The sequence below is a fragment of the Delphinus delphis genome, chromosome X (genome assembly GCF_949987515.2).
Source record: "Delphinus delphis chromosome X, mDelDel1.2, whole genome shotgun sequence".
Lineage (NCBI taxonomy): Eukaryota > Metazoa > Chordata > Mammalia > Artiodactyla > Delphinidae > Delphinus > Delphinus delphis.
Genome location: NC_082704.1, coordinates 83,142,328 through 83,214,416, shown reverse-complemented (window position 1 = coordinate 83,214,416; position 72,089 = coordinate 83,142,328). Strand labels below are relative to the sequence as shown.

Sequence of the window (72,089 nt, the reverse complement as noted above, 5' to 3'; positions counted from 1 at the left end):
CATAAATGTAAAATAAAATAGGTCCAGGATTTAGTTATATGGACAAAAAGATAAAATAGAAATTGTAATGTTCCTGCCACTGGCCTTATTTCCCCCATCCCTGGCCTGAAGACTCCTGGGGTCCTGGCATGCTTCCCTCCACACTCATGCATGGCTGACAGAGGCACAGTGTGAATGCTCTTCCTGGAATGGCGCGTACTATTCAGCAACTCTATGTAAAGGATGCCATAATCCAGGACTGAGGGATTATCTCCAGCTGTGAAGTGCAAAATGGCTTATTCTAGACAAGATTATTAACTGTTTGCTCACCTATTCCACCACCTTCATGTGTAACTTTTCAATCCAGGCCTAACTGCAAAGCCCTTTCTCTTTCCTGAAAGTAAGAGCTCTCAAAAGTGTGGAACACAGAAAACTGGTGACACCCAGAATAATTTTAGTGCTACTTGGACACTAAAAACTTAATAGTAGGGCTTCCCTGGTGGTCCAGTGGTTAAGACTCTACACTTCTACTGTAGGGGGCATGTGTGTGGCATGGCCTAAAAAAAATTTAATAGTAATATATGTGTTTTATTTGGCAGTAAACATATAGCTAATCACAGCCACTTCAAGGCCTTGGTGGGATGATGAGGAGTGCGTTGACATTACACACTCCATGGAATATCACCATAAATTTTCCTCTAAATATCTCTGCTCTTTCCCCCAGATTTCTTCCTTTATTGGCAATTGACCAGTTTCTCTCTCCCCACTCTCACTCCTTCTCCCTGTCTTCCTCTCAATCCTCCATCCCTTATCATACTTCTTGATTCTCCAGGAATAGAAGCTGCCTCTCCTTCCTTCCCCTCTATCATCTGTTTTTCCAGAAGCCAACTCTAAGCGTCTCATTTGCATACTTTCTACCAGAAACCATTTCTGCAATAAAGGACTCTCCTCAGAATACAGTTTTTTGTATGACAGCAGGACAACTGTAAACAGCAATGAATTTTCCCTCTTAGAAAGTGTTCAAATAAATTACCCTGTCCCCAAAAGACAGAAAACATAACTACATTTCAGGAAGAAGAATGCCATACTTAATCTCATTGGGGTGTCGTGAACATCTTGCCACAGGACCTGGGGAGATGTCTCAGGGGTGATAAATTGGCTGATAGTATTGAGAGGAAATGGGATGTAAACTCCATAAAACTATGTCAGAGAGAAAAGGAAAGGGACAATTTTTGGTAGATAATTAAGCTGAGGAGCACCTGCACGGCCTGCTCAGCAGCCTTTGTGGGCCTTGGCATGGTATGACTGTGGGTTTCCATCCTAAGTCTGTGACATAGCACTTCTCTTACTTTGTGCGTGTCTCCAAACTTCTCAGATCTCAGTTTACTCATCTTGAAAAATGGAAATGGTATTATGCATTCTTGATTGTCTTATGAGAATTAGATGAGAGAATACATATGAAATGTTAAGTAGTACGGACATCAATTCATTTCACTCTTTTTATTTCAGTTTAAATTTAAAATGAAAATGTAAAAAAAACTTTTAAACATCTTATTGTATTTATTTATTTACAACTTTATTACAGTATAATGGCTACACAATGGTGTGTTACTTTCTGCTTTATAACAAACTGAATCACTTAGACACATACATATGTTCCCATATCTCTTCCCTCTTGCACTTCCCTCCCTCCCACCCCTCCAGGCGGTCACAAAGCACCGAGCTGATCTCCCTGTGCTATGCGGCTGCTTCCCACTAGCTATCTACCTTACATTTGGTAGTGTATATATGTCCATGCCTCTCTCTTGCTTTGTCACAGCTTACCCTTCCGCCTCCCCATATCCTCAAGTCCATTCTCTAGTAGGTCGGTGTATTTATTCCCATCTTACCCCTAGGTTCTTCATGACATTTTTTTCCTTATATTCCATATATATGTGTTAGCATATGGTATTTGTCTTTCTCTTTCTGACTTACTTCACTCTGTATGACAGACTATAGTTCTATCCACCTCATTACAAATAGCTCAATTTCGATTCTTTTTATGGCTGAGTAATATTCCATTGTATATATGTGCCACATATTCTTTAGCCATTCATCCGATGATGGACACTTAGGTTGTTTCCATCTCCGGGCTACTGTAAATAGAGCTGCAATGAACATTTTGGTACATGACTCTTTTTGGATTATGGTTTTCTCAGGGTATATGCCCAGGAGTGGGATTGCTGGGTCATATGGTAGTTCTATTTGTAGTTTTTGAAGGAACCTCCATACTGTTCTCCATAGTGGCTGTACCAGTTCACATTCCCACCAGCAGTGCAAGAGTGTTCCCTTTTCTCCACACCCTATCCAACATTTATTGTTTCTAGATTTTTTGATGATGGCCATTCTGACTGGTGTGAGATGATATCTCATTGTAGTTTTGATTTGCATTTCTCTAATGATTAATGATGTTGAGCATTCTTTCATGTGTTTGTTGGCAGTCTGTATATCTTCTTTGGAGAAATGTCTATTTAGGTGTTCTGCCCATTTTTGGATTGGGTTGTTAGTTTTTCTCTAATTGAGCTACATGAGCTGCTTGTAAATTTTGGAGATTAATCCTTTGTCAGTTGCTTCATTTGCAAATATTTTCTCCCATTCTGAGGGTTGTCTTTTGGTCTTGTTTATGGTTTCCTTTGCTGTGCAAAAGCTTTGAAGTTTCATTAGGTCCCATTTGTTTACTTTTGTTTTTATTTCCATTTCTCTGGGAGCTGGGTCAAAAAGGATCTTGCTGTGATTTATGTCATAGAGTGTTCTGCCTATGTTTTCTTCTAAGAGTTTGATAGTTTCTGGCCTTACATTTAGGTCTTTAATCCATTTTGTGCTTCTTTTTGTGTATTGTGCTAGGGAGTGATCTAATCTCATACTTTTACGTGGACCTGTCAAGTTTTCCCAGCAGCACTTATTGAAGAGGCTGTCCTTTCTCCACTGTACATTCCTGCCACCTTTATCAAAGATAAGGTGACCATATGTGCGTGGGTTTATCTCTGGGCTTTCTATCCTGTTCCATTGATCTATCTTTCTGTTTTTGTGCCACTACCATACTGTCTTGATTACTGTAGCTTTGTATTATAGTCTGAAGTCAGGGAGCATGATTCCTCCAGCTCCGTTTTTTGTTCTCAAGATTGCTTTGGCTATTTGGGGTCTTTTGTTTTTCCATACAAATTGTGAAATTTTTTGTTCAAGTTCTGTGAAAAATGCCAGTGGTAGTTTGATATGGATTGCATTGAATCTGTAGATTGCTTTGGGTAGTAGAGTCATTTTCACAATGTTGATTCTTCCAATCCAAAAAAATGGTATATCTCTCCATCTATTTGTATCATCCTTAATTTCGTTCCTCAGTGTCTTATAATTTTCTGCATACAGGTCTTTTGTCTCCTTGGGTAGGTTTATTCCGAGATATTTTATTCTTTCAGTTTCAATGGTAAATGGGAGTGTTTTCTTGATTTCACGTTCAAATTTTTCATCATTAGTTTAGAGGAATGCAAGTGATTTCTGTGCATTAATTTTGTATCCTGCTACCTTACCAAATTCATTGATTAGCTCTAGTAGTTTTCTGGTAGCATCTTTAGGATTCTCTATGTATAGTATCATGTCATCTGCAAACAGTGACAGCTTTATTTCTTCTTTTCCGATTTGGATTCCTTTTATTTCCTTTTCTTCTCTGATTGCTGTTGCTAAAACTTCCAAAACTATGTTCAATAACAGTGGTGAGAGAGGGCAACCTGTCTTGTTCCTGATCTTAGTGGAAATGCTTTCAGTTTTTCACCATTGAGGATGATGTTGGCTGTGGGTTTGTCATATATGGCCTTTATTATGTTGAGGAAAGTTCCCTCTATGCCTACTTTCTGCAGGGTTTTTATCATAAATCGGTGTTGAATTTTGTCAGAAGCTTTCTCTGCATCTATTGAGATGATCATATGGTTTTTCTCCTTCAATTTGTTAATATGATTTATCACATTGATTGATTTGTGTATATTGAAGAATCCTTGCATTCCTGGAATAAACTCCACTTGATCATGGTGTATGATCCTTTTAATGTGCTGTTGGATTCTGTTTGCTAATATTTTGTTTAGGATTTTTGCGTCTATGTTCATCAGTGATATTGGCCTGTAGTTTTCTTTCTTTGTGACATCCTTGTCTGGTTTTGGTATCATGGTGATGGTGGCCTCGTAGAATGAGTTTGGGAGTGTTCCTCCCTCTGCTATATTTTGGAAGAGTTTGAGAAGGATAGGTGTTAGCTCTTCTCTAAATGTTTGATAGAATTCACCTGTGACGGCATCTGGTCCTGGGCTTTTGTTTGTTGGAAGATTTTTAATCACAGTTGCAATTACAGTGCTTGTCATTGGTCTGTTCATATTTTCTATTTCTTCCTGATTCAGTCTTGGCAGGTTGTGCATTTCTAAGAATTTGTCCATTTCTTCCAGATTGTCCATTTTATTGGCATAGAGTTGCTTGTAGTAATTTCTCATGATCTTTTGTATTTCTGCAGTGTCAGTTGTTACTTCTCCTTTTTCATTTCTAATTCTGTTGATTTGAGTCTTCTCCCTTTTTTTCTTGATGAGTCTGGCTAATGTTTTATCAATTTTGTTTATCTTCTCAAAGAACCAGCTTTTAGTTTTATTTATCTTTGCTATTGTTTCCTTCATTTCTTTTTCATTTATTTCTGATCTGATTTTTACGATTTCTTTCCTTCTGCTAATTTTGGGGTTTTTTTGTTCTTCTTTCTCTAATTGCTTTAGGTGCAAGTTTAGGTTGTTTATTCGAGATGTTTCCTGTCTCTTAAGGTAGGATTGTAATGCTATAAAGTTCCCTCTTAGAACTGCTTTTGCTGCATCCCATAGGTTTTGGGTCGTCATGTCTCCAATGTCATTTGTTTCTAGGTATTTTTTGATTTCCTCTTTGATTTCATCAGTGATCACTTCGTTATTAAGTAGTGTATTGTTAAGCCTCCATGTGTTTGTATTTTTTACAGATCTTTTTCTGTAATTGATATCTAGTCTCATAGCGTTGTGGTCAGAGAAGATACTTGATACAATTTCAATTTTCTTAAATTTACCAAGGCTTGATTTGTGACTGAAGATATGATCTATCCTGAAGAATGTTCCATGAGCACTTGAGAAAAATGTGTAATCTGTTGTTTTTGGATGGAATGTCATATAAATATCAAAAGTCCATCTTTAATGTATCATTTAAAGCTTGTGTTTCCTTATTTATTTTAATTTTGGTTGATCTGTCCATTGGTGAAAATGGGGTGTTAAAATCCCCTACTATGAATGTGTTACTGTCGATTTCCCCTTTTATGGCTGTTAGTATTTGCCTTATGTATTGAGGTGCTCCTATGTTTGGTGCATAAACATTTATAATTGTTATGTCTTCTTGGATCGATCCCTTCATCATTATGTAGTGTCCTTCTTTGTCTCTTGTAATAGTCTTTAGTTTAAAGTCTATTTTGTCTGATATGAGAATTGCTACTCCAGCTTTCTTTTGGTTTCCATTTGCATGGTATATATTTTTCCACCCCCTTACTTTCGGTCTGTATTTGTCTCTAGGTCTGAAGTGGGTCTCTTGTAGACAGCGTATATATGGGTCTTGTTTTTGTATCCATTCAGCCAATCTGTGTCTTTTGATGGGAGCGTTTAGTCCATTTACATTTAAGGTAATTATCAATATGTATGTTCCTGTTCCCATTTTCTTAATTGTTTTGGGTTCGTTATTGTAGGTCTTTTCCTTCCCTTGTGTTTCTTGCCTAGAGAAGTTCCTTTAGCAGTTGTTGTAGAGCTGGTTTGGTGGTGCTGAACTCTCTCAGCTTTTGCTTGTCTGTAAAGGTTTAATTTCTCTCTCAAATCTGAATGAGATCCTTGCTGTGTAGAGTAATCTTGGTCGCTGTTTTTTTTCCCTTCATCACTGTAAATATGTCCTTCCAGTCCCTTCTGGCTTGCAGAGTTTCTGCTGAAAGATCAGCTGTTAAGTTTATGGCGATTCCCTTGTGTGTTATTTGTTGTTTTTCCCTTGCTGCTTTTAATATGCTTTCTTTGTATTTAATTTTTGACACTTTGATTAATATGTGGCTTGTCGTATTTCTCCTTAGATTTATCCTGTATGGGAATCTCTGTGCTTCCTGGACTTAATTCACTATTTCCTTTCCCATATTAGGGAAGTTTTCAAGTATAATCTCTTCAAATATTTTCCATTCCCTTTCTTTTTCTCTTCTTCTTCTGGAACCCCTATAATTCGAATGTTGGTGCGTTTAATGTTGTCCCAGAGGTCTCTGAGACTGTCCTCAGTTCTTTTCATTCTTTTTTCTTTATTCTGCTCTGCAGTAGTTATTTCCACTATTTTATCTTCTAGGTCACTTATCCGTTCTTCTGCCTCAGTTATTCTGCTATTGATCCCATCTAGAGTATTTTTAATTTCATTTATTGTGTTTTTCATCATTGTTTGTTTCATCTTTAGTTCTTCTAGGTCCTTGTTAAATGTTTCTTGCATTTTGTCTGTTCTATTTCCAAGATTTTGGATCATCTTTACTATCATTATTCTGAATTCTTTTTCAGGTAGACTGCTTATTTCCTCTTCATTTGTTAGGTCTGTTGGGTTTTTATCTTGCTCCTTCATCTGCAGTGTGTTTTTCTGTCTTCTCAGTTTGCTTATCTTACTGTGTTTGGGGTCTCCTTTTTGCAGGCTGCAGGTTCATACTTCCCGTTGTTTTTGGTGTCTGTCCCCAGTGGCTAAAGTTGGTTCAGTGGGTAGTGTAGGCTTCCTGGTGGAGGGGAGTAGTGCCTGTGTTCTGATGGATGAGGTTGGATCTTGTCTTTCTGGTGGGCAGGTCCACGTCTGGTGGTGTGTTTTGGTGTGTCTGTGGACTTATTAAGATTTTAGGCAGCCTCTCTGTTAATGGGTGGGTTTGTGTTCCTGTCTTGATAGTTGTTTGGCATAGGGTGTCTAGCACTATAGTTAGTTTGCTGGTCGTTGACTGAAGCTGGGTGCTGGTGTTGAGATGGAGATCTCTGGGAGATTTTCGCCATTTGATATTATGTGGAGCTAGGAGGCCTCTTGTGGACCAGTGTCCTGAAGTTGACTCTCCCACCTCAGGGGCCCAGCACTGACTCCTGGCTGCAGCACCAAGAGCCTTTCATCCACACGGCTCAGAATAAAAGGGAGAAAACGTAGAAAGAAAGAATTAGTAGAAGTAGAAAGAAAGAAAGGAAGAAAGAAAGAAAGAAAGAAAAGGAAAGAAAGAAAGGAGGGAGAGAGGGAGGGAGGAAGCAAGGAAGGAAGGAGGGAAGGAAGGAAAAAAGAAAGAAAGAAAGAAGATAAAGTAAAATAAAATAAAGTAAGATAAATTATAAAAAAGTTAATAAAATAGAAAATAATTATTAAGAAAATATATTAAAAAAAAAAAACGGACGGATAGAACCCTAGGACAAATTGTGGAAGCAAAGCTATACAGACAAAATCTCACACAGAAGCATACACATACACACTCACAAAAAAAAGGAAAAGGGGAAAAAATCATAAATCTTGCTCTCAAAGTCCACCTCCTCAATTTGGGGTGATTCGTTGTCTATTCATGTATTCCACAGATGCAAGGTACATCAACTTGATTGTGGAGCTTTAATCCGCTGCTTCTGAGGCTGCTGGGAGAGATATCCCTTTCTCTTCTTTGCTCGCACAGCTCCTCGGGTTCAGCTTTGGATTCGGCCCCGCCTCTGCATGTAGGTCACCGGAGGGCATCTGTTCTTCGCTCAGACAGGATGAGGTTAAAGGAGCCGCTGCTTCGGGGACTCTGGCTCACTCAGGCAGCGGGGAGGGAGGGGTACAGATGCGGGGCGAGCCTGCGGCGGCAGAGGCTGGCGTGACGTTGCACCAGCCTGAGGCGCGCCGTGCGTTCTCCCGGGGAGGTTGTCCCTGGATCCCGGGAACCTGGCAGTGGCGGGCTGCACAGGCTCCCCGGAAGGGGGGTGTGGATAGTGACCTATGCTCACACACAGGCTTCTTGCTGGCAGCAGCAGCAGCCTTAGCATCTCATGCATGTCTCTGGGGTCCGCGCTTTTAGCCACGGCTCGCACCCGTCTCTGCAGCTCCTTTAAGAAGTGCTCTTAATCCCCTCTCCTTGAGCACCAGGAAACAAAGAGGGAAGAAAAAGTCTCTTGCCTCTTCGGCAGGTCCACACTTTTCCCCGGACTCCCTCCCGGCTAGTCGTGGTGCACTAATCCCCTGCAGGCTGTGTTCACGCCACCAACCCCAGACCTCTCCCTGCGCTCCGACCGAAGCCCAAGCCTCAGCTCCCAGACCCTCCCGCCCCGGCGGGTGAGCAGACAAGCCTCTCGGGCTGGTGAGTGCCAGTCGGCACCGATCCTCTGTGCGGGAATCTCTGCTTTGCCCTCTGCACCCCTGTTGCTGTGCTCTCCTCCGCGGCTCCGAAGCTTTCGCCCTCCGCCACCCGCAATCTCCACCCGCGAAGGGGCTTCCTAGTGTGTGGAAACCTTTCCTCCTTCACAGCTCCCTCCCACTGGTGCAGGTCCCGTCCCTATCCTTTTGTCTCTGTTTATTCTTTATTCTTTTGCCCTACCCAGGTACGTGAGGAGTTTCTTGCCTTTTGGAAGGTCTGAGGTCTTCTGCCAGCGTTCAGTAGGTGTTCTGTAGGAGTTGTTCCACGTGTAGATGTATTTCTGGTGTATCCGGCCCGCTGTCCCCGCGACTGTAGTGGCTTCTGGCGCCGGGGCCCCTCCAAAGCCGGCAGCCTCAGCGAGCCCGCCCTCCGCTCGGGCTCCGGGGCAGTTCCCTGATGGCGGAGTGAAGAGACCCCGAGCCGGGAGTTCCAGCTCTCTTATTGTATTTATTTTTATAGTCATCTTTCAATTACCATGATTTTTCATTTCAATCTTAAAAGTCATTCAATTTTCCTGAAAGTATTAGAAAAAATCAGCACAGTGGCATCCAGATATGTCAGATTCTTAAAAGTGGGGAATGAGTGACTGAGTTGTGAGAAATGCTAACCCATCTTATGCCCTGTGGTGTGGACTGCTGGCTACAATGAAGGATGACACTGAAAATGAGTAAGAATTCCCCTCTCTATTGTACCTCATAGCGCAATAGAGAACTTTACTTGGCACCTAATACACAGCAGCCAAATTATGGTACCGACTTTACTAATTCCAGACTGGAAGACAGGTTTCAACAAACATTCAATGATGCTTACTATATTTCAGTCTGGATTTCCTGGGTGAGGCCGATGCATGCACAGGACAGCATAAAAACAGGACTGTAGGAGGTGAGTAAGAAGTCTTTACCCAGTACCGCAGGAAGAAAAAGATTAATTCATATAGATTGAAAATGAGCGGCCAAAGGAGTAGGAGGAAAACCAGGAGAGTTATCTCCTTGTGAGTGTGAAAATGTTCACTTATATTGGCAGTTTCACTAATCATTAGGTTGATGAATTTAATTCTGCCAGGATTTAATTCTTTCAAAATTCTATTATGAATTTAAATTCTAAAATTAAATAATACAGTTGTTAGGCTTGCATGAATTCAACAGTTTATTCACCCGACAAGGATTTATTAAAGACTCATTGTGTATAACACCGTTTGTATTTGGGAAAGTTTCGGTAAGTCATCTAAGGTGCTCTCACCCTGAGGCCATATTAGTGGATAGGATGATACCAAATTGTCCAAGATTCATTAATAAGCAAATAAGTCAGGAGTGGAAGATCTGGAGGGTTCTAAACACCAGGCTGAGGGGTGGGCAAGTGTGATCAGTAAAAAGGCTTAACTTGGTCAGGGACACAGTGGTGTAGTCAGTTCTCATCACTAGTGGTCCATGCAATTTACATTACCCCAAGCTCCCACCTATAACAGTGTCATCACTTTTAATTCAGAACTCAAATGTACACTGCCCCCTCACTCTGCTGTCACTTCCATGGTGCCTTCTCTTTCCTGACTCACTATAGAGAAAAGTTGTTGGTTTCAGGCCTATTGGTTTCAGAGCAGCAATTTTGAGATCTAACTTAACACTTTACAGGGCTACTCTTCCCTGATGGGTTCCTAGATTTTGCACGTGTGAACCCTATCAGAAAACATAATGCATGTCTCATCAGGAAGGACAAGTATAACTCAGTAAGTATAATGTAAGCGAAATGTCATAGTGAGTGGATGAAGGTCTGGTTTTGGAAACAGACAAACCTGGATGTGGGTCCCAACTCCATCACTTACCACCCAAGTTACCTAACATCTTTCAGCTTGTTTCCTCATCTGTAGAAGGCAGGGGGTGGGTATTGAAAAATACCTCTCAGAGTAGTTGGGAAAGAAAACAATCCACATATTGAGATGATCTGTTTATGTTTCTGTATTGTTAGACTGTAAGTTCTCAGAGTGTAAGGACCTTTTCTGAGTCATCTCTGTGACCTGAAGATTCCCAGAAATATGTCCAGCCCAGTATAGCCACTCTGTCTAATTTCTCATGCCATTTTTCTGAACCAGGTTTCAGCTGCTTCTGCTCCGAAGTGACAATGCTTATCTTGAAGATTCCTTCTTGCATATCTTGGAGTTTCTTTCTTGCGTCCTAGAGGTCTATGGAAACTTTTCATGTGCCAACATTGATGGTCATCTCCACAGACGAAAGTATATTTTGCTCCATTGTGACTTTTGCTGTCATTTTAGTTAATGAGCTACACTTGGATGGAGCTGAGCCAGAAACAATTTGTCACTCTCTCTGCCATGTTAAATTTTATACACAGATGATTCAAGAGCAGGCTGGAGGCCTTTTAGAGGTGTATGACTTTATTACCAGAAAGGTTGGAGGCATGTGAACAGCAGCAGCTTCTTTTACTCCATCTGCCAGGGGCACTCTTATAATATCCCTGTCAGAGCCCTAATCCCATTGCACTGTAAACAGTAGTAACTTGTCTATCTCACAATTGTGACCTTCCAGAGGAAAGGAAATGTATTTATTCCTCTTTTTATTCCCAGCACCCATGACAGGTTCCTGGTACCTAGAGGACATTTGATAAGTGCTTCTTGAATAAATGAATGAGAGCTTTTGTGAATTTTATACAACTATGCAGAGGGGATAACAGGCTAAGAGTATTCCTAAAACAATCTTAATGTCACACAACTTGCAAGTGAGAGAGGCAGAATTCCATCCCAGTTCTGCCTAAAGCAGGAAGCGTGCACTCTTTGTTGTATTGGTTTTACTAGACTCTGGGACTCCCTACAGCTTAACTTGGCCACTTTCCATGCTACTCAGAATTCAGAATTCATCGTTGTTTAGGATGGACCTTGTGTCCAAAGCTGGTTCATCGATCAGATTATTCCTGTAACAAGTATTTATTATTCATTTAAAATGACTAGGCACCCCTGCAAAGACAAGGGTTAAAACCATAGAGAACAGAGCACCAAGCATAGTAGAGTCTCTGCATTGGTCCAATACGCCCAAAGATGATGGTGACTGCCTGGAGTAAGGGAGTAAGACCAGTGGTGTGCTGTAGGCAGCTCATACCAACTCAGAGCAGATGATTAAAAATAAATTATTTGAACTTACAATAAATTAATTATATAAAAAGGTAAAAATACTCAAAACTTATTGCTTCCTAATTATTTTATTACATTTTACTATTATCTATGTTCTTGAAGTTATTTATATCTTTTGTATCTGTATTGTGGAAATGTTATATAATGGTATGCAACTGCATATCTCTACTTAGATATGTATCCAGTGCCTTTACATTGGTAGCTGGAAACAGGCCATGATGAGGGTATTTACAGCACACTATAGACATCAGGAAATCAGGGTTTGATCGATTGTTATGTTGATTGTCTAGAATTAAGAAAGTGATGTAAAATATGTTTTTGTTTTTGTGGGGAGTCTTTGTTTGTTTTCTTTGTCTGTGAGACTTGGGGGATGTTAGTTCCCCAACTAGGCATTGAACCCAGGCCTACAGCAGTGCAAGTGCCAAGTCCTAACCACTGGACCACCAGGGAATTCCTTAAAATATATTAATGCAGATTAAATTTAAATGTGTTTTGTTTCTGTAGCCATTACATTGTGAATAGAATAGCACACAGAATTGAGGAACTAGTCTTTTAGTATTTGAAAAACTATTGTGGAATTCAGTAAGGAAGTCGTGGAAGTCATTAATGAATTAGTGAAGTTCTGATATAGGTCTTCACCTCTGTTTGAGTTTTGTCTCACTAGTTAACATAAACAACTTAAAAACCAAAATTCATGTCAGAACTACACTTGGAGAGACACATGTTAAGTATTTACCAGTATTTATTGGGTCAATACCCTTAACTCCCCCCCTCCCACCACACACACACACACAAAATAACCTGGCCTCCCAGCACTGACTAGTGGTTCCAGAGCAGTGTAGGTGACATCGGAAGAGATGATTAGAGAAAATGAGCCATAAGGTCTTGAAGCAAGGGGTGGGGGTTGGGTACAAATGGAGGAGGAAGGAGAAAATAATGAAGAAGGGGAGGAGTTAGGCCGTTTCTATGAGTAAACCTGTGTGAGAATATATATCTAATGTTTACTCTAGATTTGTTTGTTTACAAACTTCAAAACATATTCTATACAGATCCAAATATATACATGTACACAAATGTACACACACAGATAGATTTCAAGCATATAAATATGATAGATGTAATGAATTTTATTTAATTTTTAAATAAGTTAAAGCATAGACATGGCAGCTTTTACAGTAAATGTTCAAGAATTTTCAAAAACACTGGTTGGTTCTTTCCCCACATTTTGTACTCAAATGGTAAATACATTTTTCGGAATTTCTTACCATTGGCAAGAAATAGCTATATTTTAATTTTCATACTTTCTGAATAAGTTTGAATTTTATGAAAAGCCAGTAGTAGTTCTACTTCAATGTCTGGCACATTGTGGGTGCCCTTAGTTTATATATACATAGATATTTATTGAATACTGATGTATCAGATGCTGTACTGAGCACTTGGGCTTTAGAGAGAATTGGTTCGGATCCTTACCCTCAACATGCTTGCAGAGAACAACAAACAAATACAATTTATGATCGGATATTGAGGCCAGAAGTCTGTTCCTCATGTGCATCACACTCTCTACAACTTCTAAGACATCATATATATTATTCCTTTCCCTGGAAAATTCTAGTTCCATTTTACACCTGACCAACTCCTGTTTACTTCTTATGTCTCATATGACAAGTCTCTTTCTTTGAAAGTCTATAGCTTGCCCCCATCTTGATCTGTGTTATCAGGACATGTTGAATTCCCCCATCACTGTGAGCACCTACCAGAGTTTGTTGTAGTTTCTGTCTCCTCCAACAAGCTGCAAGCTTGGCAAGGACTGAGACCAGGTATAATCCCAGAGCCTATTTCAGGATGTCAATGAAAAAATGTCGCTTGCCATATCAAGAAACAAAAGATGTTGCAGCCATCAAGCCACTATATTACAACCACCCCGACGGTGAACCCTGAGGGAACTCAGGATATAAACAGGATGCCCACCATCAAGCCATCAACCACTGCATCCACCCCGCAACAGTGCACCCTCAGGAGACTCAAGATGAGAAAGCACAGGATATTGGCCCCAGATAGCTGAGGTGCATATCAAAGGAATGATTTCATTGAGCCCAGAATTTTGAATCTTCCCATACATAGAAAAGCACTAAATTCATTAGCTTGAGATGTCTGGTTTTCTTTAATCAACAGTAATCTTTTGAGGTTCCAAACTACCTGGCCTTGTTGCAAAAGCTCCTGTATGTCCTGGCTCCTCCCTTACCTCTTCAGAGCTGTCCCTCAGAGCTATCTGAGAGGCTGTGTCCCGGGGTTAAGTCCTCAGTTTTGTCCGCCAAATAAAACTTAATTCTCAACTTTTAGGTTGTGCATTTTTTTCAGTCGACAAGTACATACCACACTAGTATTAAAAAAAGGCACTATGACAGCTGGAAGTCTGAGTTTATAGGGTAAGGATAAAAAGCAGATAGAAATAATGCATCCACGTCAATTTCTTATTCACATGTCACAGGCAAAGGTGGATGAATAGACATGGCTAAGGACTGGAAATTTATTGATAGAGGTTCTTTTCTTAAGATACTAAATAGTACAAGATCTTATTCAGAAAAAGAAAACTGAAAATAGAATCTGGGAGCAATTATTTTATTAAAGATTTCCTATTTCATGAGAAGAGACATACAGAAAGAGACAGGTATTCTTTTTCTGCTTGACACTGTTTTTCCTGGTTGTAATTCCTGGAACAGTTATTGTAGAGGAAAGCATGCCACCCACTGGGGTTCTTTCCCAGAGACTCTGAGAAAGAAAGCTTCACCCATTCCCTTTGAATTTCTCAAGTGTTGCAACAAAATCATCCAGTAATGTGACATTACTTACAATGTCCACCGGAGGGCGATATGCTCCTACTGATACCACCTGTTGCATAATCTGCGAGGACTAACTTTAGTTACTTATAGTATTAAGAATACATAATAAATTAAATAAGTAAAATAAAAGACGCCCCTTCGATATATGTAAAGACATAGAGGAAAAGATGTAAATGGCACCAATCCTGCCCCCACTCCCATTTCCTTACCCATGGTTCCAGGGTAGACTATATTCCCAGGGGTCCTGGAATGCTTCTGTTCCACACTGATGTGTGACACAGGGCACAGAGTTAATGGTTTCGCCTGGAGTATAGCTGGTCTTCTTAGGTTCCTTTGTATCTCATCCTGGAGAGAGGACAAGATTAGGAGATGAATATTATTATTGTAACCATTTTAGAGATGAGGACCCTGAAACTGAAGCCCAGAGAAGTTTATTATCTGGTCCAAGAATAGGGGCCTCATCTCTGTGCTCCCACAGTACCCTGTTCTTTCCCTAGCCACACTCTGTTGTAAGCTGACTGTTATTTGTCTTTCTCATCCACTAGATGGAAGTAATAGATGCCTAGGGACTGCATTTTTTTAAAAAATGCAAATGGTTTTCTTTATATATATAAATTTATTTATTTATTTTTGGCTGCACTGGGTCTTTGTTGCTGTGCATGGGCTTTCTCTAGTTGTGGTGAGCGGGGGCTACTCTTCATTGCAGCGAGCAGGCTTCTCATTGAGGTGGCTTCTCTTGTTGCGGAGCATGGGCTCTAGGCACACAGGCTTCAGTAGTCGTGGCACGCGGGCTCAGTAGTTGTGGCTCACAGGCTCTAGAGCACAGACTCAGTAGTTGTGGCACATGGACTTAGCTCTGCGGCATGTGGGATCTTCCCGGACCAGGGCTCGAACCCGTGTCCCCTGCATTGGCAGGCGGATTCTTAACCACTGCACCATCAGGAAGTCCCTGCATTTTAAAAAAATTAGTAAAAATTTAAAAAGTTTATTTTATTGAAGTATGATTTGATTTACAATGTTGTGTTAATTTCTACTATGCAGCAGAGTGATTCAGTTATACATATACACATACATTCTTTTTCATATTCTTTTCCATTATGGTTTATCACAGGATATTGAATGTAGTTCCCTGTGCTGTACAGTAGGACCTTGTAGTTTATCCATCCTATATATAATAATTTGCATCTGTTAATCCCAAACTCCCAATCCATCCCTCCCCCACTCCCCTCCTCCTTGGCAACCACGTCTTTTCTCTATATTCATGAGTCTGTTTCTGCTTTGTTTCATTTGTGTCATATTTTAGATTCCACATATAAGTGATATCATATGGTGTTTGTCTTTCTCTGACTTACTTCACTTAGTACGATAATCTCTAGGTCCATCCATGTTGCTGCAAATGGCATTATTTCATTCTTTTTGATGGTTGAGTAGTGTTCCATTGTATATATATACCACATCTTCTTTATCCATTCATCTGTTGATGGACATTTAGGTTGCTTCCATGTCTTGGCTATTGTAAATAGGGCTGCTATAAACATAGGACTGCATGTATCTTTTCGAATTATGCTTCTGTAGGGACTGCATTTTGTTCACTGCTCTATCCTAGCATGGAGAGCAGTGCTAGGCAGCTAGTAGGCATAAAATGGAGTAAAGCTGGAGAGATAATAAGGTATGAGGTGGGGTAGGATGAGGTTCTATCTGACGTGATTCCTCTGTTAGTGGCTTGGATGAATGAAGACAGGAGTATGTCTGAGAGGAAAGAGAATAAATGATGTATGTTGTCTGATGAGTCCATTAAATGGGGAAAGAGCATCTAGCATCCTGCAGACTTGTAGCCTATTACTTCTTCTATCCCATCACTGGACTGCTCTGACTCTCACTTTAAGTGGCCAAAAATGGCACCTGAGAGAATGTATATTAAATTATCTGGATCCTAGAGCCAACTACAATCATGATCATTGATCCTTCTTTTCAATGCCCTGATATAATAACAGCAACAACACTAGCAGATTCTTATTGCGTGCTTGCTAGGTGTCACTCACTGTGCCAGGAGATTATATGCATGACCTCATTTAAACCTCACAGTGAAGTTGAGTGTGGGTTTTTCCAGATTTTACAAAGCCAGACATCAGTAGGTAGAAGACTTGGGATTTCAGCCCAGGCCCAAATGCCAAGTCCTTGCTCTTTCCTTGAAGTAAGAGATGCCTAAATCATGGCACATAGACCACTGTAAGTGTCCACAATGACTTTAATGGTACATGGATGAACATCTCATATACAATTTTAAAGTATATTATATTTTTTGTGCAATAGAAGAGAAGACAGCTAACACATGAAGAAATATTGTGGCCTTCTTCGGAGGCAGGGGGAAAAACATTGACATCACACAGCCTGTGCAAGACCCTTTAAATACTCCCTTGAACACCTCTGTCCTTTCCCCACTGGGTCTAAGCTGCTTATCGCTTCTCTTTCCCTCCAATTCCCCATCCCCAAACACCTGGGAGGTCATCCACTTGCCCCAACAGCTTGTCCAGTGTCAGGTTCTAGCACTTTCTCTCATCCCTTTTCACCAGCACAACAGTTCTCGACTTTCATTCTCACACCAGCCCAGGACACATACGTTGTATGCCAGCTTAACAATGCTGTCTGCAACTCCTGAACATGGGTTTTTAACCAAATAAACTCATGAATGATTTGCACACGGCATAGAGAAGGAGAAAATAGTCAACATTCACTTTGAAAGAAAAGTCACTCTGAGGAAAAGAGAAAAATCATATATACACATTTCTTTGTACAAAAACACTAACATGATAGAAGCATGAAGTCTTGAACCACTTTTTTTCTTTCTCTCTCTGGATCCCATCCATGCAATGGAATGTCATATAGGTGTAACTCTAAGTGCAATTTAGTATTTTCTGACCACCAAGATGATGGAATCTCCTGGGGCATATATGTAAGTTAATGTTCTCCCTCCCTTTCTACATTTTCTAGCTCAACTCAACCTCTAAATGGTGAAGAGACAAGCTATTCCAAATAACAAAGGAGGAAGCTTGTGGAGTAGGGGGACATGTTAGAGAAACCAGGTCATAAAATCCCTCCCTCCAGTTTGGAGTGGGAGATGACGAAAAAATGAGGCATAGGGATTGAAGGATGATAGCTTCTCTGTGTGATAGCACAGTCATGTTACAATTATACATGGAAACATATCCACTTAGTTGGGTTTTATTTATTAAAAAATAAATTTAAATGCTTTTATTATTATTATTATATTTTTTGGCTGCACCATGTGCAGCTTGTAGGATCTTAGCTGCCTGACCAGGGATCGAACCCGGACCCTCGGCAGTGAAAGCAAGGAGTCCTAACCACTGGACCGCTAGGGAATTCCCCTGAGTTGGGTTTTAATTTGTTGATAAGTCAAGTTAAGCAATTCAATGCATATTGTATGCCCATCTAATGAAACATATGTACAGAAGAGAAACAGCAAGAAAATGACAAATTGAAAGAACTCCAGACACTTTTACCTAAGTGCTAGAACACTGAAGATCTTTATTGGAACTTTACTCCTATGAAATATTATTACCTCAGTGAAAAGCTGGAAAAAAAACTAAACATCCATCAGAAGTTGGTTAAATAAGTTATGGAAGAGCCATATTTTAAAATTCTATGAAGCCATTAAGTGATGATGTTTATACATATCATTTGGCATGAAAAGACACTGACCACCTATTGTTTGATAAAAATCTCCAGTATCAAGAAATTACGTATAAATTAATGCTGATTTTGTCGTATACAACATAGTAATACATATTTTCTACTTATTAAGTATTTATTTCTGAATACTTAACACATGTACAAGATAGGAATTTCAGAACATCAAACGGGGCATACAGTGCACAGATATCTCTCACTCTTCTGTCTCCCTGTCCCCCTACCCAGAGACAGATTCCAAAAGAAAACCAAGCAAAATGACAGCATCATTTGAAAAATAAGCACAATGAGGTATGTAATACTAATAAATCTTAAACATAGTATATAAAAATACATTAAATAAACAATGTAGCTGAAAATAACACCTATGTCTAAGTAGCGAAAATGTGAGTGCTGACCTAAAACACACACAGGGATAAGCAATAGAAAACGTCCTAAAAATGTTTAGGAAACCGTTTGGATATAGTGGTCCTTTGTACCAGATGCAACTGCTAAAAACAATCCTGTTCACAATAGCGCCATAACCGTACAGTACATATGAACAATCTGCAAATGATTTGTGAGAACTGGGTGATGTAAAAGACGATTTGAAAAAGTAGAGCCACTACTTGCTGATTGGACTTGCTGATTGGAAAATTATCATTAGCGTTGTACCCAGACAAATGTGTGCTTAGGTTTTTTGTTTTTATTGTCATTATGAGCAAGTCCATTGGAAAACACTGGTGGGGCAGGGGTAGAAACTTGGCGCGACATCACGGGTTCACCAGTCCAGAAACAGACCTCTGTCACACACTGTCTTTGACAAGCACTGAGGTGGTTCCCTCGTGTTTCAGGTGTGTTGCGGGCCCAGTGCCTGCCCCTCTTCGGGAAGAGAGGCAGGGGCTCACTTGGTAGACCCACCCTGGACGGCTCTGTGCTCCTTCATGACCCCCTCCCCCCGCAATCGCCACTGTTGAACTCCTCGACGACCACGCTGCACACGGTGCTCGCGTCCAGGCAGTGCGTGCCCGCGTCCAGGAAGTGTGAGGCGACGCTGTAAACTCTGGGGTGAGAGACTAACGCGTGGAAACTCTGCACCCTGCACCTGCTGCAGAAGCTGTGCAAAGCTGGGTGGGTGTGGGATTGGTACATCATGATGCTCCTGGCGCCCAGGAAGAGCATGAAGCGCGAGACTGGGACAAGGAAGTGTGGGTGCTGCTTCTTCCTGCACAGCCTGCAGCTGCAAACCAGAACTCACAGGTTTGCAGGGGCCCAGGCTCAAATTTAACCGTGCGGCAGTGGTTCACCCACAGTGTAGTTCACCAGGCCTGGGGACTCGAAGGTGTCCAACAAGCTTGGCCGTATGCATGCAGCTGAGGCCTCACAGCTTCCCCAATGTCTCCAGCGCTCTGGCTGCGTGCCCAGGTGTATCTCGTTGAGGGGGATACGGAGGGTGCTGGCAGCTTCGGGGCTTGTGGCACACCTTTGGAGCCCGCCTCCTGGGCCCGCCGCCACCAGCGCTTCTGCTGAATCCTTACCAGATCCCACCTGGCCGCCGCTGGCCTCCTCCCCGCGCGTGGCTCCCCACCCGGATTTGGATAGGTGGGCACCGCGTGTCCCTGACCGGATGGCTGCACAGGCGGCGGCAGGATCCCCGGTTTCCTTTTGGACCCGCGGCTGAACGTTCGCGCTGCTCCTCGCTCTGCCCAAAGTGCCTGCAGCCTTCAAGTGTGTGCCCCACGGCCCCTGGTTTCCCAGTAAGTTACTGAGCAGCCTCATTGCATCAGCCTGATTGACCACTTGTGCTGTGAAGAGACCCTTCCCTTGCCCCTATGAAACAGCCTTTACTGGCCTGAAATTCTGGCTGAGCCCATCAGCTGCTTCTTCTCCTAACTACTGTTTTCTATTGTCGATGCAAATCAGCAGCCTAACCTTAAAATATTGAAACACTGAAAATACTGCAGACCTTTTAGCTAGCATGCAGCAGCAGGCAGAACAGTTCAAAATAAGCATTGTTCACCTAGTAGAGTCAAACTGAGGTATACAAAAAGACTTTCTGTGTAGTGTGTGAGTAGTTGTGCTAAAGTTGGGAGTAGTAAAGATGATGACTCACAATACTGTGTTACAACACACCAGTGGATCCATAGAGAAACTGGATGTTAACCTCAATATAGGACAAAAAGTCACTTATTTAAGTTCATTCTCTAAGAACAGGAAGTAAAAGAAGAAACAATACATTAATTTGTCCATCTGTACCAAGAACAAATTAACAGCTCTGGGAAGCATAGATAGGAAGCTGAACCGTTCTCTGGAGATTGATGTGATCATTGGGCATGGCCAGAGGAGAGACCCCACAAAATGAACATAGATCCTCTTCCCTGAGGTGTAACAGTTAAACAGTGAGGAGTCTTCAAAAAATTACTTCCTGAATTAAGTAGTGACACCTACACATATTGGCTGCAAGCAGAGATGCACAAATCCACCCACAATCTAAATTCAGTCATTCTTAACATTTTGTCATATACACATATCTATATGCATGCATATATGTATGTAGTTTTTCAAAAACATTTTTAAGTAAGATACACATATCAGTGCCATTTCGTCTCTCAGTACTTCAGCACTCCTGGCCTAAGAATAAAGACATAATTTATAGCCACAATATCATTATCACACCTATAAGTCAATGATAATTTTCTAATTTCATCTAACTTCCAGTGTAATAGGGAAGACCTTTTGTATTCTATTACAAGTTAATCACTAAAGGGATGTTGCCTATAAAGCTTAAATTATACCTAATGGTCCATCTCTGGGAACCCTGCCTCCCAGGTAATGAGTGTTAAGCTAAAATACCTTCGTTTAGCTCATAGGAAATGTCCTGACCAGGCCCACCTGTGAATGGCTGTGCAAAGGAACAAATTAACACATCCCCTCCGGAGTCTGGCTGGAACCAGGGCTTTACCCCCTCCCCTTTTAGTATAAAAGAAGCCTGAATTTTAACTCAGGGAAGGTGTTTCTTTGGGACACTAGTCCACTATCTTCTTGGTCTGCTGGCTTTCCGAATAAAGCTGCTATTCTTTGCCCCACCCAACAACTCATCTCTCAATTTATTGGCCTGTCGTGCGGTTAGCAGCACAAGCTTGACCTCAGTAACACCAGTATATATTTTCAATTTCCAAATTGTTTCCTAAATGTGTTTTTAAAATTTCCCCCCTCAACACAGGATCTATTAAAAACCACACATTAAATTTGGTTATGTCTTATTAGTCTGTTTAATCTAGAACAATCTCACCACCCTTTTTTTCTCCATGATACTGATTTTTTTTTAACAGACCAGGTCAGTTACCTGCTGATTTTACCTGATTGCTTCCTTGTGGTGTCATTTAGATTGTTCTTCTACCCAATTTATTTCCTATACAGCTAAAACTCAGGGCTAAAGGTTTGATTAGATTCAAGTTACACATTTTGGCAAGTATGTTGTTTTGGCAGATGTTGTTGCATACATCATACTGCATCATATCAGAGGTTCATGATGTCAAGTTATCCCAGTAGTAATGATACTAAATGTTATTCTTCGTTAAAATGATGATTTCCAGGTTTCTCCATTGTGAAGGTACAGTTTTTACTTTGCAATAAACAAGTAATCTGAGAGGTGTTATTTTGACACTGTGTAACTATCTTGTTCCTTTCCAACCCTTTGCCTAATGGTTTAAGAATCCATTGGTAACCTTTGATTGAACCAATTATTTTATTGTTAAATTACAAAATAGTGATTTTCTGATTCTAGATTTCCTTCTACTTTTATTAGCTTTCATTCATCCATAAAGATGAGCTTTCTCTCATCAGCTGCAGATGGACTATTTCTCCTTTAAAGGCAGGGTATGTACTTTATTCTTTACTCTGCAAACTGATAATTATAGGTAAAGAGTAGGAGTAATATTCTAATTCAAAAAGATACATGCACCCCAATGTCATAGCAGCACTATTAACAGTAGCCAAGACATGGAAGCAACCTGAATGTCCATCAACAGATGAATGGGTAAAGAAGATGTGGTGTATATATATATATATATATATATATATATATATATATATATATACACACAATAGAATTTTATTTGGCCATAAAAAAGAATGAAATAATACCATTTGCAGCAACATGGATGGACCTAGAGATTATCATACTAAGTGAAGTAAGTCAGACAAAGACAAATATCACATAATATCACTCATATGTGGAATCTAATTTCTAAAAATGATACAAATGAACTTATTTACAAAACAGAAACAGAGTCACAGACACAGAAAACAATCTTATAGTTACCAAAAGGGAAGGGGGAGGAGGGATAAATTAAGAGTTCGGGATTAACAGATACACGCCACTATACATAAAATAGATAAACAACAAGGATTTAGTGTATAGCACAGGGAACTATATTCAATATCTTGTAATAATCTATAATGGAAAAGAACCAGAAAATATGTATAAATGAATCACTTTGTTGTACGCTGAAGCTAACACAATATTGTAAATCAACTATTCTTCAATAAAATAAAAATAAATAAAAATTTAAAAAGAGTAGCAGTAATAGTTATCTCCAATTACTGAAAATTATTCCCTCTCTCTGTCTCTTTCTCTCTTTTCCTCTGGGTATTATTTTGCACTCATGGATTTTTATTTATTCAGTAATTTACAGTCAATTTTTTAAAGTTTAAATTGTCCCAACTTTGGCCCATGGGAACCCTTTCAAACCAGCTCCTTCCTGTATCCTTTTGCATTTACCCATTAATCTTTGAGCACTTCCTTGTTTTCCAAATCAACTAGATGCCCCAGGCTCTCCTTGGACTTTTACTATCCTGGCCCTGGAATTACACATTTCTACAAAGAGCTCTGGTTTCTTTTAGTGGAGCATTATATTCAGAACAATGCCTGGGTACATCATGGCACACTTTTTACTACTGAACTTTTTATTGTGGTAATTGTAGATATGCATACAGTTGTAATATATAACATGGAAAGATTCCTTGTACCCCTTACCCAATTTCCCCCAATGATAGCATTTTGCAAAACTATAGTATGACAACTAGGATATTTTTATTGATAAAATCCATCAGATTTCCCCAGTTTTATGTATACTCCTTTGTGTGTGTGTGTATTTATTGATAGTCCTATAGTATAAGCCTGACAGTTGGCTTTTCTTTTTGTAATGCAAGTACCTGACTTAAGCTTTGATTGTCTAGGCATCCACTTCAAAGAAGCATTCACTTCAAAGGTGGCTATCTCAATAAACACAGTTGCCACCTATGTGACTACATAAAGAACCTGGCTGAACCCCATAGTCACCCCAAACTCCTTTTAGAGATCTTGGATGATTTTTATAACTGACCATTTGGGCCGCTTGTCTTTTTTTCTTCCCGACCTTTAAATTCCCATTCCTATGTTTTAAATTCACCAACATAAAGTGCAGACAAAAAAATGTTTCTTGCCATTTCAGTAAACAACAAATGTTGCCCACGACCAAGCCATCAGCCACTGCAGCCAACCCCCCCCCTCCGCAATGGTGCACACTGAGGGGAATTCAGGATGGAGAAAAACAGGATACTGGCCCTAGATAGTTAAGATGCATATATATCTAAGGAAAAATTTCAGTGACCCCAGTTTCTTGCATCTTCCCCTACATAGAAAAACACTAAAATCAACTTGAGATGTCTGTTTTTGTGATTAGCAGTAATCTTCTGATGATCGACTATATATTTTTTTTTCAGCAAAAACTCCTATATATCCCGGCTCCTCCTTTACCTCTTCAGAACACTTCCTCAGAGTTGAGAGGCTGTCTCCCAGGCAATAGTCCTCAGTAATTTCCCTGAGTAAAACATAACCATGACTTTTAGGTTGTGTGTTTTTCTTCCAAAGACAAGAGGGAGCCCATAAAACACAAGGCCCCCCACTCTAGACCTCTAAAAGCAGAACCCCAGATCTTGCCCTCTCTCTCTACCTGTGACCTTGCTGTGTGGCCCCAGGTGTGCTATGTCATTTCCAGGACCTGTAAGTAATAAACCTTCTTTTCAAAGTTTCTTGATGGTTATTGCTGAGTGTGTCTTGTGATTATAATAAGAACCACAAGGGCCAGTCCAGCCACAACATTGATTATTGATAGGTTGAGACCAGCACAAAACAAGTTCTATGCAATTATATCACATATATAGGTAAGTATCCCATCATCACAATTATTAACCACTGGTATGATAAATCTGTTTAATATTTCTAAATTTTGTCATTTCCAAAATTTGATATAAATGAAATCAAACAATATGTAGCTATTTGAGATTGGCTTTTATTCACTCAGCATAATACTCTGGGTAACGTCCAAGTTGTTGGGAGTATCAATAGTTCATTCTTTTTATTGCTGAGCAGTATTTCATGGTGTCTGTTTTATACAGTTTGTTTAAAAATTTACCTGTTGAAAGACATCTGTGATGTTTCCATTTTTTAGTTATCACAAATAAATCTTCTATGGACACTATGTACAGGTTTCTCTATGAACATAAGTTTTCTTTAAGATAAAGAGTTCATTTGCTGGGGTGTATGGTAGTTGTATATTTAGTTTTATAAGAAACGGCCAAACTACTTTCCAGAGTGGCTGTACAATTTTACAATTTTACCAGCAATGCATGTGATCCAATGATGTCTCCATATTCTCCCCAGTGTTTAGTGTTGTCATTAATTTTTATTTTAGCCATTCTGATAGGTGTGTAGTGATATCTCATTGTGGTTTTCACTTGCATCTTCCTCATGGTTAATGATATAGGACATCTTTTCATGTGCTTATATGCCATCTGTGTATCCTCATGTCTTTGTCCATTTTCTAATTGGGTTTGGTTGGGATATTTTTGTTTTGCATTTTTACTGTTGAGTTTTAAGAGTTATTTATATATTCTGGATAGTTTTTTGTTGGATATGTGGTTTACAAATATTTTCTTCTAGTCTGTTCTGATTTTTTCATCCTGTTTACAATGTGCTTTGCAGAGCAAAAGTTTTGGATTTTCATGACATCCAATTTATCAATTTCTCTTTTATTGATCATGACTTGCTGTCAGGCCTCAGAACTCTTTGACCCTAAACCCCAAAGATTTTCTTAAGTTTTATCCTCAAAGTTTTAAAGTTTTATATTTAAGTCTGTGATTCACTTTAATTTTTATATAAAGTGTTAGGTTTAGATTAAGGTTTCTTTTTTTTTTGTCTATGGATGTCCAATGACTTCAGCACCATTTCTTTTTTTAGAACTATTTTATTTTATTTTATTAAAAATATTTTTTAACACCATTTCTTGAAAAGGTTATGAAAAAACTGTTCTTCCTCTATTGAATTGTTCTTGCACCACTGTCAAAAACCAGATGAACATATTTGTGTGGGTCTATTTCTGGGTTCTCTATCCTGTTCTATTGATCTATGTATCTATACTCACACTAATACCACACAGTATTAAGTATTGTAGCTATATAGTGTGGCTTCATATCAGATAGACTAATTCCTTGCACTTTATTCTTCTTTTTCAAGATGATTTATGCTATTCTAAGGCCTGTGCCTTTCCATACAATTTTTTTTTTTTGCCACACCACACAGCATGCAGGATCTTAGTTCCTCATCCAGGGGTTGAACCTATGCCCCCTGCAGTAGGAGCACAGAGTCTTAACCGCTGGACCACCAGGCAACTCTTCCATACAAATTATTTTCTTCTCCAAAAAAAGCCTGAGAATTAGATGATTTATTTTCTTATTGTTATTTTTTTAGAACCTGGAGGGAGATGCCTTTTTTTTAATACATCTTTATTAGAGTATAATTGCTTCACAATGCTGTGCTAGTTTCTGTTGTACAACAAAATGAATCAGCCATATGCATACATATATCCCCACATCCCCTCTGTCTTGAACCTCCCTCCCACCCTCCCTGTCCCACTCCTCTAAGTCATCGCAAAGCACCGAGCTGATAAATAAGCTTCTATATGTCTACAAAAACCTGGCTGGAATTTTAATATTGAATTGCATTAAAACTACAGATCAATTTGGGGAGAATTGATATCTTTACTATGTTGAATCTTCCAATTTCTGAACATGGTATGCCTCTCCATTTATTTAGTTATTCTTTGATTATTTTCATCAGTGTATTTTAATGTTCAGCATAAAAATACTGTACATGTTTTGTTAAATACATACCTAAGTATCTTAGTCTGTTTGGGCTGCCATGACAACTTACCATTGACTGGGTGGGTTAAACAACAGAAATTTATTTTCTCACAGTTCTGAATGCTGGAAGTCCAAGATCAGGATGTCAGCATGGTCAGGTTCTGGTTAGAGTTCTCTTCAAGTGCTTACATTGCATCTCCTCAGTGCATGCATGTGAAGGGGCAGGGGGAGATCTCTTCCTCTTCTTTTAAGGCCACGAATCTTACTGGATTAGGACTCTGAATTTTTGAACTCATTTAACCTTAATTACTTCCTAAAAGCCTTATCACCAAATACAGTCACATTGGGACTTAGGGCTTCAACATATGAATTTGGGTGGGGACACAATTCAGGCCATAGAACTAAGTAATTCATTTTCTTTGGCATAATTGTAAATGGTATTGTATTTTTAATTTGGTTTCCACAAATTCATTGTCAGTATAAAGAAATGGGATAGATTTTAATGCATTGATCTTTTATACTGTGACATGGCTGACCTCACTTATACTAAATAGTAGGACGTTTTTGGTAGATTTCTTGGAATTTTACATGTAGACCATCATGTCATCTGCAAATAGAGACAGTTTTATTTTTCCTTCAAATTTTTATAATTTTTTCTTTATCTTGCCTTATTGCACTATGTAGAATTCCAGTATTATGTTGAATAAAAGTGGTGAGGGCATAAATCTTTGCCTCCTTTTCAATCTTAGAGGGAAAGCATTCAGTCTTTCTTCATTAACTATTTTGTTGGAAGTAGTTTTTTTGCAGATGCTCTTTACCAAGTTCAGGTAATCATCCCCTCTATTCTTAACTTGCTTAGAGGTTTGGTTTTCCCTCAATTTTTTTAAAAATTGAAATTTATTTGACATATAACTGTACATTTCAAGTATACAACATGGTGATTTGATACATTTATATAGTATAATATGACTGCCATTGTAGCAATAGTTAACACCTCTACACCATCACCTAATTATCATTTCTTTTTTGTGGTGGGAATAAATAAGATCTAGTCTCTTAGCAATTTAGATGATTATAACACAACATTGTTGTCTATATTCACTACACTGTAGATTAAATCTCCAAGACTTATTTATCTACTAGTTGCAAGTTTGTACCCTTAAACAACATCTCTCTCATTCTCCCCAATACCCAACCCCTGATAACCAACATTTTGTCCTATGTTTTTATGAGTTTGGCCTTTTTAGATTTCACATGTAAGTGACAGCATACAGCATTTGTCATTGTCTGATTTATCTCACTTAGCATAATGTCCTCAAAGTCCATCCATGTTGTCACAAATGGCAGAATTTCTTCTTTCTCATCGCTGAATAATATTCCATATTATTATCTGTCCATAGCAGACACACATCTTACATCTTCTTTATCCATTCATCCATTGATGGATACCTAGGTTGTTTCCATATATTGGCTATTGTGAATAATGCTACAATAAAGATGGGAGTACATATATCTCTTTGATATTCTGTTTTCATTTCCTTTGGGTATACAGCCAGAAATGGAATTGCTGGATCATATGGTAGTTCTATGTTTTAAGTTTTTTGAGGATCCTCCAGTAGACAGAACTTAGAGCAGTGCATCTCGTTTTTCATTTGACTTGAAGGAGAGATGGTCAGATATGTGATTATATCCCAATTCAAGGGCTATGGCCAGAGGTTTGGCTGGATGGTCAGGGATTTAGAAAGAACATAGAAAATTGTTGACAAGGAAATTTGGGGAAGAGGTATGTGAATAGACCTCTCTGAATGGGCAAAAAATACAAAATTATTTGTGTCCCTTGTCGATGTCCTCTTAAGCGTGACCTCAGCAAAGGATGATTTTAATAATCCACTGACACATTCTCTAAATACCAGTCAGCCTCCTTCACCAGCCACACCACAATCCCTGTCATTGTTTATTGGGCTCATGAACAAAGTGACCATGTTGTGAGGGAAGGACGTTATGCATGGTCCCAGCCACATGCACTTCCACTCACCAAGGTTGACCAGGCTGCAGCCACTGCTGAGTGCTCAATCTGCCAGAAGCAGAGACCAATGGTCCCCAATATGGCACCATTCCCTAGGGTGACCAGTCAGCTACCTGGTGGCAAGTTGATTAAATGGGACCCCTTCTATCATGGGAGGAGCTGTGTTTTGTTCTTACCAGAAGAGGCACTTACTCTGGATATGGATTTACATTCCCTGCATGCGGTGCTTCTCCCAAAACTATCATATGTGGGCTTACAGAATTACTTATCCACTGTCATGGTATTCTACATAACAGTGCTTGTGCTTCTGATTAAGTTACTAACTTTTTAGCAAATGAAGTGCAGCAATGGGCCCATGCTCATGGAATTCACTGGTCTTACCATGTTTCAAACCGTGCTGTTCTATTTTGATAGAACAGTGGAATGACTCAGTTACAACTCCAGCTAAGTGGCAATATGTTGCAGAGCTAAGGCAAGTTTCTCAAGAAGGCTGTATATGCTCTGAATAAGAGTCCAATATGTGGTGCTGTTTCTTCCATAGCCAGGATTCATGGGTTCAGGAATCAGGGGGTGGAAATGGGAGTGGCAACACACACTGTTACCCCTAGTGACCCACTAGTAAAATTTTTGCTTCCTGTTCCTGTGACCTTATGCTCAGCTGGCCTAAAGGCCTTAGTTCCAAAGGGAAGAATGCTTCCACCAGGAGACACAACAATGACTCCTCTGACCTGTAAGTTAAGACTGCTGCCACACCACCTTGATCTTTTTGTGCCTCTGAATCAATGTAAAGAAGGGAGTTACTGTGCTGGCTGGGTGGCTGATCCTGACTACCAAGGGGACACTGGACAACTACTCTATAATGGAGGTAAGAAAGAGCATGTCTATTTTACATTTGGTAGTGTATATATGTCCATGCCACTCTCTCACTTCATCTCAGCTTCCCCTTCCCCTTCCCCGTGTCCTCAAGTCCATTCTCTACGTCTGCATCTTTAGCTAATGGGAAGCAGCCGCATAGCACAGGGAGATCAGCTCGGTGCTTTGCGACCACCTAGAGGGGTGGGATAGGGAGGGTGGGAGGGAGGGAGACGCAAGAGGGAAGAGACATGGGAACATATGTATATGTATAACTGATTCACTTTGTTATACAGCAGAAACTAACACACCATTGTAAAGCAATTATACTCCAATAAAGATGTTAAAAAAATAGCCAAAAAAAAAAAGAAAAAGAAAGAGCATGTCTGCAACACAGCAGATCCCTTAGTATTTCCACACCCTGTGATTAAGGACAATGAAGAATTACAAAAACCCAATTCAGACAGGATTGCTAATGGCCCAGACCCTTCAGGAACAAAAGTTTGGGTCACCCCACCATATAAATAACTATGACCAGCTGAGGTGTCTGCTGAAGGCATAGGGAATATGGAATGGGTAGTAGAAGAAGGAAGTTGCAAATACCAACTACAACCATGTGACCAGTTACAGAAATGGGGACTGTAATTGTCATGAGTATTTTCTCCTTATTTTGTTATGAATTTCTTTTTGTGTATATATACATAAAATAAGCATGTATCTTTTTTCTTTCCTTTCTTACCTCCTTATCATATGACATAAGATGTATTAACTGCATATGATAATATTTAAATGTTTTTAATTTTACATCATGGTAATTTTTTTTTTTGAGCAGAAACCAGTCTCATTTTATTTGGAAGACCAAGATCGTCATGGCTACCTAAACTCCATGGGTTTTGAGCAACAAATCAGGACAGTTACTAAGTTTGAATTTGCCTACAGGGGAGAGCTTTTATATAACTGTATTCCAAACCGTCCTTCCCTCTACATGGGACATCTGCTGGCTCTAGGGAATCTGGCTGGAATACCAAAAGCTGCTATAAAATGTATATTTTGTTGCCCCTTCTGATTATGTCTGGTTACTGCCATATGTTCTTTATGAATTCACAGTTATTCTTAGAAAATATCCTTAGGGGTGTGGTAAAAATTCACAGGACAGAGAAATATAGGAAAATGAGAGTTTGGTTTTCAACCACAGATTCAACAACCTGGCCCTAAACAAGACTTCTGGCCTTACAACTAAGTGCTTAGGAGTGGAGACAAGAAAACAACAGAAAAATGTAACCAGATCTGTCATTATTACTCCCGGTAGCAAGCGTAAGATGCCTATATTAGTTTCCTAGGGCTGCTATAACAAATTGTCACAAACTGGATGACTTGGAACAATAGAATTCCATTGTCCCACCATTCTGGAGACTAGAAGTCTAAAATGAAGGTGTTAGCAGGACCATGCTCCCTCTAAAACCTATAGGGGAGGCTTCGATTCTTCTTAGCTTTTGGTGATTTGCCAGAAGTCTTTGGCATCCCTTGGCTTGTAGATACATCACTAGAATTCTCTGTCTTCACATGGCCTTCTCTCTGGGTGTCTTCTCATTGTCTTCCCTCTGTGTCTGTCTATGTGTCCAAATTTCTCCTTATGACAATATCAGTCATATTGGATTAAGGCCCATCCTGACCTTATTTTAACTTGATTACATCTGCAAAGACCTTATTTCCAAATAAGGTCACATTCTGAGATACTGGGGGTTAGGACTTTGACAGATCTTTTTTTGGGGGGTGGGCATAATTCAACCCATAACCTCCTAATGCAGTCGCATTATTCTTTTGTTTTTTTCATGGTTGAATAATATTTTATTTATTGTGTGTGTGTGTGAATCTTTTTTTTTAACATCTTTATTGGAGTATAATTGCTTTACAAGACAACCCTCAGAATGGGAGAAAATATTTGCAAATGAAGCAACTGACAAAGGATTAATCTCCAAAATTTACAAGCAGCTCATGCAGCTCAATATCAAAAAAACAAACAACCCAATCTAAAAATGGGCAGAAGACCTAAATAGACATTTCTCCAAAGAAGATATACAGATTGCCAACAAACACATGAAAGAATGCTCAACATCATTAATCATTAGAGAAATGCAAATCAAAACTACAATGAGATATCATCTCACACCGGTCAGAATGGCCATCATCAAAAAATCTAGGAACAATAAGTGCTGGAGAGGGTGTGGAGAAAAGGGAACCCTCTTGCACTGTTGGTGGGAATGTAAATTGATATAGCCACTATGGAGAGCAGTATGGAGGTTCCTTAAAAAGCTAAAAATAGAACTACCATACGACCCAGCAATCCCACTACTGGGCATATACTCTGAGAAAACCATAATTCAAAAAGAGTCATGTACTAAAATGTTCATTGCATCTCTATTTACAATAGCCAGGACATGGAAGCAACCTAAGTGTCCACCAACAGATGAATGTATAAAGAAGATGTGGCACATATATACAATGGAATATTACTCAGCCATAAAAAGAAATGAAATTGAGTTATTTGTAGTGAGGTGGATGGACTTAGAATCTGTCATACAGAGTGAAGTAAGTCAGAAAGAGAAAAACAAATACCATATGCTAACACATATATATGGAATCTAAGGAAGAAAAAAAGATCATGAAGAACCTAGGGGCAAGATGGGAATAAAGACACAGACCTACTAGAGAATGGACTTGAGGATATGAGGAGGGGGAAGGGTAAGCTGTGACAAAGTGAGAGAGTGGCATGGACATATATACACTACCAAACGTAAGGTAGATAGCTAGTGGGAAGCAGCCGCATAGCACAGGAAGATCAGCTCGGTGCTTTGTGACTACCTAGAGGGGTGGGATAGGGAGGGTGGGAGGGAGAGAGATGCAAGAGGGAAGAGATATGGGAACATAAGTATATGTATAACTGATTCACTTTGTGATAAAGCAGAAACTAATACATCATGGTATTTAAGTATGGCTGATCAGGGAGACGAGTAATCATCACCCAAGAAGTTTGTATCTTTTTTGAGGAAAAGGTTAGTGCATTTTCAGTTGTAGGCAGGATAGCTGTATCATGTTAGGTAGAAGGATGACCTTGTTATTGTCTTTATTTGGAGATTAAGTATGGTTTAAGGAGATGTATACAGGTGCCAAGTTGACATGGGGTGAACTTGTAATGCTTAATTTTATGTGTCAACCTGGAGGGTGATTTTGGATGAGATTAACATTTAAATCAATGAACTCTGAGTAAGCAAATTATCATCCATAATGTGGGTAAGACTCACCTAATCAGTTGAAAGCCTGAATAAAACAAAAAACTGGCCTTCCAGAGCAAGAGGGAATTCTGCAGCAGATTGTCTTTGGACCTCTTAAGCACCATTGGCTTTCCTAGGTCTCCACCTGCTGGCTTTCAGACAGGAGCTGCGCCATCAGCTCTCCTGTGTTTCCAGCCTGCCAGCCAACATTGCATTTTTTGAATTTGTCAGCCTCCATAATCGTGTGAGGCAATTATTTATAATAAGGCCACACACACACACACACACACACACACACACCCCCTATTGGTTCTGTTTCTCTGGAGAACCCTGACTAATAGAAATACTTTTTCAGCCCCACATTCTTTCTCATCTCCTGGGGCATCAATGATATGAATATTAGATTTTTTGCTAGACTTCAACAATTCCTTGATACTCTGCTCATTTCACTTTTTCAGGCATATACTTTCTGTTCATTAGATTCAGTAAAATTTATTGATCTCTCCACAAGCTCACTGATTCTATTTTCTGTCATCTCTACACTACTATTGAGCCCATCCAGTGAACTTTTTGTTCTGTTATTATGTTTTTTGGTTCTATAATTTCTATTTGCCTCTTTTATATACTTGTACTTCTTTTCTTAGTTTTTTTCCTTTTTTCAAGCAAATTTTTGATTACTTTTTAAAAATTAATTAACTTTTTATTGAGGTATAATTGACATGCAACTTTCTATTAGTTTCAGGTGTACAACAAAATGATATATTTGTATATATTGAGAAATGATCGCCACAATAATTCTAGTTAACATCCATCACCTCATATAGTTACATAATTTTTTTTCTTGTATTGAGAACTTTTAAGATTTACTCTCCAGAGTGAAGTAAGTCAGAAAGAGAAAAACAAATACCATATGCTAACACATATATATGGAATCTTATAAAAAAGAAAAAAGGTCATGAAGAGCCTAGGGGCAACACAGGAATAAAGACACAGACCTACTAGTGAATGGACTTGAGGATACGGGGAGGGGGAAGGGTAAGCTGGGACAAAGCGAGAGTGGCATGGACATATATACACTACCAAACGTAAAATAGATAGCTAGTGGGAAGCAGCCGCATAGCACAGAGAGATCAGCTCGGTGCTTTGTGACCACCTAGAGGGTGGGATAGGGAGGGTGGGAGGGAGGGAGATGCAAGAGGGAAGAGATATGGGAACATATGTATATGTATAACTGATTCACTTTGTTATAAAGCAGAAACTAACACACCATTGTAAAGCAATTATACTCCAATAAAGATCTTAAAAAAAAGATTACTCTCTTAGTAACTTTCAAATATACAGAACATTATTATTAACTAATTTTATAATTGGAAATGTGTACCTTTTGATTCCCTTCACTCAATTCTCTCACCTCCCCACTCTCTCCTCCCCCCACCTCTGGCGACCACCAATCTGTTTTCCTGTTCTCTACATTTATGAGCTTATTGTTTTGTTTTTTTTAGATTCCACATATAAGTGATATCATATGGTATTCGTCTTTCTCTGTCTGACTTACTTCACTTAATATGATAATCTCTAGGTCCATCCATGTTGCTGCAAATGGAATTATTTCATTCTTTTTTATAGCTGAGTAGTATTCCATTGTATATGTGTACCACATCTTCTTCATTCATCTGTTAATGTACATTTAGGTTGTTTTAACATTTTGGCTATTTTAAATAATGCTGCAATGAACATGGGAGTGTAGGTATCTTTTTAAGTTCGTGGGTTTTTGTTTTTCTTTTATGACTAAATACTCAGAATTGAAATTGCTGGATCATATGGTAGCTCTATTTTTAACTTCTAAAGTATTTCCATAGTGTTTTCCACAGTAGTGGCACATATTTACATTCCTACCAACAGTGCACTAATGTTCTCTTTTCACCACATCCTCACCAACACTTGTTATTTCTTGTTTTTTTGATAATAGCCATTCTACCAGGTGTGAGATGGTATTTCATTGTGGTTTTGATTTGCATTTCCCTTATGATTAGTGATGTTGAGCATGTTTTCATGTACCTGTTGGCCATCTGTATGTCTTCTTTGGAAAATTGTCTATTCAGATCTTCTGCCTGCTTTTTAATAAGATTGCTTGTTTCTTTGCTATTGAGTTGGGTGAGTTCTTTATATATTTTAGATATTAACCTCTTATTAGATATATGATTTGCAAATATTTTCTCCCATTCTGTAGGTTACCTGTAATTACTTTTTGAAGCAGTTTTATAGTGACTGCTTTAAAATCTTTATGAGATAGTTCCAACATCTAATTCATCTCAGTATTTGGTGTCATTTGATTGTCTTTTCTTGTTCAAGTTTTTATCTTCCTGATTCTTGGTATAATAAGTGATTTTCAATTGTTTTCTGAACACTTTAAACATTAGGTTAAGAGACTCTTTGCCCTTTCTATATCTTCTATTTTATCAGGCAACCACGCTGTTAGGTTTAGTGTATAGGTTCTGGCCTGTAATTCCAATGACAATTTAGTCTCCTGAGATTTTTCAATGCCATTTGATCTGCTTTATTCTTCTGACTCTGCTTGAGCTTCCATTGTTACCACATGCAGGGAAAGAAGGTGCTTCCTCATCTCCCAGTGTAGTTAAAGTGAGTTGTGGGGAAATCCAGACCCGTAGGACAGAAAACATTTCTCCTGACCTGTTTTCCAGCCACTCACTGCCAGGAGCTTCCCACTCTATCTCTGATAGTGCAGCCAGGGATGGGCTGCCTTTTGTCATTGTGTGGAAGGCCAGAGCCATGGGTCTGGGTGGTGGGTCAGGAGACCCTGGCCCTGTTCATTTTCTGCCACTGAGTATAGACCCAGGAGGCATCAGGCCTAGGATGCCTTCAGCCGTTGGATGGAAGGCCAGGACCCCTGGACCTAGGCGGCTGGCTGCCAGTGAGTATAAGTTCAGGAAACATTGCCTTGGGCTGCCTTCTGCATTTCAGTAGAGGACTGGGAGACACTAGGGCAACTGGCATTACCACTGCAGGTGGAAGGACTCATCTGTTGTCTCATGATGTGGAGCTGGGAGTGTGTCAGCTCTCCCTAGTTCTGCTGTTACTGCTTAGAGTAGATCAGATTCTGCTGCTGCTGCTGGCTAGTGTGAAGCATGGGAGATAGATTGTCCTCACTCTCCCAACTCAGCTGGTAAAGCTACCACAGACAGGTAAGCCAGCTGCTGCCACTGGGTATGGATCTCCCTGCTAAGCTTTCCCTTTCCCAGATCTTTGTTCAGAGAGAAAAAGCTTTTTTTTCTTTTCCATTTTTTTTTGGAGATTTTTTGGTCTGTACCTGTTAGCAGTTTGGGGGTTGCAGACCCAGTCTGGGTTATGGGAATGATTGATATAAAGAAAACCCAGGGAACTCTCTGTGCTGTCATTCTTCAAGTTCTGAGTTCACTATTCAGTCCATCTTCTTCTATCTTTTAGAGTCTATTGAATTATTTTCAGGATCTTTAGTTGTATTTAAAGAGGAGGATCAGAGAAAAGTGAGCCCATGCCATTGTCCCAGAAACAGACTATAATGACTAATTTTGACATACTATGATCTAAATATCATTGTTTTCTACTCTCTTGGCTCCAGCCAAGAAAGGTTTTGCATTTTAGACAAAATAAAACTCTCAGTCCCAGAGGGAAATTATTCCTGGAATGCAAGTGGAAATCAGTGGTAAGTCATACAACAAGTATCTAAAAACATTTTGGTTTAATTCTCCAGGGTCTGCTCTACTCCAGCAATAAAGGAAAACCAAGATTCAACTAGTTCTCTAAAATTATACTGGAGCTAGTTCATTTTTATTATAAACACTTGCAGCTCCAGGACACAGTAAAGCAGGAAACATGGAATGTAATAAAGATGGCTGTATCCCAGTTGCCATGAGAACATCTAGCACCCAGATCATTGTTTCTGAATGCTATTTCCTAATGAAAGGAATCACAGCTCCTTGGACAAATCATTGATTCCTGTGAAGGCATATGGAAAGTCTAAGATTAGTGTAGGACAGAAAATAAAGGAGTGCTCAAAAAACTTATGTGGGGTTGTCAAAAGAACACAGGAGGCAGCTTGAATGGGGCTTACACTGCCTAAATCTGCACAATATGAGGATTAGAATAGATAATGATTTAGAACATTCCCTAGGATAAATCATATGTTGCACCACAAAGCAAGCCTTAACAAACTTAAGATTGAAATCATGTCTACTATCCAAAATGGTATGAAACTAGAAACAGGAAGAAAACTGAAAAATCCACGTATACATGGCAACTAAACAATATGCTGCTGAACAGCCAATGTGTCAAAGAAGAAATCAAAAGGGAAATTAGAAAGTATCTTGAGACAAATGAAAATACAACATACCAAAACATAATGGATACAGCAAAAGCAGTTCTAAGAGGGACATTTATAACAATAAGTGCCTACATAAGAAAAAATATAGAGATATCAAATAAACAACCTAACTTTATACCTCAAGGAATTAGGAAAAGAACACAGTAAGCCCAATGTTAGCAGAAGGAAGGAAATAAAGAACAGAGCATAAATAAATGAAATAGAGACTAGAAAGACAATAGAAAAAAATCAATGAAACTGAGTTGTTATTTTTTTTGGAAAGAAACAAAATTAAGAAGCCTTTATCTACACTAACGAAGAAAAAAGAGAGAGAACATTCAAATAAATAAAATTATAAATGAAAGAGGAGACATTACAACTGGCACTACAGAATTACAAAGGATAAGAGGCTACTATGAACAGTTATATACCAAAAATTTGGATAACCTACAAGACATAATTCCTAGAAACACACAAATTACCAAGACTGAATCATGAAGATATAGAAAACTTGAACCAATAATGACTAAGGATACTGAAGCAAAAATCAAAACCCTCCCCAAAAATAAAAGCCCTCAACCAGATGGTTTCACTGGTGAATTCTACCAAAATGTAAAGAAGAATTAATGTCAATCCTACTAAATTCTTCCAGAAAATTGAAGAGGGGAGAACATTCCCAAACTTATTTTGTGAGGCCAGCATTATCTTGATACCAAAGCCAGATAAGGACATTACAAGAAAAGAAAACAATGGGCCAATATCCCTGATGAATACAGATGCAAAATACAAGGATATATTGTACAACACAGGGATATTTTATAATAACTATAAATGGAGTATAACCATTAAAAACTGTGAATCACTATGTTGTACACCTATAACATATAATATTGTACATCGGCTATAAGTCAATAAAAAATAAAGTCTTTTAAATGAAAAAAATTCTCAACAAATTCTAGCAAACCAAATTCAACAGCACATTAAAAGGATCATACACCATGACCAAGTGGCATTTATCCCTGGGATGGAAGGATGGTTCAACATATGCAAATGAATAAATGTGATACACCACATTAATAGAATGAAGGACAAAAATCATATGATCCTCTCAACAGATGCAGAAATAGCATTTGACAAAATTCAACATCCTTTAATGATAAAAGCTCTCAACAAATTTGGTATAGAAGGAACATGCGTCTACATAATAAAGGCCATATATGACAAGCCCACAGCTAGCATCATACTCAATGGTGAAAAGCTGAAAGCTTATCCTCTAAAATTAAGAACAAGACAAGGGTGTCCACTTTCACCATTTCTATTCAAAGTAGTACTGGAAGTCCTAGCCAGAGAAATTGGGCAAGAAAAACAAAAAGTATTCAAATCAGAAGAGAAGAAAAATTGTCTTTTTTTTTACAGATGGCATGATTTGTAACATCACCAACAACTGTTAGAATGAACAAATGAATTCAGTAATGTTGCAGGATACAAAATCAACCTTACAAAAGTCAGTTGCATTTCCATACACTGACAATAATATATCTGAAAGAGAAATAAAGAAAACAATCCCATCTACAATAGCATCAAAACCAATAAAATACTTAGGAATAAATTTAACCAAAGAGGTAAAAGATCTCTACACTGAAAACTGTAAGGCATTAATGAAAGAAATTGAAGAGGGCACAAATAAATAGAAATATATCCCACATTAGTGAATCAGAAGAATTAATATTTTTAAAATGTACATATTACCCAAAGCCTTCTATAGATTTTCTATTAAAATTCCAGTGACATCTTTCACAGAAATACAAAAAACAATTCTAAATTTGCGTAGAACCATAAATGATCCTGAGTAACCAAAGCAATCTTGAGAAAGAAGAGCAAAATTGGTAGCATCCCACTTCCTAATTTCAAAATATACTAAAAAGCTCTAATAATCAAAACAGTATAGTATTGGCATAAAAAACATACATATAGACCAATGGAATAGAATTTAGACCCCAGGAATAAACACATGCATATATGTTCAACTAATATTTAACATGGAATATAGAAATATACAATGGGGAATAGGCAATCAATAAATGGTGTAGGGAAAATGGATATTCACATACAAAAGAATGAAATTGCACTCCTATCTTATACCACTCACAAAAATTAACTCAGAATGGATTAAAGACTTAAATGTAAAATGCAAAACCATAAATTTCCTGGAAGAAATCATACGGAAAAAAGCTCTTTGACATTGGTCTTGTCAATAAGATTTTGGAAAGGACACCAAAAGCACAAGCAACAAAAGTAAAAATTAAAATTTGGGACTACATCAAACTAAAAAGCATTTGCACAGCAAAAGAAACAATCAACAAAATGAAAAGTCAAACAAAATGGGAGGAAATTTTTGGAAACCATATATCAGATAAGAGGTTTATATACAAAATATATAAGGAATTCATATAACTCAATAGCAAAACAAACAAACAAAACAACAACAACAAAAAAAAAAGCCGGATTTGGTTCAAGACGGCAGAGTAGAAGGACATGCTCTCATTCCCTCTTTCGAGAACACGGGAATCACAACTAACTGCTGAACAATCATGGACAAGAAGACACTGGAACTCACCAAAAAAGATATCCCACATGCAAAGACAAAGGAGAAGCCACAATGAGACGGTAGGAGGGGCACTATCACAATAAAATCAAATCCCATAACTGCTGAGTGTGTGACTCACAAACTGAACACATACCACAGAAGTCCACCCACTGGAGTGAAGGTTATGAGCCCCACGTCTGGCTCTCCAAACTGGGGGTCTGGCAAACAGAGGAGGAATTCCTAGAGAATCAGACTTTGAAGGCTAGTGGGATTTGATTGCAGGACTTCGGCAGGGCTGGGGGAAAAAGAGACTCCACTCTTGGAGGGAACACACAAAGTAGTGTGCACATTGGGACCCAGGAGAAGGAGCAGTGACCCCATAGGAGACTGAACCAGACTTACCTGCTAGTGTTGGAGGGTCCCCTGCAGAGGCAGGGGCAGCTGTGGCTCACCAAGGGACAAGGACACTGGCAGCAGAAGTTCTGGGAAGTACTCCTTGGCGTGAGCCCTCCCAGAGTCCATCATTAGCCCCAACAAAGACACCGGGTAGGTTCCAGTGTTGGGTTGCCTCAGGCTAAAAAAAAACAACAGGGAGGGAACCCAGCCCCACCCAGCCCCACCCAACAGCAGACAAGCAGATTAAAGTTTTACTGAGCTCTACCCACCAGAGCAACAGCCAGCTCACCTACCAGGAGTCCCTGCCATCAAGAAACTTCCACAAGCCTCTTAGATACCCTCATCCACCAGAGGGCAGACAGCAGAAGCAAGAACTACAATCCTGCAGCCTGCAAAACAAAAACCACATTCACAGAAAGATAGACAAGATGAAAAGGCAGAGGGCTGTGCACCAGATGAAGGAACAAGATAAAACCCCAGAAAAACAACTAAATGAAATGGAGATAGGCAACCTTCCAGAAAAAGAATTCAGAATAATGATAGTGAAGATCATCCAGGACCTCGGAGAAAGAATGGAGGCAAAGATCGAGAAGATGCAAGAAATGTTTAACAAAGATCTAGAATAATTAAAGGACAAACAAACAGAGATGAACAATACAATAAATGAAATGAAAATACACTAGAAGGAATCAATAGCAGAATAACTGAGGCAGAAGAACGGTTAAGTGACCTGGAAGACAAAATGGTGGAATTCACTGCTGCGGAATAGAATAAAGAAAAAAGAATGAAAAGAAATGAAGAGCACCTAAGAGACCTCTGGGACAACATTGAACACAACAACATTCGCATTATAGGGGTCCCAGAAGGAGAAGAGAGAGAGAAAGGACCCAAGAAAATATTTGAAGAGATTATAGTCAAAAACATCCCTAACATCAGAAAGGAAATAACCACCCAAGTCCAGGAAGTACAGAGTCCCATACAGGATAATCCCAAGGAGAAACACACTGACACACATAGTAATCAAATTGGCAAAAATTAAAGACAAAGAAAAATTACTGAAAGCAGCAAGGGAAAAATGACAAATAACATAACATACAAGGGAACTCCCATAAGGTTAACAGCTGATTTCTCAGGAGAAACTCTACAAGCCAGAAGGGAGTGGCATGATATACTTAAAATGATAAAAGGGAAGAACATACAACCAAGATTACTATACCCAACAAGGATCTCATTCAGACTCGATGGAGAAATCAAAAGCTTTACAGAAAAGCAGAAGCTAAGACAATTCAGCACCACCAAACCAGCTCTACAACAAATGCTAAAAAGAACTTCTCTAAGTGGGAAACACAAGAGAAGAAAAGGACCTACAAAAACAAACCCAAAACAATTAAGAGAATGGTCATAGGAACATACATATTGATAATTACCTTAAATGTGAATGCATTAAATGCTCCAGCCAAAAGACACATATGCTGAATGGATACAAAAAGAACACCCACATATATGCTGTCTACAAGAGACCCGCTTCAGACCTGGGACACATACAGACTGAGAGTGAGGGAACGGTAAAAGATATTCCATGCAAATGGAAATCAAACAAAATCTGGAGTAACAATACTCATATCAGACAAAATAGACTTTAAAATAATGTTACAAGAGACAAGGAAGGACACTACATAATGATCAAAGGACCAACCCAAGGGCTTCCCTGGTGGTGCAGTGGTTGAGAATCTGCGTGCTAATGCAGGGGACACGGGTTCGAGCCCTGGTCTGGAAGGATCCCACATGCTGTGGAGCAACTAGGCCCGTGAGCCACAACTACTGAGCCTTCACGTATGGAGCCTGTGCTCCGCAGCGAGAGGCCACTATAGTGAGAGGCCCGCACACCGTGATGAAGAGTGGCCCCCACTTGCCATAACTAGAGAAAGCCCTCGCACAGAAACAAAGACCCAACAGAGCAAAAATTAATTAATTAATTAATAAACTCCTACCCCCAACATCTTTAAAAAAATATAAAAAAGGACCAACCCAAGAAGAAGATATAACAATTATAAATATATATGCACCCAACATAGGAGCACCTCAATACATAAGGCAACTGCTAACATCTCTAAAAGAGGAAATCAACAGAAACACATAAATAGTGTGAGACTTTAACACCTCACTTATACCAATGAGCAGATCATCCAAACAGAAAATTAATAAGGAAACACAAGCTTTAAATGACACAATAGACCAGATAGATTTCACTGATATTTATAGGACATTCCATCCAAAAACAGCAGATTACACTTTCTTCTCAAGTGCACACAGAACATTCTCCAAGATAGATCACATCTTGGGTCACAAATCAAGCCTCAATAAATTTAAGAAGATTGAAATCATATCATGTATCTTTTCTGACCACAACGCTATGACATTAGAAATTAATTACAGGGAAAAAAATGTAAAAAACACAAACATATGGAGGCTAAACAATATGTTACTAAATAACCAAGAGATCACTGAAGAAATCAAAGAGGACATCAAAAAATACCTAGAGACAAATGACAATGAAAACATGATGATCCAAAACCTATGGGATGTAGCAAAAGCAGTTCTAGGAGGGAAGTTTATAGCTATACAAGTCTACCTCAGGAAACGAGAAAGATCTCAAATAAAGAATCTAACATTACACCTAAAGGAACTAGAGAAAGAAGAACAAACAAAACCCAAAGTTAGCAGAAGGAAAGAAATCATAAAGAACACAGCAGAAATAAATGAAATAGAAACAAAACAATAGATCATTAATACTAAAAGCTGGTTCCTTGAGAAGTTAATCAAAAAGATAAACAATTAGCCAGACTCATCAAGGAAAAGAGGGAGAGGACTCAAATCAATAAAATTAGAAATGAAAAGGGAGAAGTTACAACAGACACGGCAGAAATACAAAGCATTCTAAGAGAATATTACAAGCAACTCTATGCCAATAAAGAGGACAACCTGAAAGAAATGGACAAATTCTTAGAAATGTATAACCTTCCAAGACTGAACCAGGAAGAAATAGAAAATATGAACAGACCAATCACAAGCAATGAAATTGAAACTGTGATGAAAAATCTTCCAACAAACAGAAGTCCAGGACCAGAAGGCTTCACAGGTGAATTCTATCAAACATTTAGAGAAGAGCTAACACCCATCCTTCTCAAACTCTTGCAAAATATAGCAGAGGGAGGAACACTCCCAAATTCCTTCTACGAGGGCACCACAACCCTGATACCAAAACCAGACAAAGATGTCACAAAGAAAGAAAACTACAGGCCAATATCACTGATGAACATAGATGCAAAAATTCTCAACAAAATACTAGCAAACAGAATCCAACTGCACATTCAAACGATCATACACCATGATCAAGTGGGGTTTATCCCACGAATGTAAGGATTCTTCCATATATGCAAATCAATCAATGGGATACACCATATTAACAGTTTGAAGGAGAAAAACCATATGATCATCTCAATAGATGCAGAGAAAGCTTTTGACAAAATTCAACACCCATTTATATTAAAAACTCTCCAGAAAGTGGGCACAGAGGGAACCTACTTCAGCATAATAAAGGCCGTATATGACAAACCCACAGCAAACATCATTCTCAATGGTGAAAACCTGGAAGCATTTCCTTTAAGATCAGGAACAAGACAAGGAGGTCCACAATCACCACTATTATTCAACATAGTTTTGGAAGTCCTAGCCACAGCAATCATAGAAGAAAAAGAAATAAAAGGAATCCAAATTGGGAAGAAGTAAAACTCACTGTTTGCAGATGACATGCTACTATACATAGAGAATCCTAACGATGCCACCAGAAAACTACTAGAACTAATCAATGAATTGGTAAAGTTGCAGGATACAAAATTAATGTCCACAAATCTCTTGCATTCCTACTAATGACGAAAAATGTGAAAGAGAAATTAAGGAAACACTCCCATTTACCATTGCAACAAAAAGAATAAAATACCTAGGAATAAACCTACCTAAGGAGACAAAATACCTGTATGTAGAAAACTATAAGACACTGATGAAAGAAATTAAAGATTAATCAAACAGATGGAGAGATATACCATGTTCTTGGATTGGAAGGATCAATATTATGAAAAAATCAATATTGTGAAAAACTATACTACCCAAGGCAATCTACAGATTCAATACAATCCCTATCAAATTACCAATGGCATTTTTTACAGAACTAGAACAAAAAATCTTAAAATTTGTATGGAGACACAAAAGACCCCGAATAGCCAAAGCAGTCTTGAGGGAAAAAAACGGAGCTGGAGGAATCAGACTCCCTGACTTCAGCCTATACTACAAAGCCACAGTAATCAAGACAATATGGTACTGGCACAAAAACAGAAGTATAGATCAATGGAGCAGGATAGAAAGCCCAGAGATAAACCCACGCACCTATGGTCAACTAATCTATGACAAAGGATGCAAGGCTATACAGTGGAGAAAAGACAGTCTCTTCAATAAGTGGTGCTGGGAAAACTGGACAGCTACATGTAAAAGAATGAAATTAGAACACTCCATAACACCTACAAAAAAATAAACTCAAAATGGATTAGAGACCTAAATGTAAGTCCAGGCACTATAAAACTCTTAGAGGAAAACATAGGAAGAACACACTTTGACATAAATCACAGCGAGATATTTTTTAATCCATGTCCTCGAGAAATGGAAATAAAAACAAAAATAAACAAATGGGACCTAAAGAAACTTAAGAGCTTTTGCACAGCAAAGGAAACCATAAACAAGACAAAAAGACAACCCTCAAAATGGGAGAAAATATTTGCAAATGCATCATCAGACAAAGGATTAATCTCCAAAATATATAAACAGCTCATGCAGCTCAATTTTAAAAAAACAAACAACCCAATCCAAAAAAGGGCAGAAAGCCTAAATAGACATTTCTCCGAAGAAGACATACAGAAGGCCAAGAAGCACATGAAAAGCTGCTCAATATCACTAATTATTAGAGAAATGCAAATCAAAACTACAATGAGGTATCACCTCACACCAGTTAGAATGGCCCTCATCAGAAAATCTCAAACAACAAATGCTAGAGAGGGTGTGGAGAAAAGGGAACCCTCTTGCACTGTTGGTGGGAATGTAAATGGATACAGCCACTATGGAGAACAGTATGGAAGTTCCTTAAAGAACTAAAACTAGAATTACCATATGACCCAGCAATCCCACTCCTGGGCATATACCCAGAGAAAACCACATTTCAAAAAGACACATGCACTCCAATATTCATTGCAGCACTATTTACAATAGCCAGGTTATAGAAGCAACCTAAATGCCCATTGACAGATGAATGGATAAAGAACATGTGGTACATATATAGAATGGAATATTTCTCAGCCATAAAAAGGAACAAAATTGGGTCATTTGTAGAGACGTGGATGCACCTAGAGACTGTCATACAGAGTGAAGTAAGTCAAAGAGAAAAACAAATATCGTATATTAATGCATATATGTGGAACCTAGAAAATGGTACAGATGAACTGGTTTGCAGAGAAATTGAGACACAGAAGTAGAGAAAAAAAATGTATGGACACCAAGGGGGGAAAGTGGCAGTGGGTGGGGTCGTGGTGTGATGAATTGGGAGATTGGAACTTACAAGTATACACTGATGTGTATAAAATGGCTGACTAATAATAAATAAATAAACATTAAAAAAACAACAAAAAACCCAACAAAGAATCAAATTTATAATGGGTAGAGGAACTGAGTAGGCAATTTTTCAAAGGCAAACAAATGGCAAACAGGTACATAAAAAGAGGCTTGATATCACTAATCATAAAGGAAATGCAAATCAAAACCACAATGAGATATCACTTCACATCTGTTAGAATGGCTATTATAAAAAAAGGCAATAGCGGTGCCGCGGAGGAGTGCACAGCAACGGGTGCGGAGGGCAAAGCGGTGAGATTCCCGCACAGAGGATCGGTGCCGACAGGCACTCACCAGCCCGAGAGGCTTGTCTGCTCACCCGCCGGGGCGGGCGGGGCTGCGAGCTGAGGCTCGGGTTTCCGTTTCCGACGGAGTTCAGGGAGAGGACTGGGGTTGGCGGCTTGAACATAGCCTGAAGGGGTTAGTGCACCACGGCTAGCCGCGGCTAAAAGCACGGACCCCAGAGACGGGTGGGAGACGCTAAGGCTGCTGCTGCCGCCACCAAGGGGCCTGTGTGCGAGCACAGGTCACCCTCCACACCCCTCTTCCGCGGAGCCTGTGCAGCCCGCCACTGCCAGGTTCCCGGGATCCAGGGACAACTTCCCCGGGAGAACACACGGCGGGCCTCAGGCTGGTGCAAAGTCACGCTGGCCTTTGCCGCTGCAGGCCCGCCCCGCACGCAGTGCCCCTCCCGCCCCCCCCCCCCCCCACCCCGGCCTGAGTACGCCAGAGTCCCCGAATCAGCGGCTCCTTTAACCCCGTCCTGTCTGATTGAAAAACAGACGCCCTCCGGCGACGTACACGCAGAGGCGGGGCCAAATCCAAAGCTGAGCCCCTGGGAGCTGTGAGAACAAAGAAGAGAAAGGGAAATCTCTCCCAGCAGCCTCAGAAGCAGCGGATTAAAGCTCCACAATCAACTTGATATACCCTGCATCTGTGGAACCTGAATAGACAACCAATCATCCCAAATTAAGGAGGTGGACTTTAGGAGCAAGATCTATGATTTTTTTTCCCTTTTCCTCTTTGTGTGAATGTGTATGTGTATGCTTCTGTGTGAGATCTTGTCTGTAGAGTCTTGCTTCCACCATTTGTCCTAGGGTTCTATCTGTCCATGGTTTTTAAAAAATTTTTTTCTTAATAATTAATTTTAATAACGTTATACTTTACCTTCATTCTTTCTTTCTTTCTTTCTTTCCTTCCTTCCTTCCCTCCTTTAGACAACGAATCATCCCAAATTGGGGAGGTGGTCTCTGACAGCAAGATTTATGATTTTTCCCCCTTTACCTCTTTTAGTGAGGGTGTATGTGTATGCTTCTGTGTAAGATTTTGTCTGTATAGCTTTGCTTCCAACATTTGTCCTAAGGTTCTATCCGTCCCTTTTTTTTTTCTAAATAAGTATTTTTTAATTCAATAACTTTATTATACTTTATTTTATTCTTACTGTATCTTCTTTCTTTCTGTCTTTTTTCCTTCTTTCGCTCCTTCCTTCCTTCCTCCATCCCTCCCTCCCTCCTTTCTTTCCTTCTTGCCTTCTATGCTTCTTTCTTTCTTTCTTCCTTCCTTCCCTCTGTTCCTTCTTTCTTTCCTCATACTTCTACTAATTCTCTCTACTTTTTCTCCCTTTTATTCTGAGCCGTGTGGATGAAAGGCTCTTGGTGCTCCAGCCAGGAGTCAGGGCTCTGCCTCTGAGGTAGGAGAGCCAACTTCAGGACACTGGTCAACAAGAGACCTCCCAGCTCCACATAATATCAAACGGCGAAAATCTCCCAGAGACCTCCATCTTAACAGCAGCACACAGCTTCACTCAACGACCAGCAAGCCACAATGCTGGACAACCTATGCCAAACAACTAGCAAAACAGGAACACAACCCCACCCATTAGCAGAGATGCTGCCTAAAATAATAATAAGGCCACAGACACCCCAAAACACACCACCAGACATGGACCTGCCCACCAGAAACACAAGATCCAGCCTCATCCACCAGAACACAGGCACTAGTCCCCTCCACGAGGAAGCCTACACAACCCACTGAACCAACCTTAGCCACTGGAGACAGACATCAAAAACAGCGGGAACTACGAACCTGCAGTCTGCAAAAAGGAGACCCCAAACACAGTAAGATAAGCAAAATGAGAAGACAGAAAAACACACAGCAGATAAAGGAGCAAGATAAAAATGCACCAGACCTAACAAATGAAGAGGAAATAGGCAGTCTACCTGAAAAAGAATTCAGAATAATGATAGTAAGGATGATCCAAAATCTTGGAAATAGAATGGACAAAATGCAAGAAACAGTTAATAAGGACCTAGAAGAAATACAAATGAAACAAGCAATGATGAACAACACAATAAATGAAATTAAAAGTACTCTAGATGGGATCAATAGCAGAATAACTGAGGCAGAAGAACGGATAAGTGACCTGGAAGATAAAATAGTGGAAATAACTACTGCAGAGCAGAATAAACAAAACAGAATGAAAAGAACTGAGGACAGTCTCAGAGACCACTGGGACAACATTAAACGCACCAACATTCGAATTATAGGGGTTCCAGAAGAAGAAGAGAAAAAGAAAGGGACTGAGAAAATATTTGAAGAGATTATAGTTGAAAACTTCCCTAATATGGGAAAGGAAATAGTTAATCAAGTCCAGGAAGCACAGAGAGTCCCATACAGGATAAATCCAAGGAGAAATATGCCAAGACACATATTAATCAAAGTGTCAAAAATTAAATACAAAGAAAGCATATTAAAAGCAGCAAGGGAAAAACAACAAATAACACACAAGGGAATCCCCATAAGGTTAACAGCTGATCTCTCAGCAGAAACCCTACAAGCCAGATGGGAGTGGCAGGACATACTGAAAGTCATGAAGGAGAAAAACCTGCAGTCAAGACTACTCTACCCAGCAAGGATCTCTTTCAGATTTGATGAAGAAATTAAAACCTTTACAGACAAGCAAAAGCTGACAGAGTTCCGCACCACCAAACCAGCTTTACAACAAATGATAAAGGATCTTCTCTAGACAAGAAACACAAGAGAAGGAAAAGACCTATAATAACGAACCCAAAACAATTTAGAAAATGGGAATAGGAACATACATATCGATAATTACCTTAAATGTAAATGGACTAAATGCTCCCACCAAAAGACACAGATTGGCTGAATGGATACAAAAACAAGACCCATATATATGCTGTCTACAAAAGACCCACTTCAGACCTAGAGACACATACAGACTGAAAGTAAGGGGATGGAAAAAGATATTCCATGCAAATGGAAACCAAAAGAAAGCTGGAGTAGCAATTCTCGTATCAGACAAAATAGACTTTAAAATAAGAACTATTAGAAGAGACAAAGAAGGACACTACATAATGATCAAGGGATCGATCCAAGAAGAAGATATAACAATTGTAAATATTTATGCACCCAACATAGGAGCACCTCAATACATAAGGCAAATACTAACAGCCATAAAAGGGGAAATCGACAGTAACACATTCATAGTAGGGGACATAAACACCCCACTTTCACCCATGGACAGATCATCCAAAATGAAAATAAATAAGGAAACACAAGCTTTAAATGATACATTAAACAAGATGGACTTAATTGATATTTATAGGACACTCCATCCAAAAACAACAGAATACACATTTTTCTCAAGTGCTCATGGAACATTCTCCAGGATAGATCATATGTTGGGTCACAAATCAAGCCTTGGTAAATTTAAGAAAATTGAAATTGTATCAAGTATCTTTTCTGACCACAACGCCATGAGACTAGATATCAATTACAGGAAAAGATCTGTAAAAATACAAATACATGGAGGCTAAACAATAAACTACTTAATAATGAAGTGATCACTGAAGAAATCAGAGAGGAAATAAAAAAATACCTAGAAACAAATGACGATGGAGACACAATGACCAAAAACCTGTGGGATGCAGCAAAAGCAGTTCTAAGGGGGAAGTTTATAGCAACACAAGCCCACCTTAAGAAGCAGGAAACATCTAGAATAAACAACCTAACCTTGCACCTCAAGCAATTAGAGAAAGAAGAACAAAAAAACCCCAAAGCTAGCAGAAGGAAAGAAATCATAAAAATCAGATCAGAAATAAATGAAAAAGAAATGAAGGAAACAATAGCAAAGATCAATAAAACTAAAAGCTGGTTCTTTGAGAAGATAAACAAAATAGATGAACCACTAGCCAGACTCATCAAGAAAAAAAGAGAGAAGACTCAAATCAATAGAATTAGAAATGAAAAAGGAGAGGTAACAACTGACACTGCAGAAATAAAAAAGATCATGAGAGATTACTACAAGCAACTCTATGCCAATAAAATGGACAATCTGGAAGAAATGGACAAATTCTTAGAAATGCACAACCTGCCAAGACTGAAGCAGGAAGAAGTAGAAAATATGAACAGACCAATCACAAGCAATGAAATTGAAACTGTGATTAAAAATCTTCCAACAAACAAAAGCCCAGGACCAGATGGCTTCACAGGCGAATTCTATCAAACATTTAGAGAAGAGCTAACACCTATCCTTCTCAAACTCTTCCAAAATATAGCAGAGGGAGGAACACTCCCAAATTCCTTCTACGAGGCCACCATCACCTTGATACCAAAACCAGACAAGGATGTCACAAAGAAAGAAAACTACAGGCCAATATCACTGATGAACATAGATGCAAAAATCCTCAACAAAATACTAGCAAACAGAATCCAACAGCACATTAAAAGGATCATGCACCATGATCAAGTGGGGTTTATTCCAGGAATGCAAGGATTCTTCAATATATGCAAATCTATCAATGTGATAAACCATATTAACAAATTGAAGGAGAAAAACCATATGATCATCTCAATAGATGCAGAGAAAGCTTCTGACAAAATTCAACACCCATTTATGATAAAAACCCTGCAGAAAGTAGGCATAGAGGGAACTTTCCTCAACATAATAAAGGCCATATATGACAAGCCCACAGCAAACATCATCCTCAATGGTGAAAAACTGAAAGCATTTCCACTAAGATCAGGAACAAGACAAGGTTGCCCACTCTCACCACTCTTATTCAACATAGTTTTGGAAGTTTTAGCCACAGCCAACAGAGAAGAAAAGGAAATAAAAGGAATCCAAATCGGAAAAGAAGAATTAAAGCTGTCACTGTTTGCAGATGACATGATATTATACATAGAGTATCCTAAAGATGCCACCAGAAAACTACTAGAGCTAATCAATGAATTTGGTAAAGTAGCAGGATAAAAAATTAATGCACAGAAATCTCTGGCATTCCTATATACTAATGATGAAAAATCTGAAATTGAAATCAAGAAAACACCCCCATTTACCATTGCAACAAAAAGAATAAAATATCTAGGAATAAACCTACCTAAGGAGACAAAAGACCTGTATGCAGAAAATTATAAGACACTGATGAAAGAAATTAAAGATGATATAAATAGATGGAGAGATATACCATGTTCTTGGATTGGAAGAATCAACATTGTGAAAATGACTCTACTACCCAAAGCAATCTATAGATTCAATGCAATCCCTATGAAACTACCACTGGCATTTTTCACAGAACTAGAACAAAAAATTTCACAATTTGTATGGAAACACAAAAGACCCCGAATAGTCAAAGCAATCTGGAGAACGAAAAACGGAGCTGGAGGAATCAGGCTCCCTGACTTCAGACTATACTACAAAGCTAGAGTAATCAAGACAGTATGGTACTGGCACAAAAACAGAAAGATAGATCCATGGAACAGGATAGAATGCCCAGAGATAAACCCACGCACATATGGTCACCTTATCTTTGATAAAGGTGGCAGGAATGTACAGTGGAGAAAGGACAGCCTCTTCAATAAGTGGTGCTGGGAAAACAGGACAGCTACATGTAAAAGTATGAGATTAGATCACTCCCTAACACCATACACAAAAATAAGCTCAAAATGGATTAAAGACCTAAATGTAAGGCCAGAAACTATCAAACTCTTAGAGGAAAACATAGGCAGAACACTCTATGACATAAATCACAGCAAGATCCTTTCTGACCCACCTCCTAGAGTAATGGAAATAAAAACAAAAATAAACAAATGGGACCTAATGAAACTTCAAAGCTTTTGCACAGCAAAGGAAACCATAAACAAGACCAAAAACAACCCTCAGAATTGGAGAAAATATTTGCAAATGAAGCAACCAACAAAGGATTAATCTCCAAAATTTACAAGCAGCTCAATAACAAAAAAACAAACAGCCCAATCCAAAAATGGGCAGAAGACCTAAATAGACATTTCTCCAAAGAAGATATACAGACTGCCAACAAACACATGAAAAAATGCTCAACATCATTAATCATTAGAGAAATGCAAATCAAAACTACAATGAGATATCATCTCACACCAGTCAGAATGGCCATCATCAAAAAATCTAGAAACAATAAATGTTGGATAGGGTGTGGAGAAAAGGGAACACTCTTGCACTGCTTGTGGGAATGTGAATTGGTTCAGCCACTATGGAGAACAGTATGGAGGTTCCTTCAAAAACTACAAATAGAACTACCATATGACCCAGCAATCCCACTACTGGGCATATACCCTGAGAAAACCAAAATTCAAAAAGAGTCATGTACCAAAATGTTCATTACAGCACTATTTACAATAGCCAGGACATGGAAGCAACCTAAGTGCCCATCATTGGATGAATGGATAAAGAAGATGTGGCACATATATACAATGGAATATTACTCAGCCATAAAAAGAAACGAAATTGAGCTATTTGTAATGAGGTGGATAGAACTAGAGTCTGTCATACAGAGTGAAGTAAGTCAGAAAGAAAAAGACAAATACCGTATGCTAACGCATATATATGGAATTTAAGGAAAAAAATGTCATGAAGAACCTAGGGGTAAAACAGGAATAAAGACACAGACCTAATGGAGAACAGACTTGAGGTTATGGGGAGGGGGAAGGGTGAGCTGTGGCAGTGTGAGAGAGAGTCATGGACTTATACACACTAACAAATGTAGTAAGGTAGATAGCTAGTGGGAAGCAGCCGCATGGCACAGGGATATTGGCCCGGTGCTTTGTGACAGCCTGGAGGGGTGGGATAGGGAGGGTGGGAGGGAGGGAGACGCAAGAGGAAAGACATATGGGAACATATGTATATGTATAACTGATTCACTTTGTTATAAAGCAGAAACTAACACACCATTGTAAAGCAATTATACCTCAATAAAGATGTTAAAAAAATAAATTAAAAAAAAGGCAATAGATAAGAAGCATTGTCAAGGGTGTGGGGAAAAGGGAACACAAGTGCACTGTTGCTGGGAATGTAAATTTGTACAACCACTATGCAAAACAGAATGGAGCTTCCTCAAGAAATTAAAAGGAGAACTACCACATGATCCAGCAATCCCACTTCTGAGTATATATTAAAAGAAAAGAAATCAAGGTCTCAAAGAGATCTGCCCCCACCTGTTCATTTCAGCATTAGGCACAATAGCCAAGATTTGGAAACAATCTAAGTGTCCATCCTCAGATGAATGGATAAAGAAAATGTGTTACATGCCCACACACACAATGGAATATTACTCAACCATACAAAATAAGGAATTCTTGTCATCTGCATTAACATAGAAAGACTATGAGGACATTATGCTAAGTGAAATAAGCCATACAGAGAAAGACAAATACATATGATCTCATTCATATGTGGAATCTTACAAAAAAGCCAAACTCACAGAAATGAAGTATATAATGGAGGTTGCCAAGGGTTAGGGGATGGGGGAAATGGGTAGATGTTGGTCAAAGGTTACAAACTTCCAATTATAGGGTGAATAAGTCTGTGGATCTAATATTCATGATGGTGACTATAGTTAACAATATTGTACTAAATATTTGAAAGTTGCTAAGAGATTAGATCTGAAATGTTCTCACCACACACACAAAATGTAATTGTGTGAGGTGATATATGTGTTAATTGACCTTATCTTGTAATCATTTTAAAATATACATATGTGGAAGAGACCTTCAAGATGGTGGAGGAGTAAGACGTGGAGTTCACCTTCCTCCCCACCAATACATCAGAAATACATCTACATGTGGAACAACTCCTACAGAACACCTACTGAACACTAGCAGAAGACCTCAGACTTCCCAAAAGGCAAGAAACTCCCCACATACCTGGGTAGGGCAAAAGAAGAAAGAAAGAAAAAAAGACAAAAAATTAGGGACGGGACCTGCACCACTGCGAGGGAACTGTGAAGTAGGAAAAGTTCCCACACACTAAGAAGCCTCTTCACTGGCGGAGAAGGGGGATGGCAGGGGTGAAACTTCGGATCCAAGGAGGAGATCACAGAAATAGGGGTACAGAGAGCAAAGCAGAGAGATTCCTGCACAGAGGACCACTGCCAACCAGCGCTCACCAGCCTGAGAGGCATGTCTACTCACCCGCCAGAGCAGGTGGTGGCTGGGAGCTGAGGCTCTGGCTTCGGAGGTCAGATCCCAGGGAGAGAACTGGGGTTGGCTGTGTGAACACAGCCTGAAGGGGGCTAGTGTGCCACAGCTAGCCAGGAGGGAGTCCGGGAAAAAGCCTGTACCTGTCTAAGAGGCAAGAGACCACTGTTTCAGGGTGGGTGAGGAGGGGGGATTCAGAGCACTGCCTAAACAAGCTCAAGAGAAGGGTGCGAGCCGCGGCTATCAGCCCGGACACAAGAGACGGGCATGAAACGCTGAGGTTGCTGCTGCAGCCATCAAGAAGCCTGTGTGCAAGCACAGGTCACTATCCACACCTCCCCTCCAGGGAGCCTGTGCAGCCCACCACTGCCAGGGTTCCGTGATCGAGGGACAACTTCCCTGGGAGAACACATGGCTCACCTCAGGCTGGTGCAATGTCACGCCAGCCTCTGCCGCTGCAGGCTTGCCCCACAATCCCTACCCCTCCCTCTGCCTGACCTGAGTGAGCCAGAGTCCCCTAATCAGCTGCTACTTTAACCCTGACTTGTCTGGGTGAAGAACAGATGCCCTCAGGCGACCTACATGCAGAGGCGGAGCCAAATCCGAAGCTGAACCCCAGGAGCTTTTGGAACAAAGAAGAGAAAGGGAGATCACTCCCAGCAGCCTGAGGAGCAGCAGATTAAATCTCCACAATCAACTTGATGTACCCTGCATCTCTGGAATACCTGAATAGACAATGAATCATCCCAAAATTGAGGCGGTGGACTTTGGGAGCAACTGCATACTGGAGGTTTGCTTTCTGCATATAATTTGTTTCTGGTTTTATGTTTATCTTAGTTTAGTATTTAGAGTTTATTATCATTGGTAGATTTGTTTATTGATTTGTTTACTCTCTCCTTTTATATATATATATATATATATATATATATATATCCTTTTTCTCTTTTTGTGAGTGTGTACGTGTATGCTTCTGTGTGTGATTTTTTCTGTTTAGCTTTGCTTTTACCATTTCTCCTAGGGTTCTGTCTGTCTTTTTTTGTATAGTTTTTAGTGCTTGTTATCATTGGTAGATTTGTTTTTTGGTTTGGTTGCTCTCTTCTTTCTTTTGTTTTTTTATTAATTTTTAAAATTTCTAATAATTTTTTATTTTGTATTTTAATAAATTTATTTTTCTTTCTTTCTTTCTTTTTTTCTCCCTTTTCTTCTGAGCCATGTGGCTGACAGGGTCTTGTTGCTGGGGCCTGGTGTAAGACCTGTGCCACTAAGGTGGGAGAGCTGAGTTCAGGACAATGGTCCACCACAGACCTCCTGGCTCTATGTAATACGAATCAGCAAAACTTCTCCCAGAGATCTCCATCTCAATGCTAAAACCCAGCTCCACTCAACGACCAGCAGGTTATAATGCTGGACACCCTTTGCCAAACAACTAGGAAAACAGGAACACAACCCCACCCATTAGCAGAGAGGCTGCCTAAAATCATAATAAGGTCACAGACACCCCAAAACACACCACCAAATGCAATCCTGCCCAAAAGAAAGGCAACATCCAGCCTCATCCACCAGAACACAGGCACTAGTCCCCTCCAGCAGGAAGCCTACACAACCCACTGAACCAACCTTACACACTGGGGAACTACGAACATGCAACCTGTGAAAAGGAGACACCAAACACAAAAACTTAAGCAAAATGGAAACACAGAGAAATATGCAGCAGATGAAGGAGCAAAGCAAAAGCCCACCAGACCAAATGTATGAAGAGGAAATAGGCAGTCTACCTGAAAAAGAATTCAGAATAATGATAGTAAAGATGATCCAAAATCTTGGAAATAGAATAAAATACAAGAAACCTTTAACAAGGACCTAGAAGAACTAAACAGCAAACAAACAATGATGAACAACACAATAAATGAAATTAAAAATTCACAAGGAATCAATAGCAGAATAACTGAGGCAGAAGAATGGATAAGTGACCTGGATGATAAAATAGTGGATATAGCTACTGCAGAGCAGAATAAAGAAAACAGAATGAAAAGAATTGAAGACAGTCTCAGAGACCTCTGGGACAACATTAAAGGCACAAAGATTCGAATTATAGGGGTCCCAGAAGAAGAAAAGAAAGGGACTGAGAAAATATTTGAAGAGATTATAGTTGAAAACTTCCCTAATATGGGAAAGGAAATAGTCAATCAAGTCCAGGAAGCACAGAGAGTACCATATGTGATAAATCCAAGGAGAAACACACCAAGACACATATTAATCAAATTATCAAAAATTAAATACAAAGAAAAAATATTAAAAGCAGAAAGGGAAAAACAACAAATAACATATGAGGGAATCCCCATAAGGTTAACAGCTGATCTTTCAGCAGAAACTCTGCAAGCCAGAAGGGAGTGGCAGGACGTACTTAAAGTGATGAAAGAGGAAAACCTACAACCAAGATGACACTACCCAACAAGGATCTCATTCAAATTAGACAGAGAGGGCTTCCTTGGTGGTGCAGTGGTTGAGAGTCCGCCTGCTGATGCAGGGGACACGGGTTCGTGCCCCGGTCCAGGAAGATCCCACATGCCGTGGAATGGCTAGGTCCGTGAGCCATGGCTGCTGAGACTGCACGTCCGGAGCCTGTGCTCCGCAACGGGAGAGGCCACAACAGTGAGAGACCTGCATACAGCAATAAAAAAAAAATTAGAGAAATTAAAACCTTGACAGACAAGCAAAAGCTAAGAGAATTCAGCACCACCAAACCAGCTTTACAACAAATGCTAAAGGAACTTCTCCAGACAGGAAACACAAGAGAATGAAAAGACCTACAATAACAAACCCAAAACAATTAAGAAAATGGTAACAGGAACACACATATTGATAACTACCTTAAATGTAAATGGATTAAATGATGCAACCAAAAAATATAGATTGGCTGAATGGATACAAAAACAAGACCCATATATATGCTGTCTACAAGAGACCCACTTCAGACCTAGGGACACATACAGAATGAAAGTGAGGGGATGGAAAAAGATATTTCATGCAAATGGAAATCAAAAGAAAGCTGGAGTAGCAAGTCTCATATCAGACAAAATAGGCTTTAAAATAAAGACTATTACAAGAAACAAAGAAGGGCACTACATAATGATCAAGGGGCCAATCCAAGAAGAAGATATAACAAATGTAAACATTTATGCAACCAACATACAAGCACCTCGATACATAAGACAAATGCTAACAGCAAGAAAAGGGGAAATCAACAGTAACACAATCATAGTAGGGGAATTTAACACCCCACTTTCACCATTGGACAGATCATAAAAAATGAAAATAAATAAGGAAACACAAGCTTTAAATGCTACATTAGACAAGATGGACTTATTTGATATTTATAGGACATTCCATCCAAAAAAAAAAACCAGAATACACTTTCTTCTCAAGCACTCATGGAACATTCTCCAGGATAGATCACATCTTGGGTCACAAATCAAGCCTTGGTAAATTTAAGAAAATTGAAATCATATCAAGTGTCTTTTCCGACCACAATCCTATCAATTACAGGAAAAAATCTGTAAAAAATACAAACACATGGAGGCTAAACAATACACTACTAAATAACCAAGAGATCACTGAAGAAATCAAAGAGGAAATTAAAAATACCTAAAAACAAATGACAATGAAAACACGATGACCCCTAACCTATGGGATGCAACAAAAGCAGTTCTAAGAGGGAAGTTTATAGCAATACAATCCAACCACAAGAAATAAGAAACATGTCAAATACATAACCTAACCTTACACCTAAAGCAATTAGAGAGAGAAGAATCAATACCCCCAAAGTCAGCAGAAGGAAAGAAATCATATGATCAGATCAGAAAAAAAAATTTTAAAAATGAAGGAAACAATAGCAAAAATCAATAAAACTACAAGTTGGTTCTTTGAGAAGATAAACAAAATTGATAAACTATTGGCCAGACTAATCAAGAAAAAAAGGGAGAAGACTCAAATCAGTAGAATTAGAAATGAAAAAGGGGAAGTAAAACGGACACTGGAGAAATACAAAGGATCATGAGAGATTACTACAAGCAACTATATGCCAATAAAATGGACAACCTGGAAGAAATGGACAAATTCCTAGAACAGCACAACCTTCCGAGACTGAACCAGGAAGAAATAAAAAATATAGACAGACCATTCAGACGCACTGAAATTGAGACTGTGATTAAAAATCTTCTAGCAGGGCTTCCCTGGTGGCGCGGTGGGTGAGAGTCCTCCTGCCGATGCAGGGGACATGGGTTCGTGCCCTGGTCCGGGAGGATCCCACATGCCATGGAGTGGCTGGGCCTGTGAGCCATTGCTGCTGAGCCTGCGCGTCAGGAGCCTGTGCTCCGCAACGGGAGAGGCCACAACAGTGAGAGGCCCGTGTACCGAAAAAAAAAAAAAATCTTCTAGCAAACAAAAACCCAGGATCAGATGGCTTCACAAGCGAATTCTATCAAACATTTAGAGAGGAGCTAACACCTATCCTTCACAAACTCTTCCAAAATATAGCAGAGGGGGAAACACTCCTAAATTCATTCTACAAGGCCACCATCACCCTGATACGAAAGCCAGAAACACGTGTCACAAAGAAAGAAAACTACAGGCCAATATCAATGACGAATATAGATGCAAAAATCCTCAATAAAATACTACCAAACAAAATCCAACAGCGCATTAAAAGGATCATACACCATGACCAAGTGGGGTTTATCCCAGGAATGCAGAATTCTTCAATATCGGCAAATCAAACAATGTGATACACCATATTAACAAATTGAAGGAGAAAAACCATACGATCATCTCAATAGATGAAGAAAAAGCTTTTGATAATATTCAAGACCCATTTATTATAAAAACTCTCCAGAAAGTAGGCATAGAGGGAACTTACCTCAACATAATAAAGGCCATGTATGAAAAACCCACAGCCAACATAGTCCTCAATGGTGAAAAACTGGAACTATTTCCACTAAGATCAGTAAGAAGACAAGGTTGCCCACTCCCACCACTATTATTCAACATAGTTTTGGAAGTTTTAGCCACAGCCACCATCAGAGTAGAAAAAGCAATAAAAGGAAAACAAATCAGAAAAGAAGAAGTAAAGCTGTCACTGTTTGCAGATGACATGATACTACACATAGAGAATCCTAAAGACTCTACCAGAAAATTACTAGAGCTAATGAATCAATGTGGTAAAGTAGCAGGATACAAAATTAATGTGCAGAAATCTCTTGCATTCCTATACACTAATGATGAAAAATCTGAAAGAGAAATTAAGGAAAGACTCCCATTTACCATTGCAATAAAACGAATAAAATACCTAGGAGTAAACCGACCTAAGGAGACAAAAGACCTGTATGCAGAAAACTGTAAGACACTGATGAAAGAAATTACAGATGATACAAACAAATGGAGAGATATACCATGTTCTTGGATTGGAAGAATCAACATTGTGAAAATGACTATACTACCAAAAGGAATCTACAAATTCAATGCAATTCCTATCAAACTACCAATGTCATTTTTCACAGAACTAGAACAAAAAATTTCACAATTTGTATGGAAACACAGTAGACCCTGAATAGCCAAACAAATCTTGAGAAAGAAAAATGGAACTGGAGGAATCAGGATCCTGGACTTCAGACTATACTACAAAGCAATCTTGAGAGAGAAAAACGGAGCTGTAGGAATCAGGCTCCCAAACTTCAGACTATACTACAAAGCTACAGTAATCAAGACAGTATTGTACTGGCACAAAAACAGAAATATAGATCAATGGAACAGCGTAGAAAGCCCAGAGATAAAGCCACACACATATGGTCACCTTAGTTTGATAAAGGAGGCAAGAATATACAATGGAGAAAAGGCAGCCTCTTCAGCAAGAGGGAAAACTGGACAGCTACCTGTAAAAGAATGAAATTACAACACTCCCTAACACCATACACAAAAATAAACTCAAAATTTTTTAAAGTCCTAAATGTAAGGCCAGACATGATAAAACTCTTAGAGGAATACATAGGCGGAACACTCTATGACATAATCACAGCAAGATCTTTTTTGACCCACCTCCTAGAGAAATAGAAATGAAAACAAATAAACAAATGGGACCTAATGAAACTTAAAAGCTTTTGCACAGCAAAGGAAACCATAAACAAGATGAATAGACAACCCTCAGAATGGGAGAAAATATTTTCAAATGAAGCAACTGACAGAGGATTAATCTCCAAAATTTACAAGCAGCACATGAAGCTCAATATCAGAAAACCAAAAAACCCAATCCAAAAATGGGCAGAAGACATAAATAGACATTTCTCCAAAGAAGATATACAGATTGCCAACAAACACATGAAAGAATGCTCAACATCACTAATCATTAGAGAAATGCAAATCAAAAGTACATTGAGGTATCACCTCATACGAGTCAGAATGGCCATCATCAAGAAATCTAGAAACAATAAATGCTGGAGAGGGTGTAGAGAAAAGGGAACACTCTTACACTGTTTGTGGGAATGTAAATTGATACAGTCACTCTCGAGAACAGTATGCAGGTTCCTTAAAAAATTAAAAATAGAACTACCATACGACCCAGCAATCCCATTACTGGGCATATACCCTGAGAAAACCATAATGCAAAAGGAGTCATGTACCCCAATTTTCATTGCAGCTGTATTTACAATAGCCAGGACATGGATGCAACCTAAGTGTCCACCGACAGATGAATGCACTAAAGAAGATGTGGCACATATATACAATGGAATATTGCTCAGCCATAAAAAGAAACAAAACTGAGTTATTTGTAGTAAGGTGGATGGACCTAGAGTCTGTCATACAGAGTGAAGTAAGTCAGAAAGAGAAAAACAATACCGTATGCTAACACATATATATGGAATCTTAAAAAAAAATATTCTGAAGAACCTAGGGTAGGACAGGAATAAAGCTGCAGACGTAGAGAATGGACTTGAGGACATGCGGAGGGGGAAGGGCAAGCTGGGACAAAGTGAGAGAGTGGCATGGACATATATACACTACCAAATGTAAAATAGATAGCTAGTGGGAATCAGCCACATAGCACAGGGAGATCAGCTCGGAGCTTTGTGACCACCTAGACAAAGGTGGGATAGGGAGCGTGGGAGCGAAACGCTAGAGGGAGGAGATATGGGGATATATGTTTATGTATAGCTGATTCACTTTGTTATAAAGCAGAAACTAACACACCATTGTAAAACAATTATACTCCAATAAAGATGTTAAATAAATATATACATATGTGGCAAATTATCACATTGTATACCTTAAACTTATACAATGTTGTATGTCGATTATATCTGAATAAAACTGGAAAAAATAAAATAAAATAAGGAAGAAATCAAAAACCAAAATGGGAATAAATAATAATAATGATGTTTTATATCTCACTGAATAAAATAAGAATCTATGAATCTGTACTATATATAAATAAATATGTAAATAAAAGAAAAGCTCTTCCTTACAGACGAGTGCCATCTAATAAATATAGAAGAAATGTTGGAGTTAGAAAAGCACCATTTTGTATCTATTATATAATAATTGTCAAAGACAAGAATCATCATTGAACACTAAAATTGCTACATGGAAGTTTTATGATCAAAGGAATATGTACATATTCTAAAATTAGCTCCCCAAATAAATCTTAACAGTTACAAGGGAAAGTAGTACATCTACATTTGAGTAACCTATTGGACACCACTTTAACAAAGTGATCAGTATCTATATTGGGACACACCTGCCTTTATGATATAATGAGAAAGACATGCTATCATTTTTGTGATGTTCCTGTCAAATTTGCCTAACCTTATTTGAATCATGAGAAAACAATTAGGTAATCCCCAAATGATGGACACTGTGAAAAATAATTAGCCCAAAGTTTTGAAAATTGTCAAGGTGTGGAAGATGAACTGTTCCAGAGTGAAGTAGTCTAAAGTAACATGTCAATTAAATACAATGAATGACCGTGAAATGAATCATTGATCAGGAAAAAATTCTATAAAAGGTGTTATTGGGAAAATCGGTGAAGTTTGTATAAAATCTGTAGACTAAGTACAATAATGAAATATTTTATTTCGTTATTTATTTCATTATTTATTAATAATATTATTTTCATTTATGCACATTTCCTTATTTTGATAATTATACTTGTCCTTAGGAACCATGATAAATATATAGGCATAAAAGGACATGAAGTCTGAAACTTATTCTCAAATGATTCAGAAAGAAATATAGTTACGTATGTGTGTAACTATTGACAGAGAGAGAGAGAGAGAAAGAGAGAATGATAAACCAAAGGTGGTAAAATATTAACAACTGGAGAATTCCTTGTACTATTCTTGCAACATTTGTATAAGTTTGAAATTAACTAACATAAAAACGTTCCAAAAATCAGATGTACTCCTAATCCTACATCACAGGCTGCCTAAATGGGAGCATATGTTTACAGCCACCCCCATACACACACACTCTAGAAAAAGAGTTTTACATACTGTTAATGTTGGAACTATCTGTTCCACCTTGGAGGTGTATGTCAAATAAACAATGATGTCTGAAGCTTTTGAATACAGCTTTCAAATCAATTAGCTCCCAACCTAGTTACACATAAATATTAACAATAACACCACTATTTTGAGTCCTTACAGTGTACTAGGCACTGTTTTAAGCACTTAAATTGACTAATTTAATCCTCATAGCAGTATTATGAATTATTCTCTGACATGAGATAGATGATACAGTTTTCTTAATTCCACAGTAGCGGAAGAAGAAGCACATGCTGAGATATCTCAGGTTATATGCTGAAGGTTACACTGCTAGTAAGGGGTGGGGAGGGGATTTGAACCCAGGTGGTCTGGCCCTGTGCTCACGCTCTTTAACTTATTCACATTAATTCGACGGGAACTTCATAGTTTTTAAGAGCCGAGTAAACCAGTATTTTCTACGATCTGCTACTGGGGTCAGGGATGAAATCTGTCCCTTGAATACGCCACGCTATTTCTGGTCCCTGGGACCACATGCATGCTGTTCCTTTGCTTTGGCAACTCTACCCACTTCTCCTTGGACTAACTCCTACTCATCCTTTATATCTGAATTTATTGTTCACTCAGGGAGATGACACACCCTAAACAAGGTTTATAGTCCCCTGTCATATGCTGCCAGTGCCATTCTCCTTCCAGAGTGAAGGAGAATTCTGCCCATTACACAGTACACTCATCACAGTTGAAGATTATTTATTTATTTATTTATTGCCTGCCTTCCCAGCTGACTGTGAATTCCTTAAAAGTAGGGTCCATGTCTGCCTTTCTCAACCATGAAGTCCCAAATATCCACTGCACAGAAGTGTGAGGTCCAGAGATCCAAGAGGTGAGATCAGGTAGTTATTATGGGAGTACTAGGGCAATATAGGAGAAATTCACCAACATCCTTTTCCTATTCACCTAGGTCTAGTGCAAACATGGATGTAAAGGTATAGTGAAAGGATTTCCTGGAATGGAAGATGATAGAGGATAAGATTTATTATCCTGAATGAATCAAGATCACAATCAGAATTAGGGAAAGGTAAGCAGAATCTGAATTTGGGGGCAAATGATATAGAACACATTTTCTCATTCTTCAAAAACTATACCCAAGGGGAAAAAGCTCCTCTTTTTTCTGTTGAACTCTGATTTGCCTGGATGTGATGCCTGAAACTGTAACTATAGATGAAACTAACATAACTGAAGTATTAACCAGATGCCAAGGACCTTCTTCCTGTCTTCCTTGAAAACAAGAATCAGCTGCCTGCTGACTTCTGATGATGCTCCCAGAATTCTCTTCTGTGTGTTTTGATGTCTACCAAAGATCCGTAACTGCACAGAGCTGTGTCTGTTCCTACAAAATCCACCAGAGGGTGCAAAATCATCGCTGTTACTAGGTACTACAAAAAGAATTGTTAGGGCTAATTTGAATAATTTATAGCTTATTTTTATAAGCTTTCCTAGCAGAGACCACCTAAGAACGAAAGCATATTTGTACCTTGGATGAGAGGACAAAAAGAAAATGATAAAAATGGCAAGCTTGCTTCCTCTCCCAAGGGGTTTTGGCTTGCTACTTCTCCATATTGGTGATGGCTTATACAAAGGACAGCATTAAATGTTCTGCTGAACTGCAGCAGGTCTGTTTGGATCTCCACGTATTCTTTCTTAGGGAAAGCATAAAGAGTAGGCTTGGTTATAGAGCCTCATTCTTACAGAGCACCAGTCTGATTATCATACTGAGTGAAGTAAGCCAGACAAAGACAAATATCATATGATATCACTTATATGTGGAATCTAAAAAAATGATACAGATGAACTTAGCTACAAACCAGAAATAAACTCACAGATATAGAAAACAAACTTATGGTTACCAAAGAGGAAAGGGGGAGTGAGGGATAAATTAGGAGTTAGGGATTAACAGATACACAATACTATATATATAAAATAGGTAAACAACAAAGACCTACTGTATGGCACAGGGAACTATAGTCAATATTTGGTAATAACATATAATGGAAAATAATATGAAAAAGAAAAAATATATATATATGAATCACGTTGCTGTAAACCTGAAACACAACATTGTAAATCAACTATACTTCAATTTAAAAATTACCAAAAAATGAATTCAGAGGGCAAAGTCCCCTCCTGGGGCACAGAGCAGGGTGCAAAAGCATGGGGAATAAAGACATAACAGCAGAGCATGTTTAGGTAGTTTGCAGAAATTTACCTAGTTTTGTCCAGGTAGGGATTGGACTATATGACCCTGTGATTCTAGCTTTTTTTAACCACCTTCAAAAGTGATCAATAATCTGCTTCTGTGAAACTTTGACAACAGTTAAAACAAGAGTCTCAGAGCAAGGCTTAAATACAAACAGTTAAGTTAAGGAGAAAGGAAGTCGGAAGGGGAAAATAACATTCCATTTATTATAGTGAAACAATATAAAATATTCAGACATCAATTTAACAAGAAAATCAGAATGAGAGGAAGAAAACTATAAAGTCTGATTGAAAGACAGAAAACAAAATCTGAGGTATTAAAAAGATAAGCCATGTTCTTTGATGAGAATATTTAATTAATATCACAAAGAATCAAATCCTCCAAAATTAAAATATAACATTTGATAGTAACAATAATACATGGGATATACTATGTTGGAATTTTATAAAATAATCAAAAGTTCATTTGTAAAAATAAGTTAACAAGAATAGGCAGGGACATTATGAAAAAGAATAGTGAGAGGACTTGCCTTAGTGGATATCATTATATTATAATGCTAATATCATTATATATATATGTAATAACATAAAATAAAGGTGGTACTTGAATTCATGGTATAACTGACTATTAATAAAATTGAATTGTCATCTTACAGCATGTACAATATATATCACAGGATTGAGATGAACTAAAGTTTAAATATAGAAAAGTTTTAAATAAACAAAAGTTTTAAATAAACAAAATGAATATTGCAAGAAGATCTAGGAAGCTTTGTATGAATAATATAGGAGCCAGAGAAATCTACACTGGAAACTCTGAAAGTTAAAAAAAATAAATAAAAACGGACACATTTGACTCTATGCAATTTTAAACCTTTGAATGACAAATAATATCATTAATATATAAACAAAAAAAATTAGGGAGACTTCCCTGGTGGCACAGTGGATAAGAATCCATGCTCCCAACGCAGAGGGCCCAGGTCCAATCCCTGGTCGGGGAACTGGATCCCACATGCATGCCACAACTAAGAGTTCATGTGTCACAACTAAGGAGCCCACGTGCTGCAACTAAGGAGCCAGGGAACCAGTAAGCCACAACTAAGGAGCCCTGGAGCCACAAATAAGGAGCCACCTGCCGCAAAAAAGACCTGACGCAACCAAATAAATAAATAAATATTTAAAAAAGTATATCAGGAAATATAATTTAATACAGATGACAAAGGGTTAATATCTAAACTATATAGAAAGTACTCTTACAAATTGACTAGAAAAAGGGCAAGCAACCTAATTTTTTTTAAATGGGAGGAGGATAAGAATCAGGAATTCACAAAGTCGCAGATCTAAATGACCAATAAATCAATAAATATCGGGAGGGGGGGAAGCTAAAATTCTATAGTAGTCAGATAAATGCAAATTAAAAAAATAATGAGACTACTACTTTACATTCATGAAATTTGCAAACAATAAGAGTTATAACTTCAATTATTGGCAAGGATATGAGGAAAACTTTATTCATATATATTAGTGGTAATATTACAAAGTGTTAAGAGTTTTGGACTTAAGAAGGCAAAACTGGTGAAATCATGTATTAAAACTACACACAGGTTTAGAATAAAGATGACGGTGTGGGAAGATGTGGAGTTAGTGTCTCCCCACAACTAGGGTGCATGCCGGCTGCTGTGGGGAACTCTGACCCCCAAGGAGACGAGAGGAACCCCAGAGTGAACCACCTGGGGTCTGGCAGAATCTCCTGCAGTGGAAGCTCTGAGTCTGAAACACTGGACTAACAGAGAACCTCAGAGCCCAGAGAATATTCATTGGAGTGAGGTCTCACAGAGTCACTCATCTCAGCAGCAAGACCCAGCTCTACCCAATAGCCTACAAACTCCAGTGTTGGAAGCCTCAGGCCAAACAACCAGCAAAACAGGAATAGAATCCAGCTAAAAAAAAAAGAGAGAGATGGCAAAAAAATATGTCACAGAGGAAGAGCAAGGTAAAAACCTATAAGACAAAATAAAGGAAGAGGAAATAGGCAATCTACCTGAAAAGAATTCTGAGTAATGATAGTAAAGATGATCCAGAATCTCGGAAATAGAATGGAAGCATGGATTGAGAAAATACAAGAAATGTTTAACAAAGATCTAGAAGAACTAAAGAACAAACAAACAGAGATGAACAACACAATAACTAAAACGAAAAATACACTAGACAGAATCAATAACAGAATAACGGAGGCAGAAGAACGAATAAGTGAGCTGTAAGACAAAATGTTGGAAATAACTTCCGAGGAGCAGAATAAAGAAAAAAGAATGAAAAGAATTGAAAACAATCTCAGAGACCTCTGGAACAACACTAAATGCACCAACATTCAAATTATAGGGGTCCCAGAAGAAGAAGAGAAAAAGAAAGGGTCTGAGAAAATATTTGAAGAGATTATAGTGGAAAACGTCCCTAACATGGGAAAGGAAATAGTCACCCAAGTCCAGGAAGAACAAAGAGTCCCATACAGGATAAACCCTAGGAAGAACATACCAAGACACATATTAATCAAACTAACAAAAATTAAATTCAAAGAAAAAATATTAAAAGCAGCAAGGGAAAAACAAAAAATAACATAGAAAGGAATCCCCATAAGGTTATGAGCTTATTTTTCAGTGGAAACACTGCAGGCCAGAAGAGAGTGGCAGGATATACTTAAAGTGATGAAAGAGAAAAATGCACAACCAAGATTACTCTACCCAGAAGGATCTCATTCAGATTTGATGGAGAAATCAAAAGCACTTCAGACAAAAGTTAAGAGAATTCAGCACCAAAAAACAGCTTTACAACAAATGCTAAAGAAATTTCTCTAAGCAGGAAAAACAAGAGAAGAAAAAGACCCACAAAAACAAACCCAAAGCAATTAAGAAAATGGTAGTAGGAACATACATATTTATAATAACCTTGAATGTAAATGGATTAAATGCCCCAACCCAAAGACACAGACTGGCTGAATGGATACAAAAACAAGACCTGTATATATGCTGTCTACAAGAGACCCACCTCAGACCTAGGGACACATACAGACTGAAAGTGAAGGGATGGAAAAATATAGTCCATGCAAATGGAAATCACAAGAAAGCTGGAGTAGCAATACTCTTATCAGATAAAACAGACTTTAAAATAAAGACTGTTACAAGAGACACTACATAATGAGGAAAGGATCAATCCAAGAAGAAGGTATAACAATTATAAATATTTATGCACTCAAGATAGGAGCACCTCAATACATAAGGCAAATGCTAACAGCTATAAAAGAAGAAATCGACAGTAACACAATAATAGTAGGGAATTTAACACCCCAATTACACCAATGGACATAGTATCCAAACAGAAAATAAATAAGGAAACACAAGCTTTAAACGACACAATAGACCAGTTAGATCAAATTGATATTTATAGAACATTCCACCCAAAAGTGGCAGAACACACTTTCATCGCAAGTGCACATGGAACATTCTTCAGGATAGATCACATCTTTGGTCACAAATCAAGCCTTGGAAAATTTAAGAAAATTGCAACTGTATCAAGAAACTTTTCTGACCAAAACACTATGAGATTAGAAAACAGTTACAGGAAAAAAACAGTAAAAACCACAAATGCATGGAGGCTAAACAGTGCACAACTAAATAAGCAAGAAATCACTGAAGAAATCAAAGATGAAATAAAAAAATACATAGAAACGAGGAGAGAGAGGGAAGATGGCAGAAGAGTAAGATGCGGAGATCACCTTCCTCCCCACAGATACACCAGAAATACATCTACACGTGGAACAACTCCAAAAGAAAACCTACTGAACGCTGGCAGAAGACCTCAGACCTCCCAAAAGGCAAGAAACTCCCCACGTACCTGCGTAGGGCAAAAGAAAAAAGAATAAACAGAGACAAAAGAATAGGGACAGGACCTGCACCAGCGGGAGGGAGCTGTGAAGGAGGAAAAGTTTCCACACACTAGGAAGCCCCTTCGTGGGCGGAGACTGTGGGTGGCGAAGGGGGGAAGCTTTGGAGCCACGGAATAGAGCGCAGCAACAGGGGTGCGGAGGGCAAAGCGGAGAGATTCCTGCACAGAGGATTGGTGCAGAAGGGTACTCACCACCATGAGAGGCTTGTCTGCTCACCCGCCGGGGAGGGCGGGGACTAGGAGCTGAGGCTTGGGCTTCGGACAGAGTGCAGGTAGAGGAATGCGGTTGGCAGCGTGAAGAAAGCCTGCAGGGGGTTAGGGCACCACGACTAGCTGGGAGGGAGTCCCGGGAAAAGTCTGGACCTGCCGAAGAGGCAAGAGACTTTTTCTTCCCTCTTTGTTTCCAGGTGCATGAGGAGAGGCGATTAAGAGCACTGCTTAAAGGAATTCCAGAGACCAGAGGGAGCCGCAGCTAACAGCGTGGACCCCAGAGACGGGAATGAGACGCTAAGGCTGCTGCTGCCGCCACCAAGAAGCCAGTGTGCGAGCACAGGTCACTATCCACACCTCCTTTCCGGGGAGACTGCGCAGCCCGCCACTGCCAGGGTCCCTGGATCCAAGGACAACTTCCCCGGGAGAATGCACGGCGCGCCTCAGGCTGGTGCAACGTCATGCTGGCCTCTGCCGCCGCAGGCTCGCCCCGCACTCCGTGCCTCTCCCTACCCCCTGCCTGAGTGAGCCAGAGCCCCCGAATCAGCGGCTCCTTTAACCCCGTCCTGTCTGAACAAAGATAAGATGCCCTCCGGCGACATACACGCAGAAGCGGGGCCAAATCCAAAGCTGAGCCTCTGGGAGCTGTGAGAACAAAGAGAAAGGGAAAATTCTCCCAGCAGCCTCAGAAACAGCGGATTAAATCTCCACAATCAATTTGATGTACACTGCATCTCTGGAATACCTGAATAGACTACCAATTATCCCAAATTGAGAAAGCGGACTTTGAGACCAAGATTTATGATTTTTCCCCCTTTCCTCTTTTTGTGAGTGTGTATGTGTACGCTTCTGTGTGAGATTTTGTCTGTATAGCTTTGCTTTCACCATTTGTCCTAGGGTTCCATCCGTCTTTTCTTTTTTTTTCTTAAAAAATTTTTTTCTTAATAATTATTTTTTATTAAATTAACTTTATTTTATTTTATCTTACTTTATTTTATTTTATCCTCTTTCTTTCTTTCTTTCTTTCTTTCTTTCTTTCTTTCTTTCTCTTTTTTTTTCTTCCTTTTATTCTGAGCCATGTGGATGAAAGGCTCTTGGTGCTGCAGCCAGGAGTCAGTGCTGTGCCTCTGAGGTGGGAGAGCCAACTTCAGAACACTGGTCCACAAGAGACCTCCCAGCTCCACTTAATATCAAATGGCGAAAACCTCCCAGAGATCTCCATCTCAACACCAGCACCTAGCTTCACTAAACGTCCAGCAAGGTACAGTGCTGGAAACCATATGCCAAACAACTAGCAAGACAGGAACACAACCCCACCCATTAGCAGAGAGGCTGTCTAAAATCTTAATAAGTCCACAGAGACCCCAAAACACACCACCAGACGTCGAACTTCCCACCAGAAAGACAAGATCCAGCCTCAACCACAGTAACACAGGCACTAGTCTCCTCAACCAGGAAGCCTACACAACCCACTGAAACAACTTTAGCCACTGGGGACATACACCAAAAACAATGGGAACTATGAACCAGCAGCCTGCAAAAAGGAGACCCCCAAAACAGTAAGATAAGCAAAATGAGAAGGCAGAAAAACACACAGCAGATAAAGGAGCAAGGTAAAAAACCCACCAGACCTAACAAATGAAGAGGAAATAGACAGTCTACCTGAAAAAGAATTCAGAATAATGATAGTAAGGATGATCCAAAATCTTGGAAATAGAATGGACAAAATGCAAGAAACAGTTAACAAGGACCTAGAAGAACTAAAGATGAAACAAGCAATGATGAACAACACAATAAATAAAATGAAAAATACTCTAGATGGGATCAATAGCACAATAACAGAGGCAGAAGAACAGATAAGTGACCTGGAAGGTAAAATAGTGGAAATAACTACTGCAGAGCAGAATAAAGAAAAAAGAATGAAAAGAAATGAGGACAGTCTCAGAGACCTCTGGGACAACATTAAATGCACCAACGTTCCAAGTATAGGGGTCCCAGAAGAAGAAGAGAAAAAGAAAGGGACTGAGAAAATATTCGAAGAGATTATAGTTGAAAACTTCCCTAATATGGGAAAGAAAATCGTTAATCAAGTCCAGGAAGCACAGAGAGTCCCATAGAGGTTAAATCCAAGGAGAAACATGCCAAGACACATAATAATCAAACTGTCAAAAATTAAATACAAAGAAAACATATTAAAAGCAGCAAGGGAAAAACAACAAAAAACACACAAGGGAATCCCCATAAGGTTAAGAACTGATCTTTCAGCAGAAACTCTGCAAGCCAGAAGGGACTGGCAGGACATATTAAAGTGATGAAGGAGAGAAACTTACAACCAAGATTACTCTACCCAGCAAGGAACTAATTCAGGTTTGATAGAGAAATTAAAAAACCTTACAGACAAGCCAAAGCTGAAAGAGTTCAGCACCACCAAACCAGCTTTACAACAAATGTTAAATGAACGTCTCTAGGCAGGAAACACAAGAGAAGGAAAAGACCTACAATAACAAACCCCAAACATTTAAGAAAATGGTAATAGGAACATACATATCGAAAACTGCCTTAAATGTAAATGGATTAAATGCTCCAACCGAAAGACACAGACCGCCTGAATGGATACAAAAACAAGACCCATATATATGCTGTCTACAAGAGACCCACTTCAGACCTAGAGACAAATACAGACTGAAAGTAAGGGGATGGAAAAATATATTCCATGCAAACGGAAACCAAAAGAAAGCGGGAGTAGCAATTCCCATATCAGACAAAATAGACTTTAAAATAAAGACTATTAGAAGAGACAAGGAAGGACACTACATAATGATGAAGGGATCGATCCAAGAAGAAGATAGAACAATTGTAAATATTTATGTAGCCAAGATAGGAGCACTTCAACACATACAGCAAATACTAACAGCCATTAAAGGGGAAATCGACAGTAACACATTCATAGTATGGGACTTTAACACCCCACTTTCACCCATGGACAGATCATACAAAATGAAAATAAATAAGGAAACACAAGCTTTGAATGATACAATAAACGAGATGGACTTAACTGATACTTATAAGACATTCCATCCAAAAACAATGGAATACAGATTTTTCTCAAGTGCTCATGGAACATTCTCCAGGATAGATCATATCTTGGGTCACAAATCAAGCCTTGGAAAAATTAAGAAAATTGAAATCGTATCAAGTATCTTTTCCGACCACAATGGTCTGAGA

The 72,089-nt window shown here is 39.0% G+C and overlaps 1 pseudogene; it reads right to left on the bottom strand.

Annotated features, from left to right (window-relative positions):
- Positions 1-18,920: 18,920 nt before the first annotated feature.
- LOC132418195 (centromere protein V-like protein 3) lies at positions 18,921-45,871 on the bottom strand (annotated as a pseudogene).
- Positions 45,872-72,089: the final 26,218 nt, after the last annotated feature.